Source organism: Xenopus tropicalis, chromosome 6 (genome assembly GCF_000004195.4).
Source record: "Xenopus tropicalis strain Nigerian chromosome 6, UCB_Xtro_10.0, whole genome shotgun sequence".
In the NCBI taxonomy this organism is placed as follows: domain Eukaryota; kingdom Metazoa; phylum Chordata; class Amphibia; order Anura; family Pipidae; genus Xenopus; species Xenopus tropicalis.
Window position 1 is genome coordinate 28,054,538 of NC_030682.2, and position 64,006 is coordinate 28,118,543.

At 41.5% G+C, this 64,006-nt stretch overlaps 2 protein-coding genes across 5 annotated transcripts; one reads left to right on the plus strand and one right to left on the minus strand.

Annotated features, from left to right (window-relative positions):
- Positions 1 to 9,201: 9,201 nt before the first annotated feature.
- arl5b (ADP ribosylation factor like GTPase 5B) lies at positions 9,202 to 32,511 on the minus strand. Of its 2 annotated transcripts, NM_001006743.1 has the most exon segments (6): positions 9,202 to 12,787; positions 15,677 to 15,828; positions 16,798 to 16,881; positions 21,415 to 21,562; positions 24,629 to 24,689; positions 32,299 to 32,459. In NM_001006743.1, coding segments are annotated over 6 exon segments (540 nt in total). In that variant the 5' UTR covers positions 32,345 to 32,459; the 3' UTR covers positions 9,202 to 12,738.
- Positions 32,512 to 32,637: 126 nt separating this feature from the next.
- On the plus strand, positions 32,638 to 60,451 carry nsun6 (NOP2/Sun RNA methyltransferase 6). Of its 3 annotated transcripts, none has more exons than XM_012964569.3 (13): positions 32,638 to 32,893; positions 35,140 to 35,259; positions 35,536 to 35,632; positions 36,688 to 36,843; positions 37,659 to 37,738; positions 38,609 to 38,718; positions 42,121 to 42,274; positions 43,902 to 43,983; positions 44,814 to 44,933; positions 45,668 to 45,812; positions 57,816 to 57,967; positions 58,332 to 58,457; positions 60,057 to 60,451. In XM_012964569.3, exons 3-13 carry the CDS (start codon positions 35,558 to 35,560, stop codon positions 60,258 to 60,260), a joined length of 1,404 nt encoding a protein of 467 aa, XP_012820023.1. In that variant the 5' UTR covers positions 32,638 to 32,893; positions 35,140 to 35,259; positions 35,536 to 35,557; the 3' UTR covers positions 60,261 to 60,451.
- The last annotated feature ends 3,555 nt before the right edge of the window (positions 60,452 to 64,006 follow it).

The window sequence follows — 64,006 nt, forward strand, 5'->3', positions numbered from 1 at the left end:
AGAAGTCTAGACACTTGCTCTATATAGGGAAACAACTCAGACACAGCCCCATGATACATGGGCAAACTGCATGAAGATATTAATGTATTGGTTGGCAAAAAGTGCCATTCCCAATGTTAATCATGTCCAATGTAGGTACTAAAGCTCTGTTTTTTTTATTTTTTATTTTTTGTCATTTCAAGCACATAAAGCCCAAAAGCAAATAAATGAGCTTCCAAATGTATGCTTGGAGCAAGAAAACAACTACGGAAGAGATAAACTTCAGAGTGTGCTTTTGGATTTATGAGCAAGAAACGAGTAAGCAGGAAGATGCCTGCAATAGGAAGAGTCAGTTTGATTTCAGTACTACAGATAATATACTGGGTATGTGCATAGCAGCAGCTTTTGTTATAGTTATATTATATATTCAAGCAGTAAAGCTGGACTGAGCATTTAATGGTTTCTTTCGCTGAACAACATTATTAACTGCCCTTGCCCAAGGTACCAATTTTACAGACCTTAATGGCTAGTAATTAGACCCTGAGGGACTAAGGATAAAAAAAAGCAATTGCCAGATACAGGGATGAATCTGGGTCTGCTGCCATCTGAACTATCAGACCCAAATTAGGCTGATCTGATCATGTGACAAGGATCGAATAGAGAATAATACAATCCTTGCAGTCATTGTCTACATCTATGGCCTGATCCAGTCATGGCCAATACTACTTGTGTGTCTGGTCTAACCAATATCCCCACACAACCCATAGAGCTGCCATCCTAAGCAATGAGGGAAAGCAACAAATCTTGGCCACAGATGGGCACCATTCGGGTTAGATAATGTTTAATGGCTATACAGCAGGCCATTCATTTAAAGCTGGCTTTCTGTCCATCACCATATCGATGAACCTGCAACTTACAGTACCCTTTATACACCATCTACTATATGGGTAGCAGGTAGCGCAGACATGACTTTGCCCAGGACAAATTTCAAAGGCAACATCTATTATTTACCGCTAACGCTGTTACCTCTTTTCATTCTAATCACCCAAAACAATATATATTCTTACCATCCCTATTAATATCTGAATCACCTACAACAACCTTAACATTACAAGTTCCATCAAGTTCCAGCAAAAAATTCCTTTGATTTCCAATTTGTGCCGGTGCTTCTTTCTTTTGCACCATCTAGTCTGACAGCAAGCTATGGGCTGCACCATCACTGATGCTGTATGGCTACAAACTGCCATTCCCATGCCTGAAATAACAGAATGGATAAGCCTAAACAACCCGATTGGCTACTGGCTGTGCTTGGGAGCTAGAAATACATATAAAACCTTCCCAGAGCAGAGCAAGTTCTTCCCAGAGCAGGAGGAACATAAACGTCATTTTCTTTTTTCTTTAAAACAATGATTAAAGTTAAATATTTTATGGGTAGAAAAAAGAATGACATGAAATGATGTATAAAGCATGGATTTTCTTATTGCAACATTATCCTTATGCCTATTAAGCATGTAACAGTTTCAGAGAATAGAATGAAGTTAAGGAAAAGGCTACAAAAATGATCTCAAGAAAAAGGGAAAAGGACTGAACTGAGAAAGTGCAGGGTAAGAATGAGAAGGATGTAAGTAGGAAAAAGGGAGATGTATGGGTGAGGAGAGGGAGTAGGCAGGGAAAATAGGCATCAAAGCCTATTTCAAGAAAAAAAATTTCAAGAAAATTCACCTTAAAATGAACCTAATTATGATGTTGATAATTATATTTGAATTGCATGTGACTTCTATTTTTTATTATGAATTTTGAATAATTTATTTTTTCTCTGTAGCTTTCCAGTTTAAAAAATTTAAATTACCTGCCTGCTAGGGACCATTTTCCATTTCATAATGATAAAGATACTAAACATATGGAGAACTGCCACTTAAAGCTTGCTTCTATTGAATGTCTAGTGATTGGACCTGTGGGTACAATTTGCAGCAGATTGTTGCAGGTCAGATGCGGGCAATGGGTCGGTGATGGGACTTCATCTGGCTGTGGTATGGTCCTTAATATATTATTATGCAACAAATGCCCCTTTTGAAGGTGCTGGACCCAAACTTCTTATACACAGTTCCCTTCTATCTTCCTAATAAGTTACAGCCTAAATGAGAGGTCAGTGGTTTTTTTTGCTTGTATCAATGGATGATTTGAAGTCTCTATAGGGGAGGCCTACAGGGCTCTGGGGCCAAGGGCAGATACATCCATACGCTTAACTAGGCTATAATCTAGGTGTCCAATGGGATTAGGGACCCATCAAGCTTTTTATTAATATTTCCCTTTCTAAATCTTTTAATATCTATTTTTATTTGCACTAGGTCCCGTGACACATAACTTCACACATTGGCAGTGCACTCCGGGTCAGCATAAAAAGCCCCAACTGTTGCCGCTTTTTATGCTGACCCGGAGTGCACTGCCAATGTGTGAAATTTTGTGACGAGATTTGTCCCCTGGCTACGGACTTGGGGCAGGAGCACCCGGGTCAACAGGACCGTTTGGTAAGCATAATGCTTTCTTATTTGGAAGTGGGTTCTCCCTGGCCGTGAGTTTTTTCACCTGAGTCCAGGGTCCGGGGCAGGTTGCACCTGGACCAGAGGATTTGAGCATTGAGCAGTTTTAAAGTGGGGGAACCTGTATTGCTTTTTCCAGACAGGCACCTGTATTTTTAAACTGTGTGCTGTGGATATATAATTTTTCCGGTGACACATGCCTTGCCTGCCGTCTACCCTTGCCTTGCCTGTGTGTCTCCAGGTGAGAGTAGCCTAGAAAGGGGGGCCTGTGCAAAGTATAACCTAGGGGCCTCACATCTCATTAATCTGCCACTGTCTGGGGCAGTGACAAAAACCCAATTAAAACGAGAAGATATTGAGTAGGTAAGTAGGGCGATAGCTTTAACCAACCAGAGCACTCTCTGATTGAGCTCCTGGTAGGGGTTAAACAAAGCAAATCTAAGTGAACTAACAATCTACTTTCATTTTATATTTGATATTAAAAAAATATAACATAACATATAATAATTAATAATGTTAGCAAGATTTTGGGAGAGCTGAGATGACACTAACCTGAAGATAATTTGCTATCTGAAAAGGTTAGCAAGGTTACCTGGCTGGGCTACAGCTATTTACTTGTTATTTTCAGGAGCCCAGATGGTGGTGCATTTAGATTTAAACATTAAGCAAATGCCCTGGTGCTATCACAAAAAAGAATATATCCACCTAGTCATGCAGAGATGCACTCAAGGACTTCATAACAAGAGTAAAAGGTTAATTGTCAATGTTTCAGCCCCACTGGGAGGCCTTTGTCTTGAGAAAGGTCCCCTAGTGGGATTGAAATGTTTACAATAAACCTTTGATTTTTCACTCTTTGTTATTTTCATCAGTTATGGCCCTTGTTAGATGGTTTAAGCTCTCTGCCCAACTTTTTACATGCAGTGCACATATACCACGTCATACGACAAGTTCAAGGACAAGATTTATTTTGGGAAATCTATGGAGTACGGGCGGGCATAAAATCTCCTCGCACCTCCAGTTGGACAGCCCTATTATAAAGTAATGTATAGATTTACAAGACACACCAGCACCTCTGGAAAAAAGTCAAGGTTGGCCAGTTATGTGACATCACATGTCCTTCTTTGGATAAGGTAAATGGAAAACGACTGTCATGTTAAATGCTTCTAAAGACACCCTACTTGTATTAGCAATCATTTACAATTTTAAGGGTGCCCTGGCTGGTGGTTTCGGACTGTGTTCCGAAACGTTGGGGTTTTCTCAATCCACACGTGTCTGCTTTTTCTGTATATTGCATTTTGTCCAACTGGTGGTATGTATATTATGCATTATAATTGTATTTACTGTTCTGTGAATATTTTCCATATAAAGAGCATTATATGTTAAACATACAATTTGCTGCCTTTTGTAGTTAGTAGGTGTGTATTGAGTAATTGATTGATAGGTTGGAACCCCCAAGAACAAAGGAAGTGAGGAAGAGATGGCAGAGAAGCATTGAAGAAGGAGGGAAAGATGTGGGGAGAACTTGAGCCCTCACTCTTAATAGAGTCCCCTAGTGCTACTTCATAGAAGCCCTGTGCGCTAAGTCCCATTATCATTGTTTTGTCCTTGGAAGCACAAAAATAAAATGCTAAAATCAATTCACAAACATTTACAGCTGCCAAGAGAGGGAGGAACAACACCTAAAGCCTGTTCAGGTTTCAATATGATTTCTTGTATATTCCTTGTAACTGCTTTCCTTCTCGATAGCTTGGAGCTCCTCAATACATACTGTAAATTGTTTCTCAATGGCTTCTGTTGACATCTGGGATAAAGAAAATATAAAATTGCATACCTACAGGCTGTAAATTTTCTCTTTAAAACCCTTACGAGTGCCAGCATTACATATACAGCATATTAATGTGATTTCTCAGTTGTATCTTTATTATTCCTGACCTAATATCAGTTTTAAGGAGACAGGGCTCCGACAACCTTGTATGACTATTACGATCAGTGTTCAGAGACAGTTTGCTATGTGACAAGCAATAAGGCATCTCACACTCATATATGTACTGCCAAATGCCTAGACAATATATATCAGAGTAAGTCTCCTGTTTTTTCCAGGGAGAGAAATGGAATATAATCTCTCCTTATATATATATACATATATATATATATATATACAGCATTTATTTTAAGCTAAGGCAGTCGTACAGTGCAGAGGGGATTAACTCACTATGGGTCAGGCTTAAGCTGGCCATACACGCACTGTGTATGGCATGCCGGCGAGTCGACCGATATTGCAGGAACCTGCTGATATCGGTCGACTTGCCGATCGGCCAGGTTAAAAGATTTTGATCGGGCGCCATAGAAGGCGCCTGACCAAAATCTGCCGTCAGGGCTGAATTGGCAGAAGGAGGTAGAAATCCTATTGTTTCTACCTCCTTATCTGCTGTTTCAGCCCTGCACGGTGTGTGGCGGATCTGACGATGTTTCGTGCGACGATGGTCGCACGAAACATCGTCAGATCGCCACGTGTGTGGCCACCTTTAGAAGGTAGGCATGGGCAGCTCCAGGACCCAGCTCTTTGCTTTTCTTGAGGAATCATTACAATTATTGAATTATTGTTGCATTAATGTTAATCTTGTACTGAATATAAAGGTTTCTGGAAGTCCTTTACATGATACAGTGCAACCTCTTTATACCTCCCTCATTATAACACCGCCCTTGCTTATAGCCAGGTTACGTCTCCTGACAAATTAGCATTACGTTCTATCAGTTCAGTTAGATGCTGCCCTTTGTATAATTACAGCTTTGGCCTGTGTTTCATGTACAGTAGGTGGGAGCTTAAGAGAGCAACATGGTAATTGATTTTCTTAGAAAGCCATCTTCATACCGAATAGATTTTATTATCTCTCAGTCTAGAAAATGAAGTGTCAGTATCCACTGCATTAGAACCCATCTTCAACATTTTATAAAAGACTAAATGGTATTTTCACAATATAAGGTTTCCAGTGCTATTTAGGGTTTTAGTTTGTTCCAGACCAATTATTGGTTAGAAAAGTTGATTCTGCTTCCTTACATAGGTTATGTTCCTAATATAGGGTAATGAATGTATTGGCAAGTTTGGCTGGATTATAGCACAATAGTATGGGAGGCGACAAGGAAGGCTGTATAAAACACTACATTTTATTACTATGAATTGTACTTATATGTACCAAATTTTGTATAGAAAAAAACAGGGAGGTAATACCTGAATACCTGAAGATCTCTGCTTTAGTGTTAAGTTGTCCCTTTGACAAAATACAAATGGAATCTACCAAATGACGGTGTGATGGTCTTTTGGCCATCAGTTCTACTGGTCCCATCTAGTGTGTGCAGCCAACTCTATGCCATAACTGCCCCATGGTATTTGCTTAAGTTGAAGCTAGGCAATTGCTAATAGAACAGACCCTGTGTAGGTCTGTACATCACCAACTATCAATGGCATCAGATGTCAAACATAAGAAACCTTGTTTTCACCTTAGATGATTTACCTTTATCCATCCCAAAAAACAGAAAAATTACAAAAAACGCAATTTAGGAAGAAAAAGACATGCTTAAATCAAATAGGAAAGCAGTCACATTAGATATGTAATCACAAATACTTCAATGCCACCTAGTGGACAAAAACCAAACTGTTTATTAGTTAGAGGAATAGAATTTGAATGCATTTGATTTACTCATTCTGTACGTAGTAGGAATATTACAGATGTAGCTCTAGAGAAATTCTGAAGATTCTTGGGGAGAAAATAAAAAACAGGAAATTCTGAAACAGCAGAGTATGATTTCCATAGGAACTAGGGATGCATCAAATCCAGGAATTGGTTTGGGGGTCATCCAAATCCTAGAATCTTTTGCAAGTTTCCAAATTTAATAAATCTTATATTTTGGCTAGGGCAACTTTCATTGGCTTCCATATGAACTCGCAAGCTTTTACATGCTGAAGTTTTACATTCAAGTTTTTCAAATGTTTTGCTCTTAATAAATATCAAACATTCAAGCTTTGACAACCATAATTCGAATTTGGGAGTTTTTGTACAAAAAATATTTGAATTGTGGAAAACAATCATGTTTAAATGATAAATCAGCCCCTTAATATCATTGGAACTTGTGCTGGACAAGCAAATGGTGCAAATCAGTGGCCTAAAATGATGCTAAAATGATTAAGGTGCATATGTGAAACCACTGAATTTGTTTCATTTACATTTAGAAGTTGTTTAATATTTTTTGAAAAAAAAAAAAAAAAAAAAAACGAGTTTAAACACCCCTTTAAACTTCTTTGTAATAAAACGAATGCCCCTCAGTCCAGTTGCTGCTCAATCAGACATTAATCAGGCTGGCTGGAAATGGCACTCACACCACAGTGAGCAGGAAAGGGATGATCGGGTCAGGAGCGCACCCAACCGTAACCCACAAAATGTTGCCATTGCAGGACCCGTACCCAACCCATACCCATGTCTTTTCGCTCTGTACTAGTCATGAGTAAATCTGTCCCATTTCGCTTCACCGTAAAATTTGCGAAACGGCGAAAAATCCGCCAACATTTGTTGCGCAACTTTTTGTCACCCGATTCTTTTTTTTGTTGCACACACCTTTATTTTGCCGTGGGCGTGCCCATTTTGACGTGACCACAACTTTTTTTATGCGCAACAAATTTTTCCGCAGCGAATTTTTGCTGAAGTTTCCCTAAACATTTCACCATTGGCAAATTGCGGAAATTCGCTGCAAATCCGTGCCATCACTACTCTCCAAGGTTCCAAGACAGGGACATTTCAGGAGCAGAGGAAGAGAGTAATTCCCCAGTCTGACCCACACCCTAAATCCGCAATGGTCACCCAAATTTTAAACCTAACCCACCTGAGCTAAGGGAAAACCCACGGGTTCCACAGGTTGCAGGTCATCCAGCACATCACTAGAGCAGCCCATGTAATGCTTTCTCTGCAAGTCAGCACAGGACCCACCGTGGGATCTGATCATTGGCTTGGGGGTCAAAAAGCTGGATTGGCAAGATTTAACCTACCACCTGAATAGCCAATAAATATAGCCTTGTGTCACTTAAAGGACAAGGAAAGGCTAAGTCATTGGGGGTGCCAAAATGTTAGGCACCGCCAAGTGATTTCAATCGCTTACCTTGTACCCTGGGCTGGTGCCCCTGTTAGGAGAAAACAACATATAAGTCATGTAAGTGTCCTTTTATTAAATAATTTGATTATTGAAACTTAGCTGTAGCGGCTGCATTTCCCACCCTAGGCTTATACTCGAGTCAATAAGTTTTTCCAGTTTTTTTAGGTAAAATTAGGTACCTCGGCTTATATTCGGATCAGCTTATACTCGAGTATATACGGTATGCAGCTTTCTTTGTTTTTGACCTATACAAGTAATCTCCATAAAACTATATATATTTGGTATTGGCACATTCAGGAGATATGAGATTTTCCAAAGCAGTGCATAAAATAATTTATGTGACTGGTATATGTGTTTTTATTATGAAAAATGTTTTTTTTCCATTTTTTTTTAGACATATAGAAGTCTATATCGTGTTACAGAAGTGGAATTACACAAAAATTCTAGCAAATTTTGAAAGCGTAGGTTGTCCTGAAAAAAAATCAATTGTTTTCCAGGGAAACTAAAAGTTCTCCCAAGGAAAGGCCCCGTAAATGACCAAATCGTCTGGGAGTGAGTTAATTGAGAGACTGGAATTAGAATAGGAAAGGGGCCAAATGGAAATTAACAATAAAGTTGTAGTCTTACAGAGGAATATTTTTTTGAGAGTGGGGTCAGTGACCCCCACTGGAACCAGGCACTGTAGTTTTGGCCTAGATGTTAATATCAATGACTTTTCTTTACCATTCCTGCCCTGCCCTTGTCCTCTGTGTTCTGACTCCCTGGCTCTGACTGTGGCCCGATATTTGCTGCCTGCCCTGAATTCTGCTTGAACCTGGGTGTCGGGTGTTGTTTTTCTACCCTTTCTTACAGTATATGTTTCGGCTGAAGCCTGTGTTTATTAGATTATTAAATCTTTTGTAAAGCCTCAGTATGTTTGGTAGCGGTTACTCAGCACATCAAGTACAAGGTACTGTTTTACTATTACATAGAAAAAATAAATCATTTTTACAAATTAGAATTATGTGCTTATAATGGAGTCTATGGGAGATGGGCTCCATAAGAGATCTCATACCTGTATAGATTTTTATTATATGGCCTTGACTTTTTGCAGTAAACCTGGATAAAAAAAACACCTATTTATTTTAACTGTAACCATAAATGAGACAGCACAGGCCCCATTAAAGCAAAACTGGGCCATGTTTGCAGTTTTTAATGTTACAACTTTGCTAGTTTATTCCAGTAGCGCTTTGATCATTTCTTCTAAACAGAAACTTTTAAAGAGCTTCCCATATTCACTAGGATTTAAATACAGACCTGATAAAATCCAGTTATTTCCTACTGGAAGAAACAAACTTCTTTTGGGCTAAATGAAAGAAAAAAAAAAAATAATTTATCTGTTTCCACCCATCAATGTGTAACCTAAGTCATAATCTCATCTTTAGTTTGCCATTTGGAGTCAAGGTGCAATTAAACAGAGTTCTGCTTTGGAGCCCTTGCTCTCTGCTGAGAATTTACCAGTCACCTGTTTAAAAGCAAAGATCTTATTGGTTGCCATGGGTTACTGCTCCTGGGCAATCATGGTGCTTTTTATTACATATATAATGGTTACAGCATTATTAACATTGATGAAGCCCTGTGTGGGGAAAGAGATGTGCAGGGATTTGCTGTAGGACCAGTAACCCACAAAATACAGAAGAATGCCTGGTGGGGTGGGGCGCACACAGCCATTAATGTTAAAGGACATTTTTCGGATAAATGCAATTGTTGCACAGATTATACTTTTTGCCATTTATTATTGTTAATGTATTTTTTCCTTCTAAAAACTTTGGTATTGAAGTAATGCCCCTGTATTTTGTCAATAAATTGCGAGATGAAACCTGCCTAGATCCATTCAAGCCAATGGGGACAGTGTGTGTTTTAGCTGAAGCCTTTTACACAGTTGAGGATAGTCGAGAATTATTACATTTTACCATTTAAGTCAAAACACAAGAACATTTTGTTTGTCAATGATGAAGAATTTCAAATAATAACACATGAGATTCTGGACTGTATTCCCTATGATACCGGCACTTACATGAGATTCTGGACTGTATTCCCTATGATACCGGCACTTACAGGAGATTCCGGGACCTATTCTCTATGATACCGGCACTTACAGGAGGTTCCGGGACTTATTCTCTATGATACCGGCACTTACAGGAGTTTCCGGCCCCTATTCTCTATGATACCGGCACTTACAGGAGATTCCGGGCCCTATTCTCTATGATACCGGCACTTACAGGAGATTCCGGACCCTATTCCCTATGATACCAGCACTTACAGGAGGTTCCGGGCCCTATTCTCTAGGATACCGGCACGTACAGGAGGTTCCGGGCCCTATTCTCTATGATACCGGCACGTACAGGAGGTTCCGGGCCCTATTCTCTATGATACCGGCACTTACAGGAGGTTCCGGGACTTATTCTCTATGATACCGGCACGTACAGGAGTTTCCGGCCCCTATTCTCTATGATACCGGCACTTACAGGAGATTCCGGGCCCTATTCTCTATGATACCGGCACTTACAGGAGATTCCGGACCCTATTCCCTAGGATACCAGCACTTACAGGAGGTTCCGGGCCCTATTCTCTGAGATACCGGCACGTACAGGAGGTTCCGGGCCCTATTCTCTATGATACCGGCACTTACATGAGATTTCGGGCCCTATTCTCTATGATAACGACACAGGAGATTCCGGGCCCTATTCCCTATGATACCAGCGCTTACAGGAGGTTCGGGGCCCTATTCTCTATGATACCGGCACTTACATGAGATTTCGGGCCCTATTCTCTATGATAACGACACAGGAGATTCCGGGCCCTATTCTCTATGATACCGGCACTTACATGAGATTCCGGGCCAGGATACCGGCACTTACATGAGATTCTGGGCGTTTAATAGAAAAAAAAAAAAGCCATAAAAATACTTTAGACTACAAATTTTATTTAATGTTAAAAGACTACACTGAATTAAAAAAAAAAAGTTACAATAAAGATGCCTGGCTAAAACATTTAATTCAAATGTAATGCTGAAGTGTTTAAAAATCAAGCTTTCCAGAACACTTTTAAAAGCACCAAACAAAAAAAACAAAATGGAGAAGTAAAACAAGTTTGTAACATTCAGTTCCAAGGTAAAATATCCAATAGCAAACAGAATCTGATCCGTAATGCACGGACCCATGTATCGGCTATAAAAGAAGCACATCCTCTCACAGTTAAACTAGAACACATACAATATAAAAGTATCAAGAGGAAAGTAGTGTACACAAGCCGGTATTAAAGGGGAAGGTAAAGGCCGGGGAAGGGGGCAATGGGGGAAGAAGTATATTTCATAGCTTAAAGTCTAATTCAACGATGTGCAAAGATGTACAGGAACAGATGCCCTCTGATTTCAACGAGCTGCAGGAACCTTCTCAGGCAGGTTTGTAGCTTTATAACCAGCATGAAAAACTGCAAAAGTAAAATTCAGAAAAAAAACCCAAAAAAACCTAGTTGATGTGCAAATTGAGTCCAAAAGAGAACCATAAGGGCAGAATCCAATTAAACAATCTGAGCTTAAACAATGTGCCAAATATTCTGTCCAGTGCAGCCTCCCCCTCCCATAAACAGTACTGAACATGCAGCACCCCATAGATGAACCATTAGGATTTCTTCTTGTACAACTGAACATTGTAAATTCTTCCGATTTATTCATAAAAAAAAAACTGCAATTTTCATTGCATTGTAAATGAGCCCTATTATGTAGTACCTATCTTTATTCCTACTGTTACAAAGATACAGGCTCAGGTCCACCTGACGGCTTTAAGCAGCTGTCTCCAATGCAGCAGAAGCCTAACTGGTCACTGTCCATTCTCTCTTTTCAGAGCAGAAGGAGCCAATCAGAAGCAAGTATAACCAGTGCCTACTGTGTTAAGGTGGCCATACAAGGACCGATAAAAGCTGCCAATGGCCTGCATCTCATCGGGGTGATCCAATCATTTGGACCAATCTGATATCACCCACCTCAAGGTGGACATATCAGGGAAAGTCCCCTTTTCCTTTGGCGACCTTGCCAAATGAGTTCATCTATTCATGTATGGTCAGCTTAACTCTTAGGTTCCATGTATACTTATGCTGCTTGCTGGAAGATAAGGCAGCTCAATAATGAATACACAATACAAAACAGACTATAGAAACCCTTAACTTACTTGGACGATTCTTCATCCTCTTTAAATACACTGGCTTCATAGCTTATTGTACTCTGCCTTCACTTCACAATTCAGTTTTAATAATGATTGTTCCCTACCCACATACAGCCAAAGAGAAAGACTTGCCTGTGGCATAGCCCATGCACGAACACAAGCTAAAGAAAATTCTCTCATTGGCATTTGGGAAAGGAATTGTCAGTTTGTTGAAAAGCCCTAAATAAAACATAAAAAGGAGAATACATTATAAACATGGCCATGGATTACATTCTATTTCAGGTATTGCGAATCCAGAATCTGCAGCACAGAAAAAACCTGCCCCTTTATGGGAGGGATGTGAATGTGCACCCATCCAGCCAATGAACTACAATTCCCAGCTGTAGCTGGATTAGGAGTTTGCCTAGAATATATATTGCATGGTAGTGACGCAGAGGTAGCGGGAAAATGAGAATGGTAACAGTCTGTCTGATCAATTGGAAAATTCAGATTTCCAGTTTAGCAGTTCTGGCTGCTGGTCATTGATACACTGAATAAAAATGGAAAACATGGTAAATATTGACTGATGAAAGAGTTTTAAAATACAAGCACCAAAGGGGATAAAGGGCTAGCTACAAGTCGGTCTTGAAGGGAGATAAAATACATTTGCAGTGTAAGTAGGCATCAATAAGACACCAAAGAATTTTCCCAATGAGGTCCTGACGCGCGGCCAAACACTGTGGTTCTTTTAGACATAGCTGCACTTGAATCAAGTGTGGCTCAGAGAGAGGTTTGATCTGTTATAAATTAAGCACGTAATGCTTTAGTGTGTAGAAAAGTACTTTAAGACTGTACAAGTTCATTGAATAAATAGAAGTCCTTTCTGGCTGTAACGGTTATCTCACTCCGGTTCGGCAAGTCATCCACTCGAGGCCTTGGCACAACCTGCACAAACGGAGAAAGTGAGAGAATGTTATGGCGGCTTTCTGTGAGCTTGCCTAGGTCACTCAGTGGGGCTCTGTCTGGGACTACCTACATGTCTTCTGTTTGGCATCTTAGGCAGATTCTGTTAATGTCTTTAAAAGGGGCTTGGGTCTGTATGTGAGTGGATAGATAGGTCAGTATGGGTCTGTATGTGAGTGTATAGATAGGTCAGTATGGGTCTGTATGTGAGTGGATAGATAGGTCAGTATGGGTCTGTACGTGAGTGGATAGATAGGTCAGTGTGGGTCTGTACGTGAGTGTATAGATAGGTCAGTGTGGGTCTGTACGTGAGTGGATAGATAGGTCAGTATGGGTCTGTATGTGAGTGGATAGATAGGTCAGTATGGGTCTGTATGTGAGTGTATAGATAGGTCAGTATGGGTCTGTATGTGAGTGGATAGATAGGTCAGTGTGGGTCTGTATGTGAGTGGATAGATAGGTCAGTGTGGGTCTGTATGTGAGTGGATAGATAGGTCAGTATGGGTCTGTATGTGAGTGGATAGATAGGTCAGTATGGGTCTGTATGTGAGTGGATAGATAGGTCAGTATGGGTCTGTATGTGAGTGGATAGATAGGTCAGTATGGGTCTGTATGTGAGTGTATAGATAGGTCAGTATGGGTCTGTATGTGAGTGTATAGATAGGTCAGTATGGGTCTGTATGTGAGTGGATAGATAGGTCAGTATGGGTCTGTATGTGAGTGGATAGATAGGTCAGTATGGGTCTGTATGTGAGTGGATAGATAGGTCAGTATGGGTCTGTATGTGAGTGTATAGATAGGTCAGTATGGGTCTGTATGCGAGTCAAAGTCCAGATCTAAATCCAATCGAGAATCTGTGGCAAGATCTGAAAACTGCTGTTCACAAATGCTGTCCATCTAATCTGACTGAGCTGGAGCTGTTTTGCAAAGAAGAATGGGCAAGGATTTCAGTCTGTAGATGTGCAAAGCTGGTAGAGACATACCCTAAAAGACTGGCAGCTGGAATTGCAGCAAAAGGTGGTTCTACAAAGTATTGACTCAGGGGGCTGAATAATTACGCACACCCCACTTTGCAGTTATTTATTTGTAAAAAATGTTTGGAATCGTGTATGATTTTCCTTCCACTTCTCGCGTGTACACCACTTTGTATTGGTCTTTCACGTGGAATTCCAATAAAATTGATTCATGTCTGTGGCTGTTATGTGACAAAATGTGGAAAAGTTCAAGGGGGCCGAATACTTTTGCAAGCCACTGTACTTGTACTTTGCAGTGTTTCTGGTGCCACATACACATGAAATTAGCAATATATAACTGTTTTTAAAGATGTCAACAGGAGGGAATCCACCCCTGGTAGCAAATGGTTGAAGGAACAAACCCAATTTGTAAAGGCGTGTCTGGACACTTTTCAGGCTTGCTCCTTCAGGGTTCCTTTAATCTCTACCACTTTGAAGCAGGGATAAGAAATTAAATTTCACCTTAAACATGGTGTCACTTTAGAACAATGTTATTGTTTCAATGAATCATTTCTGTCACCATAGTGCCAAAGGCTTCCTCTGAGATCCTTCACGGATGTTGTCTCTGTGCTCATGTCCGTCACTGGTGATGAAGCCTAAGCCCCATCCTACCCATTCCAAGGCATCGCTAATGTTAAAGAGGGGCCTAACTGAATCCCACGTGCACCAAGAACTGTGATTCAGTGACAGGAAAACCACACTGGGTTAAAGGAACAGTAACACCAAAAAAATTAAAGTGTTTTAAAGTAATTGAAATATAATGTACTGTTGCCCTGCAATGGTAAAACTGGGTTGTTTGCTTCAGGAACACAACTATAGTGCATATAAATACGCTGCTGTGTAGCCATGGGGGCAGCCATTCAAGCTGGAAAAAAGGCACAGGTTACATAGCAGATAACAGATAAGACACCATTGTATTCTACAGGGTTTATCTGTTAGCTGCTATATAACCTGTACCTTTTCTTCTTTTGAATGAATGCCCCCATGGCTACACACCAGGGTTTATATAAACTCTTGTAATGTTTCTGAAGCAAACACACAACTTTTACCAGTGCATGGCAGCAGAACATTATAGTTTAATTTCTTTAAAATATATTAATTTTTTAGTGTTACTGTTCCTTTAACACAGCCATCACTCATGACAAAGACAAATTTGTGGCTGTAATAGGCCATTCATTTCATTTGAGGAAAGTTCTATACATGCCCACGCTAATGGCTTTCCTTATCTGTTCCCTTATGCTCAAGGTTTATGCCCTTATCTCTGTTTAAGGGCTGACCTGCCTTCTGATTAAATTATATGAATGCACATGCACTTAGTGGTGAGATCACATTATAACACTTACCTGGATTTCCTTTACAATTTTGGTACAAGTATAGGACCCGTTATCCAGAATGCTCAAGACCAAGGCTATTCCGGATAAGGGGTCTTTCCGTTATTTGGATCTCCATACCTTAAGTCTACTAAAAAAAATCAATAAAACATTAATAAAACCCAATAGGATTTTTTTTGCATCCATTAAGGATTATTTATATCTTAGTTGAGATCAATTACAAGGTACTGTTTTATTTCTACAGAGAAAAAGGAAATCAGTTTTAAAATTCTGAATTATTTGATTAAAATGGAGTCTATGGGAGATGGGCTTTCCATAATTCGGAGCTTTCTGGATAAGGGATCCCACACCTGTACCAAGATAGAAAGGATTTTTTTTACATAGGCTAAGGTTTTATAATGTGGGTAATAATCACCCGAGAAGATGGACCAAAACGTTGGATGAAAAAGATTTATAAATATTTTTTTTAAATAAATGACTTATTATTAAAGGGTAAATGAACATAGGAGGTAGGTTCTTGCACATACCCTTCTCCTGTGAGCGCACAGCAGGACTGGATGTGCCACGGATGATCCTTTATTGAGCTAAGTGTGAGGTATTTCGATATATCCGCCGCCGACATGCACCCTTTAATGTCCTGCTTGTTTGCAAAGATCAGAACCGCTGCCTTGCGCAGATCCTAAAGACAAAAGCTACCTTTATTCCCAGAGGCACAATCTTTGCAATTATATAAAAAAGGAGAATAACCCACCATATTACATTTGATGCCATACAGACGGTTTATGAATCACATATACAATGTTAAAATAATTAAATATAACGTTATTTTTTGGTCGAGAGCACACAAGCACCATAACATTGTTTTTTGGCTATGTAGATATCATGCAGATTATTTGCAACAGGTCTGTTCTTAGAACAGAATGTCCTGTATTGAGTTTATAGTGATATCCGGCTTCATGTATTATTAACATTTATTTATAAAGCACCAACATAATCCGCAGCGCTGTACAATAAGTGGGTTTCATACATTGGACATACCGAGTAACATATAAAGCAATCAATAACCGATACAAGAGGTGAAGAGAGACCTGCCCAAAAGAGCTTATGTAAAGCCCTAATAAGACTTCAGTACCAATGGAAATTAATGGAAATTCTAAAAAAGTTCAATATATAGGCTCCCAAGGCCCCCCTTTAATCTGCCAGCCTATGTTTGTGCCATCAGTGCCTAGGGTAAGAAGCAGATTTAACCAGCAGGGTATCCCTCTAAGGAATGCTAGGGTTCATTAACTAACACCAGCTTCATATTGCCTATAATAAGCAACCAATCAGTAAGTAGCTTGACAGTCTAGAACAGTCAAAATAATGAAATCAAATGCCTAACTGGGTAGGATGGCTTGGGCAAATTTGACTAGACTTAGAAAACAGCAGCATTAGGAAAATGGCACAAGGAGATAATTCAGACATTTAAACAATCTTATTTAAGTAGCCCAAACAAGCAGGCCAGCATGCCCCAAACTCTCCCCCGCTAGCCCCATCTAAAGGCGAAATAAGCTCATTTGTCAGGCAAATATAGTCAATAAAGGGAACTTGACAAAATATTGGCACGCAGTGAGAAAAGTATGAACCCGCAAACTGGTTGGTAACCTACCTCATGAGCCAGCATTCTGTAGAGTTCTTCCTTTGTTATGGAAAGTCTCTCTCTGTCAGTGCTATCTACTACCAGGATAATGAACTGGGGAAACAGAGGCATAAAAGGATACTTAAAGGAACAGTAACACCAAAAAATGAAAGTGTAATAGAAATAATTAATATATTATATACTATTGCTCTGCACTGGTAAAAGTTGTGTGTTTTCTTCATAAACACTACTGCAGTTTATATATATACCCTGCTGTGTAGCCATGGGGGCAGCCATTTAAATTTAAAAAAGGAGAAAAGGCACAGGTTACTAAGCAGATAACAGATAAGTAACAGATTCCCATTGTATTCTACACAGTTTATCTGGTATCTTCTTATGTAACCTGGGCCTTTTCTCCTTTTTTCAATTTAAATGGCTGCCCCCATGGCTACACAGCAGCTATTTCTATTAACTATAGTAGTCTTTCTGAAGCAAACACAACTTTTACCAGTGCAGGGCAGCAGTACGTTATATTTTAATTATTTTAAAACATTTTAATTTTTTAGTGTTACTGTTCCTTTAATAGCAACGCAAAAAGAAATACAATGAATACATGAAAGTAGCTCATCTCCGTTTTCCTGTTGGTGGGGATGGAGTCATTGGACTACAATTTACCTATAGTTGGTGAAAGACTCTCCTTAAGAATATATATATTTTCGGAGGCTACGAAAAGCAACTTGCACCCCCAGGCTAATATACTATTTGAATGATTTACTGCATGTTTGCAGCTGAAAAGAAATACTAGTCCCAGTGTACACAGTGCATCTGGACTGTCTGCATTCCTCTCACAGCCACTGGGCAAAATACCTAGGGGAACTTCAGTTTCACTGCTGCCTTACAGTTTCATGTATAAAGATGCATATTTTAGAGAATTATTTTTTGTTGTGGCCTTACCCATTATCATTGCATTGAAATTCTATATAGTGTTACAATTATATGTACAGGTATGGGATCGGTTTTCCAGTATGCCTGGGACCTGGGGTTTTCCGGATAAGGGGTCTTTCTGTAATTCAGATCTCCTACCTTAAGTCTGCTAAAAAAAAAAATATTTAAACAGTAACTAGACCCAATAGGATTGTTTGGGCTCCAATAAGGATGACTTATATCTTAGTTGGGATCAAGTACAGGTACTGTTTTATTATTACAGAGAAAAGGGAATCATTTAACCATTAAATAAACCCAATAGGGCTGTTCTGCCCCCAATAAGGGGTAATTATATCTTAGTTGGGATCAAGTACAAGGTACGGTTTTATTATTACAGAGAAAAAGAAAACCATTTTTAAAAATGTGAATTATTTAATTAAAATGGAGGCTATGGGAGATGATCGTCCTGTAATTCGGAACTTTCTGGATAATGGGTTTCCGGATAAGGGGTCCAACACCTGTATTATGAAAAATGCATGTACCACTAATACCAGCAGATAAACGAACTAACCCAGAGCAAGTCAAAGGGGCTGATTTACTAAGACACGATTTCGAATCCGAATTGGAAAAATTCCGATTGGAAACGAACATTTTGCGACTTTTTCGGTAATTTTGCGATTTTTTCGTATTTTTTGCGATTTTTTCGCCGTCTTTACGATTTTTGCGTAAAAACGCGAGTTTTTCGTAGCCATTACGAAAGTTGCGCAAAGTCGCGATTTTTTCGTAGCGTTAACACTTGCGCGCAAAGTCGCGCCTTTTTCGTAGCGTTAAAACTTAAATGGTGCGACGTTTCGCGCAAGTTTTAACGCTACGAAAAAATCTCGACTTTGCGCAACTTTCGTAATGGCTACGAAAAACTCGCGTTTTTACGCAAAAATCGTAAAGACGCCGAAAAAAATCGCAAAAAATACGAAAAAATCGCAAAATTACCGATCATTACGAAAAAAACGCAATCGGACGCATTCGGCCCGTTCGTGGGTTAGTAAATGTGCCCCATAATGTTATGGTTTCTCTAATACATGCAAGAGAAAGTGTAGGTGGTAGGAAAGCTAGAGTTAAGTGCAAACAGAAGGCAGAAGCACGGGGGGGGGGGCATGTTAACCTCTCTTGCCTCATCAGAAACACAATTGCACCCTCAATAAACAGGGCATACAGGAAAACTGAAGCTACTGCATGTTTGGTACTAGTGAGGTTGATAATCATACTACCTTTACCATTGCACAGATAATTGCCCTGCATAATGGACTCAGGGAAAGGGATGGCGTGGTACACAAGTAATCTAATTATCTACCTTACAAGGACCAAACATGGAGTAACTTCATGCTCCCCAATAGTCTTGTTCAGGTAAAAAAAAAAAAAAGTTTGATTAAAATAGGCAAAAAGTATGTTTAGAAAAAGCCCTATTCAATGCACTTGTGTTAAACAAGGGTGTATACCACCCCTTTAATTTGTTTCAAGGGTTTACATTTTTTTCAACTGTAAAATTCTGTTTTAATAAATAAAATATACAATTGCATGGGGTGGTGCTATTATACATAAATCCAACACTGCAGTGTCAAGAGAGAACTTACATTTAAATGCACAGGCTTTCAGAAGGACACCTCCTTAGCTGACAATAGCATGTCACATACAGTACATAACCTTAACTGAGAAACAGACTCAGCAAGCACAACACAAGGTTAAACTCCATAGACACATCTTTTTTTTTTTTTTTTAAACCTAATTACTATGTCACCTCCCTTTTCATTAGTCCCCAAAAGGGATGGGATTTACTTCCTCTCATAGTTGGCTAATGAGCTTAAAGGAACAGTAACACCAAAAAATGAAAGAGCTTTAAAGTAATAAAAATATAATGCACTGCTGCCCTGCACTGGTAAAACTGGTGTGTTTGCTACAGTAACACTACTATAATTTATATAATAAGCTGCTGTGTAGCCACGGGGGCAGCCATTCAAGCTGGAAAAAAGGAGAAAAGGCACTGGTTACATAGCAGATAACAGACAAGTTCTGTAGAATACAATAGTGTTTTATCTGTTATCTGCTATGTGCCTGTGCCTTTTCTCCTTTGAATGGCTGCCTGCATGGCTACATAGCAGCTTATTTATATAAATTATAGTAGACTTACAACTTTTACACACAACTTTTACCAGCGCAGGGCAGCAGCACATTATATTTTAGTTAATTTTATACACTTTCATTTTTTGGTGTTACTGTTCCTTTAAGGATAATGGCACACAGGGCTATTCATTGGCTTTTCTATGCCTGCATTTTCGGTATGAGAAAGGGCCCAGAGGGGCCCGAAACGTTGCTTTTTTGTATGTACTTGGGCAAATAAACACATTTTTGCAGGGTTTATAATTTCAGTGTGCTACTGGATTTTTTTGCTATTGCATTTTCAGTGTGTGCATCGAAAGGTTGCCAATATTGGGTTACAAACAATTTATTTTAACTGAATGTGAAAAATAACCTTTCGATGCAGAGTTGCATTTCTTTTCCTATATTTTGCAACAAACGGTGGGGGCTGGTTTGGCTACGTGTGCACTGACTATTCCATATATATATATATATATATATATATATATATATATATATATATATATATATATATATATATATATATATAAATGATCCCATTAGTGTAATACTGCCATCCACATAATAAACTGCAGGCCAGTTTAACTACTGGGGTCACAACGAAATCTGCCTTATGGTTGGGGGGTTTACAAAGATGTAGCACAAGCTGCACCCTACAACTGAGCACTACTGTCTCTTATGCATGGAACTCAGGGGCAAATTTATTCCCATTCAATAGTTAATATAAGTGGCAAGAGCACTTTGTAAGCAAGTAAAGTGGCTGGGGAGGGAAGCCTGGGAACTTGAGGCATATGTGGCATATGGGATAATCATGGAAAGACAAACAGTAGCTCACACGCAGAAGGGAACTAAACAAACACTTACAGAGCTTCAAAGGAACCAAGGCTGAAGCCATGTGAAGTAAAAAAGCATTCAGAAATCCTGCATAACACAGAATGTTCAGTATGTGGCAGACATGGACGTCCTAAAACCAACTATGTTTGCCTACCAATTTTTTTTTTTTAATCAGCCAACAAATAATAACTACTTTCCTGTAATTGAGGACATCTAAAATCTTCTTGCACTGTAATGAAACTGGTCTCCTACTTGTAAATAATGGGTAACTGCTACAGCAGGGACATCTACACATACCTGTACCTCATATAACAGTGACTAAAAACTGTGGGGGTCACCCACCCAGGGTGGCCTGCAGCGGTGGAAGGGATTTATTACTGCACTTTCATGAAAACTCCACCAAGGTGTGCACTGTGCCTAGCCTAGGAGGGTGCACGTGCAGAATTGAAGAAATGGAGTGCCATCCGGGCATGCCAGTATGATAACTCATAGTGCTTAGCAACTTGGCACCCCCGCTTGTGATCTTACCTTATATTTTCAATTAAAATTTTAACTTATATTGGAAAATTGTTTGGAATTGCTTTTCTCTTGTTACGCATTAATGTACAGCTCCAGAACCACTCAACTGGACTGAGGACCAGGTGCCCATCAACTGTAAACCTGGAACACTGAATACTCTCCATGCCCTTCTGGTAAATGCCTAAGGTACTTTAATAATCATACGAAAGTTTTTACCTCTGTGTTGGAATAGTAGGTGTTCCACGATGAGCGCAAGGATTCTTGCCCGCCAATGTCCCACATTAGAAAATGTGTATTCTTAACCACTATTTCTTCTACATTGCTTCCTATTGTGGGAGATGTATGCACCACTTCATTCATTAAACTGTTAAATGCAGAGGAGGAAAAAAAGAGCAGATAAGTGTTTTCTGCTAACCAGATAAAATGTGTGTTAAAATACAGTTTCCAAACATCAGGCTTCAGCCCAATAATCCAAGAATGTCCCTATCCCTAAATACTAATGAACTAATGTCACTAGACTCAATAACTGTAGGAATCAGGGTCAGGGCGAGGGCCCTCCGTTCTTGCTTTGACATGTGCTGCTATGAAACATGAAAAGCAGTATCAATAACTGTGGGACCCAGAACTGTAGAATCTAAAGAATTAGCATACTGGCACTCTCACTGGTACCATAGATTCAATGGTGGGAGGCATGCAAAGGGTTTAAAGCGACACTGACGCTGCCCAGTGTCACAGCCTTTAGCAGTAGCGCAACTCAGGCTGCTGTGTTTATACTTGGGAATTAGGGAGCTGCAGCTGTACAGCCAAATTCAGCTTTCAAAAAACATTAGAGAGTGGGAAAACTGCTATATCGGATTCTCTAATGGGCCCTCGGCCCCTACAAACAGGGTATTTTTGGGAATAGCATGGTATGTGCTGCTGGGAAGGACAGGAGACAGGCTATACGCCTGTAACATTTTTCTTTGCCGTAGGCAGATTAACTGACATACAGCATGTACCCCAGCCAGACTATTTAACAGATGATTCTATACAAAGAAGCCTATTGAGAAGGTTGGCAGCCATATAAATGCCTTTGAGGTCAAATCCACCCCTGAGCCCTTTGCTAGACTAATAAAAAGAAGGGAAAAAATAAAAAAAACTTGAACTCAGTACAGTTAGAGCTTTTCTTAAAAGAACAGTAACACAAAAAAAACAAAAAAATCAGCTTTAAAATAATTAAAATATAATATACTGTTGCCTTGTACTGGTAAAGTTTGTGTGTTTGCTACATAAAGACTACTATAGTTATACAAATAAAGCTGCTGTGTAGCCATGGGGGCAGCCATTCAAAGGAGAAAAGGCACAGGTTACATAGCAGATAACAGATACGCTCTGTAGAATATAATGGTGTTTTATCCGTTATCTGCTATGTAACCTAAGCTCTTTCTCCTTTGAATGGCTGCCCCTGTGGCTACACGGCAGCTTATTTATTTAAACTGTAGTAGCCTTTCTGATGCAAACACACAACTTTTACCAGTGTAGGGCAACAGTACATTATATTGTAATTAATTGTATACACTTTTGTGTTTTGGTGTTACTGTTCCTTTAAGTGTATACAATACAATGCAATGCATGGTGCCATATGTAGTGGAGTATACAATTAAATGTGCCCCCATTTCCCCTTCTGCACTAGGTGCCTTCTGACCGAGGACCTCAATTACTTATGTTAACAAAATAACGCATTGCATTCCAGTTGCTGCAAGTTTTGGCTTTTTCTATACTAGTAAAAATGTATATAATCACATTGCAACACAACTGTAACCTGAGATGTCAGTCAAGATGTCAGTCAAGTTAAAGTGGGAGGCATCTGCCTAGCTGTGCTAAATTAAGCAGGTATTAAAAGTATTAAGCCCCAGACTGCATTGGTAGCAACAGACAGCACTGACAGTCAAGGTAAACAATGCTACTGAGCTTTTGTAGCGTAAATTCTCATAGGACAGGGCTCGGTGGTACCAGAACCAAATGCTGGCCACATAGGCACATATATTTCATACAAAGATTTCCAGCCAAATTAATAAGACATTTGGCAAACTGGAAAACCAGGTGAACCAATGACCTGATTTATGTCATGTTTTGGTTTTAGGTCACTGGCAGACCCAGAACAGGACTAAGCTAACCCAGTGACCTAGACAGCAGGCTGCTCTGGTGGATCAGTACGATGTGCCCATCAGTGTACGTGCCAATGTATTGCTATGGAAGTCACATCCCTTCATGTACACCTCAGGGTCTAATGAAATTGGCTCAGGCTGACGATGTGCTGAGATACAACCTTTCACATGGGACAGTGTTGTTACTCTTAGAAGGGGGATTAGATTACACTGCAATAAGAAATCACTTGCGATGGCATTAGGCAATGGACACTCACATTATTAAGTTACATCCAATTTTCATTAGAGGTTTTAGAAGCCGACGGAGCAGAAATGTGGCCTAGGATTAATGCAATCAGCCTTTCAGTTGCGCTTTCCTGATACAAAAGAATAGTAAATATGTCCTACATGGGTACCATCCACCCCCTCTCTATTTCCCTATTTGAGGCTCTAGGTATCAGATTCCCACATAATTCTAATCCCTAGGGTTCCTTCTATGGGAAGCAGAACATCTACTCTACCATTAGGCTATTAGAGATGATCTTATTAGAATTATAATGGGAGGTATTTGCAGGGGTTTATTCTACTTAATTGCTCCGTATAGATGATTTTCATAGCGCCACAAATACTCATAAGTACTTATAGTATAAAGGCATGCTAATTTTACTTTCACCCTTTTGAACACGGTACTAGTGATCAGACCATGTGATCAAAGTAGCTTAGCTATAATTACATTGTAATGGGACAAGACACACATGCATGTTAGCATTACACAGCGCTGCACTATTTGCTGTAAGATACATTTCCTGCTCTCATAGAGCTCTAGGGCCATTAATGTTGAAAATAGCTCTTTGCATGTTGCACTGTAATTTACCTATTCTTCAGCTTTTCAGTGACGGACAAGTGGCCTCTAGATTCATGCAGTACAGATCAACCAGCATTCCACTTATTAAAAGGGAATAAAATAGATCAAAGGATTGTTTCAGAATATTCCTTGCAGTATTACAGGAGAACGCCACCCAAAAGCTATTTAGCATAATGAGAAAATGTAATTGTTAGCAACTTTGGTACTACAAGCAAAATTTGCCCATTTACATTCTCTGTACTACACAGAACGAGATAAATGAACTCTGCTCTCAGTTTTATTTACAAATAACTTTAAAACCACTGAATATCTGTGACAAACGTATAATAGAAAGTTGCTTAGAATCACATTTTCTTTCATGATGCAAGAAAGTTTTTAAAGGGAGGGATCCCTTTAAGGGAAAAGAGCAAAGCTTTAGAGATATGGAATACATACTTACAATTGGTAAAGTAAGGTGGTTTTTCCTGCATTGTCAAGACCCACAATGATCACTTTGTGCTCTGAAATATAAAAAGATATTTTTACTAAAACAATGAAAATCTGTTCACTTTACCTGCCATGCAAGAGCTGGGTACTCTGTGGAGGGCAAACTTGCCAGCATATGCACTGAAACAAGCAGATTCCAGAAATGCTAGTAAATCCCTTTTGCAGCACGTGTATATGAATCACAGCAGACTGGTCAATCTGGTTTCCCACAGCATCCAGTCTGTCTAGCATGTACTCCAAGCCCGGATTTGGCTCTATACTAGTCAACTGGTTCCCAATTAACCACTATGCTACACACAGGCAGATCTGCCTATACTATGACATAAAAACAGGGCTATGCAAGGAGGTCCAAAAGATTTGGCCCTGCTTATAAATGAGTTCTTTTGCCATTCTACCCTCTTTTAGATTCCATGCCTGCTCTCCTCTCAGTGAAGATCTTACAGTGCATCATGGCAATTCTATACACTCATTAAAAACGAATAACCAAACAAAAGCTGTACTTAGCAAAAGACATAACTGCTGCAGTGCTTATGTGAGTAGGGACCTTACAGAGCAGCTACTACCAATTTATAATGCTTAGGTGGAAGCACAGTATTTGGAGTTCTGCACTGAAATTGGCCAGCTAATTGAAACATACAGGATGGCAGCATTTGCAGCTGTATGTAAAGGGCATCTATTCATGGAAACAATACCATTTTGTGCAAAATATGCCATTTTTGCTATGCTATCCACGAGATCACATACATATGCTTAATTAGAGAGTCTCCCTGCATTATTTGCATGCTTGTGTCTCTATATGGCTACCTAATGTGGGTGGAATAGTGTTTGTTAGAAACCATTTTATGGAAAAAATGCACCTTTCTTCCAACTGCATTAGCCCGCACCTCTGGTGGGCAAAACAAATTTTCACCAACGGTTGCCCTTTAATGCATCAGGGGAAGACATATAATACTGTGTATCAATTAGGAAATACTGCAACAATAGTTTGTATCAATATAACTCATCTTATGTAAGCAAGTCTGTTACAGTGCATTATGGACTATGCTGACTACAATATGCAATTACAGATATTTATGAAAAGCAAAAATAGCTTTCAATCATGGTTTACAGAAAACTATGCAATCACCAAAGCCTTGCCCCTGACCTGCCTACTGGGCTCGGCCTCTACTAGCAATAGTTTGGGAACCTGAGCACCAATGGTTTCACTGATGCATTTATAGGTGTGTTCCTTTGTACAGCTGAGACGTGGTCAGGTTACATATGGTACTTGTTATTATTATTAACATTTATTTATAAAGCGCCAACATTTTCCGCAGCGCTGTACAATAAGTGGGTTTCATACATAGGACATAAAGAGTAACATATAAGGCAATCAATAAACAATACAAGAGGTGAAGAGAGCCCTGCCCAAAAGAGCTTACAATCTACAAGTTAGAGAGGTTATGCGTGTGTAAGGAATTACAGCTATCTGCTTGTGCGCATACATGTGACACACACCGTCTAGCAAACCGAAACACCAAAATGTAACATTCCTTTAGCTGATGCCACGTGGAACAGGTAGCGAGGGAAGGGCGGGACCCATTAGGCACAGTTACAAGTCTAGCTCCAGGCAAAGGAATAGTCACAAACCCCAACGGTGTCAGATCACTGCTTTTTATCCATCATTTCCTCTGCACATTCCGCTCTTTTTGTTTTGCTTGTATGGAGGGATGCAGGGGAGGGATGCATTTCCTGACTATATCAGCAGGGATTCCTGATCGAACACCCTTTAACTGAAAGGCTCAGTAATATGTACTTCACAGCTATAAATAGCACTGATATAAAATATATACTTTTCTGAAATACAAACAAGTAATGCAGAGGTTGCCATAGTGTTGTATTGGCCTGACCTGAAGAGCAATTAAGGTGAGATTTGACAGGGTGGCTTGTGTACCTTTGCATAAACCACTGGTCTCGCTATTTGGTACCAGGGTATAAATCAATGGCGGATAAAGGTTTGAACTCAACATGCTTGGGAAAAATATTCTATTCAAATACTGCCCAACGCCACGCTGTCTTTAAAGCTGATGTCACATGGGGCTGATCTGGGCCTATGGAAAAACGGAGGGGTAGAATCAGCCCCTATGCTGGCATCAGCTGCCTTCTTTCCTGCACCCAGACCCACTGTGTCAGCCCAGGTGGCGGATATTGGCTCCGAAATACAAACTCTTGCATTTCAGCACTGACACAATGGTTCCAGGGGCAGCCAGACTGATGGCACACAAGGCTAATTCTGCAGGAGAGCTTTCAGCCTTCTTCCCTAACAGGAATGGTACCTGTGTGTCCCTATTCACACAGGCAGATTTCATCATACAGACATCAAAGCCTCAGATACTGTGCAATGAGTTTCTTAAGTAAATTATGGTCTTCCATTTCATATATGATGCAGGTCATATAAATGTGAACATTTTTCAATGTATTATGTCAACCATGACTGCTGTGTAAAAGAATCTCCGCCACAAGCTATTGATTTCAGATTCTGCTACTCTTAAGGTGGCCATACACGAGCAGATCCGCTCGCTTGGCGATGTCGCCAAGCGAGCGGATCTTCCCCCGATATCCCCACCTACGGGTGGGCGATAGTGGGGGCCATTTAGGTAAAAAAAATAATAATCCGATCGTTTGGCCCTGGGGCCAGACGATCGGATTATGTGGGCGGCAATGGGGCAGTCGGATCGGGGACCGCATCAACGAGCCGATGCGGTCCCCGATCCGACCAGATTTTCTAACCTGGCCGATCGAGATCTGGCCAATTTCAGGCCAGATATCGGTCGGCCAGGCCGATCTGCTCTCCCCATACACGGGCCGATTAGCTGCCGAATCGGTCCAAGGGACCGATATCGGCAGCTATAGTCGGCCCGTGTATGGCCACCTTTAACTGATTACTGGTTCATGCATTAAGCCAAAACTATCTGACTGACATCTGACTCGAATCGAGAGTAACTATGGAACAGGAAGCCTAGGAAATTCCGTTCAGGTATAATTAATGCAATCATGTATTATTACATGTCAGGCGGACCTGGTTATGAAGTTGATCATTCTAATTGCAAAATCTAACCACACGTGTGTATGGCAATCACCACTGGTCCACCTGTTCATACTATAGGTAAAAAGAAGTTGGGCCCAGGTCACTACAATGCTGGACAACACCCCTAAACATTTGCTCCAAGGATAGGATTATCTGTAACTGCATCTCCACGGAATCCAAGGAAGGTGTGATAAATAGCTCTGCCACCCTAGGCAAGTGCCCTTACAGAAAATCAGATCAACGCACAGAAGTACATTCAAGGTCATATCATTGATTTGTTGGCAGGATATGTAGCAACGATCACTAATACATTCTGATGTTTGATCTTGAAAATTGATTTCAAGAGGTATTAACATTTTTCGTATAAGGACCTATAGTCATTAGCAGAGACGAAAGCATTAAGCAGTGAAAGAGGTGATGGAGTTGCAAGAAGACAGCAAGGAGAGGTGATATTGGAAGGACTCAGAAGGAGATTATTAGTATAATACGAGCGCACACATAAAGAGGCTAGCATGGGCCACTGGAAACACATTTCTGATCAGCACACTGAATGCCTAGTGATTGCTGATACTGATCTCCGCTGGCAGAGGGCTCCCTTATCTCCAAGCTGTAGCACATTATATTAGCGACACAACAAAAACATTATTTTTTAATTTGGCCAAATACCAAACCAGATTTGAACCATAATTTGCATATACAAAATTTTACATAAAGCAAAATATTGCATTAGTGTCAACAAAAAATTGTGTGTAGTTGTCTACTGTTTTAAAGGAGACATATTGTGTGAAAAACAAGCATGTGCCAATGCATTATACTCTCTTAAATATAGAAGGAATGTGCTTTAAAAACCCTACTAGCCCCGCCCCTTTCCTGCTGCCTCCTTTCCCAGGCTGCTCAGGGGAGCCGGCGGCACTCACCACACTGCACTGTAGCAAAGGAACCAATCAGCAGCTAGCCTGACCTGATAGGGAACTGTAGCATGTCCTTGCTTGTGTGACTGCTGGGCTGTGATTGGCTATCCCCCTTGGGCTGTGCCTTCTGGCAGGGACTGTTAGGACACGCCCTTTCCTTGACTGAAATAAGAACAGGGACTGTAGCAGATCTATAGCGAGCTCCAATAAGGCGGCCATTTTTAAAGGTAATAATCATTTTTAGCCAAGAGTGAAACCAGCACAATATATAATTCACTACTGCTTTTAAGATTAAAGAGATTTTTAGTTATATTAAATGCCTCCTTTAAAGTCATTTTAAGTAGGGATGCACAGAATCCATTTTTTTTGATTCAGCCAAACCCCAAATTCTTTGTGAGAGATTTGGACCCTTATTTGCGTATGCAAATTATGCTACAGTGAAAAATAATGTTTGCATGACAAAAAGTCATGTGATGTTAAGGATTTGAACGTAGTTCAGCCAGAAGCATGGGTTCGGCCGAATCCTGCCACTAAAGGCCAAATCTTGGCCGAATCCCAAACCGAATCCTGGATTTGGTGAATCCCTATTTTAAGGGTTCCACTAAACCAAATCCAAAGCTCAAGCTAAAATCTGTAAAAAGTCTTGGATGCAAGCCAAATGTCAACCCTAATAAAAAAAACTATAAAATATAGAACAATTTCAATCCTAATCTTTTTCTGGGGACTCTAACAGCTCTTTAAATGGAAAACAGATACAGCAAAACAATAAAACAGCAGCAATAAAATGCAATATATGCAGTTAAATGGCTGATGTCACTTTTAGAACAAACAAATTATAGCAGTTTTTGGGCAGAAATAAAAGCAGTTGCCATTTCTCACATTAGTACTTTTTAAGCAATGCTTTAAAACAACTATACTACACTATCAATATGTAAAAACAAACACATCTTCTCCTAGACACGTAGTGTACAAATGGCTAAAGCTGCAATTAGGCTTAGAAACAAGAATATATTATCAACAAACAGAACAAAGGGGCCCAGGGGAGGGAAAACACAAGAGATACATTCTCCTTCCACTGAGAATCTGTAGGTAGAACACCCGGAGATACAGAGGGAGCATGTTGGATACGGAGGAGGCAACAATGTAACAGTAATACTGTAATCTTGTGGCTGCCAGATATACTGTATTAATAAAAGGTTACTAAATGTGGGCAATGTAGTATATGGTACATGATAGCCACACAGACTCTAAACTGTGTGATACAAGCATCACAAGAAAGACAAAGTGGCTCATTTTCCAACCCTCAGCAACCGATAAGCTTCAAGTGGTATAATAAAAGGAAAGCTAAAGCCCGAGTGGTTCCCGCATTTGCTGAGGAAGCTCTCAGAATAGAGAAGCGTCACGTGGCAAACAAATCAAAGAGCCTGGTAGCAGTGGGGCTGAGAGAGCACTTTTTGGGCAGGTTTCACGTTGGTAATAGGACACCTGAAAGTGGCTCCACCTCATTGCACTAACAGCATACAAGGTATAAAGTGAGAGGCAAGCCTGGAATCCTATGGCCATTCATATAGACTGTTATAATTAGGATCATCTTTTATTTATGTGGCACTGACATAACACAAAGAGCACATTGATCTGTGTATAAATTGCATCGCCCAGTGACACAAAAGACAATTAACCTGCCAGTTTATTTCTGGGCCAGGGCACCTGAAGGTTAACACAAGGGGAACTTACAAACTCAATTCCTGGATCCCAATTCTGCCATTGCTAACTGAACTGTAATGTAATCAATTTTATTTCATAATCTCAAGTCCCCCCACAAACCAATACGAATATGGGGCCAGCAGCCAACCTGATAACCATGATAGGTCAAGCGCATCTACAAAGCGGCCAGACACTCAGAGGTTCTGTCTTGGCTATGGGTTCTGGGCATGTGGCCAGATAAACTGATTAATGCTGTTGAATGACGAGAAACTGGCACTTGCTGGTGATGGGCAAGTAGAGAGACTGTTTGCTGCAAATGAAATGCACCCAACTTTAATATCAGAGAGATCCCTTGAAGTCATCTACTGGCCCACACCCACCACCAACTCAAATGCCAGCTGAATGTGAATCTATCCCCCTGGGGCACATACAGCTGAGATGTAAAGAACAGCCAGAATGGGCAAGGGACTAGCATAACAGCACCTGATGCAATCGGAGGGGCTCCGTGCAGGAACCTCATATATCAGTATAACTGTCTACTTCTGGCTGGGTCTCCTTAGCAGTACCATAGAAGTTTGATTATTCATCTCTTCAATAGCTTTTACTAATGCCAGCCTCCACATTTGTTATATATTTAATAGCAAAGGGAATGAAAAGCAAGTAAGCTGTCAAGAAACCAGCGTGAGTTGCAATTTAAAGCAGTACTTACAGGTAATATGGAAATTAGCATTAGAAGGGGGTTGATTGGAACCCTGAAGGGATAATATTAAAGTCAGCCACAATGCAAACATTCAGCAAGGAAATATTACATTCTATCTATTGCTGAACAATAGCCAAAGGCAGCTTGTGGCTTGGTAGCGCGAAGGCCATTACTGTAGATCCGTCAGCAACAGGAGCACGACTACTAGTTTTAGGAGAAGCTGCTGGGAATCGCAGTTCTACAGCTATAAAGTCCAACACAGTTAGCAATTCAGAAAGCACACTTCACAAAAAATCATATATAAGCCTAGTTTGCAGTTATTACTAATGCTCATAAGCTTTTCTGTTTCTGCTGAAGGACTGTATCCCTAGGATATGTGCATCTTACACTCTCTGCTGAGATGTAGGGAAGGCACTCATAATCAATCTCTAATTATCTGCTCGGCACATTCATTTTACGAATGGCTGGACATAAAGGTATGCTCTATTAATGACAACCTGCTCTAATCACACCCGGAGGATCACTGCTGGCGGTGACAGGGGCGTTTCTGCCACAAGAGGTTACAATCTTGCCCCAGGAAGTGGCAGTTTACCAGGGAGCAAAGAGCCAATTTCAGAGCTATTCTCTGGTGCAATTGCATGGTCTGCGCTATTGGAGCAGCTACTACAAATGCAAGGCCATCAGAATCAACCCTGGGAGTCAGGGCAAGAGTTGGAAAAGAAGGGGGCCCTGGCTACGTGGGAAGAATGAACCTCATTGGAAGGAAGAGAATAAAATAAATGACAGACTGCCTACATGCCCTCCAGCTATTATTGACCCACAAATCCAATGGGGGGGGTGGGGGTGGAAGGGACTGCTGAAAGTTGCAGTTCACCAATAACTGTCCACAGGTTGGCAATCCCTAATGTATATAACAAGCATATCAAATAACTGCCATTATACAATATACCTTTCTGACTTGTGTCTATGGTTTTGCCCCTCAGCTGTTAGTGGGCACAGGGGCAAACAGGACCAGACTGGCATTCAAAACAGACCCTACCATTTCAAATACACATAGGGCCAAACAGCCCCCCCCCCCAGCCCAATAAATAGTGACTGTCTATGGCATCTTACAGCAGCCCCTCTGGCATTTGCCTGAATCCACAGCTTGCAAGCCAGGGACCAGGGGCAAATGCCCTCCCTACTCTACCCTAATAGAGGTCATGCCTGCAGATACGGGTACGAAATAGGCAAACATTTACCTTGGTTGCAGAAAAAGTTCCATAGCTTGGCAAAGATAAGGCCCATCGCTTCCAGGCACCGAGGCAGCCGTGTCTCCCCGGGAGGCTGTGAGAGGATACACGTTCTGCACTTCAGCAATCACATAGGCGTGAGCGCTGCTCTCTTTACTCCGCCACCCCCATGCAGCCGCTCTATGGTTCAGCCCGGGGGACTGTGCGCATCAGCTGCACTCACCGCTCTGTCACTGGCTGCGCACGCATCCTGCCCATGTGACACACAAGGGCACTTTTAATTGGGCGGGGTTTTAGTCCGACGTGATAGGCTACGGGGCTCGTAGTTTATAACCTGGTGCAGGGACACAGTTCGGCGATGTTTGTTTAATCTGCTGTAGAAGCGTGGTTACACTTTTGTAATATTTTTATATTAAACCCAGGGCGCGAACATCATATATTGGAATTAGTAGCGAGGACGGCAATTGTTGCCCAAATCCAATATGGATTTTGGGAAACGGTGACGTAGAAAAACTTCCGGCATATAATTTAATCCCTGCGCTGACTCAAGTGTTCGAAGTGTGTCGGTTCTTTGCGTTCAGATAGATGTTAGATTGATGCCATGGTAAGTTTGAGCCTTCAGAGGTTCCTCACAGAGGGTATCGCCTGGGCAGTTTCAAACTGCGGAATTGCGAATCTTTTGCGATTCTCCACTTCAGAACTACGTATCCCAGCATTCCCAGTGGCACCAGCTGGCGAGCCATATAACCAGTGGGGCGCAAATACAGTTTTGCAATAGAATACAGGCAGGCAAGGTTGTGTTTAAGTTCATGGGATCCATTTCATTCCATTATAAGAATAAAGATAAACCCCTCCATAAAGGGCTTTTGCTTATCTCTAAGCATAAACGGTCACAACTAAGAGTGAAGGAAAGGGGTTGTTCATACAGAGCTCAGCATTTTTTTGTTAAACTTGATTACAGAGGAAGTAGTAAGTGTAAAACCAAGCCTGTTTGGGTAATGTCCCACAGGGAGATCAGTTGCCCACAATAAATTTCCGTTGCTCTGGAAATCGCCAGTGGAAAGGCCTGTGCATTAGAGATGTAGCGAACTGTTCGCCGGCGAACTAATTCGTGCGAACATCGCGAGTTTGCGAACTTTTCGCGTATGTTCGCAATTTGGGTTCGCGTGGCGTTTTTTTCCGCTGCTTTTTTTCTCGGCCTAAAAACGCCGCACAAGCCACACATGGCGTTTTTCAGCAAATCCCGTCGCGTATTTCCGCTAGGTCTGCCAGCTGCCTTTGCGGTTTTACGAAGTATTTTTCAGAGAAATTTTTGCCCTTGATCCCCCTCCTGCATGCCACTGTCCAGGTCGTGGCACCCTTTAAACAACTTTAAAATCAGTTTTCTGGCCAGAAATGGCTTTTCTAGGTTTTAAAGTTCGCCTTCCCATTGAAGTCTATGGGGTTCGCAAAGTTCGCACTTTTTGGTGTAAGTTTGCGAACGGGTTCGCAAACTTTTTTTTTGAGGTTCGCTACATCCCTACTGTGCATCAGTTTGATTTTCTGAAGTTGTGCAACATTTCTCCTGCAGGCAACTTCACATGACTTTGAAACCCCAAAGTGATGCATAAGGCTAACACCAGACGCGGCGTTTGTTTTTGGCAAGCCGAAAATCGCTTGCCGAAAAATAGCGCCATACACCTCCTACCTGTGCCTGCACCCAAATGAATGGAATACGCTCGGGCGCAGGCACATGCAGCCGATATGAAGTGTTGCGTTTTTTGGCGGATATCAGCTACATGTGCCTGCATCCAAGCTTATTTCATTGATTCGGGTGCAGGCACAGGTAGGAGACGTATGGCGCTATTTTCGGCTTTCCGAAAATATACGCCAAATGCCACATCTGGCATTAGCCTAAGTCTGTTCACCAGCGATTCCCTTTATTGCAGGTGGAAAGGCTTTCTGGGGAGGTTAGTCACCCACGGTAGCAGAAATTTATCACAGGTGACTAATCTCCCCATGGGACATTAACCCTTACAGTCCTAGTTGCCCTACTTGGCCTAATTTTGATGTTTAAAGCAATAAACAAAAGTCCAGAGTAAATCAACAGCAAAACAAAATGACTTGCCCAGGAATAAACCCTTTCCTTGGTAGTAATGATAATTTAATGCATTCTACAGTAAAGTCCAATTCTTTCCTATGGGGTGTTATTGTGCAGCAGCTATTAGGTGTAGCTTCCATCAAAAGGAACTTTGTGTGATTGTAACACAGTGCCTATGGGTAAGTCTTTGATCCATGAAACTTGTTTTCCATTCTATTTTGATTCTAAGAAGATTTTAAATATGAAACAATCAGTAATTTATATTAAGTAGCAACACAATTGTTATGTAATGTACTGTCATGATACAGGTATATAGCATCCATTATCCGGAAAGCTCCAAATGATGGGCCATCTCCCATAGATTCCATTTTAATCAATTAATTACAAATTTTCTCTAATAATAAAACAGTACCTTGTACTTGATCCCATTTAAGATTTAATTAATCCTTATTGGGGGCAAAACAATCCTATTATTCTTTATTAAAGTTTAAATTATTTTTTAGTAGATCCAAATTACAAAAAGACCCCCTATCCGGAAAACCTCAAGTCCCGAGCATTCTTTTTAACAGGACCCATGCCTGTACTTGTATTGGTATAATTTATAGTGCTTAAATATATGTATTTATAGATTTGTTTCCCCCTAATTATAGTTAGCAACATGGCAGCTCACACAGCAAGAAAAATCCATTTTATTAATACAAATGGGTGTTAATGGTGAACTCAGTATATACAAGCTGCAGTTGATTTTTATTTTTTGTTTGCATTTGCAGATAGATAAGTGGTGCATATAGCAACAAATAAATTCTAGCCGGCAATCCTTCTGCAGTCTGGATGCTGATGTTGCTAGAAGGAAGGGCAGATGCATAATTGTACCAAATATTACATTAAAGGTATGTTACTCCTTTAAACAGAAAAACCTGCGCTCAGATATTTTATTGGATATTTGTAGGAAATAAAGTGAAACTCTACTTATACATGGGATATATTTCTCATTTTGCTTGGATAATTAATGTTTCATCCCTGAGTTATATTCTTGTACAACTGAGCGAATGATATAAAATATGACATAAGTACAGTTGCCAGTGTATTAACACCAATAAATATATATTCTGAAAGCATTCATTCTGCCCTATTCTTCCTACCCTTTTTATTTATCTATACAGCAGAAGGGACTATCTATAGCGCAACATGGCCTTTTTCCCCAAGATACTATTGAGGAGTGAATTAGAAAGCTATCTGCGTAATGTGTATACTAACAAAGAGGTGAGTTTTAATATAGCATAATTATACACAAAAGCCATGACTATCCTGTAAATTATATCCTTATAAACACTGGTTAGTGATGTATGTGTGACATAACTCATTAGAACTTGTGGATTATAACAAATCAGAATCCCCCTTGTAAAATACAGGGATATTAGAAGTCACCAGGGAGTTCCATGATCTGTATTAAAGCACTCAGCCATCTGCCTCATTCCTTTGTATGGTGATGGAACTCCTCGGTGACTTAAAATATCCTTATATAGTGAATAATTTACTCCCAATTGCAAAGTATAACGCTCTCTGTTATACAGAGAGTGTTTCACTTAGCAGGGTAATTTTTTGGCATCCAAACACCCTTATCCCCAAGTGCCACCTCACCAGCTGCCAACTCTCCAAAAAGCCTTCTCCCTTAATACTCATGAGCATGAAAATGCTTTACAAGCATCACCTGCACTGCTGTCTCCCCAAACAGGCAGCTGCACTACAAAGTGACTCATTATGAAGCTCATAAACTGAATCAAACTACAAAGAACAAAAGGTGCTTATAACAAAGGAACAGTATAACTCACAGAATCAAAATGAACCATTAAGCCCAGTCATACACCCACTCATTAAATAATTCTTGCTCTATTTCATACTAGTGTATAGTAAGATGTTGTCATAAGACATAGGCATGTTAGAAGTCACCTTGGAGTTTCAGGACCTGTATAAAAGCTCTCAGCCTTCAACCCTATGTCTTTACATGGTCATGGAATGGCGTAGGGATTTTGATTTTCTAAAGATTATGGTGCAGGTGATTTTTTGGCCATAACATTTGATCTTTTTCTAGGCCAAAAACCAACTGCACCAGAGGTGACAAGCAGTTTCCATATGTTGATAGTAGACAACATAAACAATTTTAGGTGTTTTCTAGTGATGAAAAGTGCTGGCTAAGAATCTGTCTGGTTTCCCCTCCTGAATTTTATATTCTTTCTTAATTCAGGTCATTTCCTTTCAGTTCATTTTTCCATTTGTGAATACTTTGCTGAAACCCCTGTTTTCTTGCTCATTTGCAGTTAGTGGCAGTCATTGGTGCTCCTGAAGCAGAAAGCCTCTTTGAAAACTTACTGAATCACCTGGCCCATCCTCCATCTTTTACTACTGTTCGGGTTAACACTCTTTCCACTTCAATAGAAAATGTGAAGTCACTTCTGCTGGATGAAATCCATCAGGTTTGTGAAATAATTTTCTCCCTGTGGTTTACATTGTGAATAGAGCAAGGCGAGAATAATATTCCATATCTCTGCTTTTACACACCTACGTATACCACTTAGCTCTCTCAGTGCCAGAAACAACTACATCTTTTGTTTCATTATTGTTTTAGAAAGTTGGAATTGTCCCTCGAAAGATGAAGTTTTGCTCACAGCCGAAACAATTTACTGGCACCTCCAATATTTATATTGCTCTGCAGCACCATGGGCTTTTAACACAAAGCTGGCACGTCGTGCACCAGTGATAAGTGACTTCCATTGCACCTGAGAGGAATGCACAGACTGCAGTAAATTCTCAGGAAATATGGTTTAACAAGATCTGATAGGAATTGAAAATTCAGCTTGGAGACAAGGGATGAGAATTCGACTCCAACCTTCCATAATTAAGTCTGATTAACTCCTAATGCACACCCTAATAGGGGAACAATAATGCTTGATTACAAATAGTAGGACTCATCAATTATAATATTTTTTAACAAATGATTGTATCATATTTATATACAGTCAAATGTCTCAGAAAAAGAATCTTTTGACTCTCTTTAACAGTGGTGTTCTATAGGTCGAACAACCTGTTGGCATCTCTCCTGCTCTGTAACTACTGTTAGATGTATATGCATATAGATAGCCTTTATTCCAAGTGTCCTGTGCCACACTCTCAACATATATCCCATCCCCCTTACATTAATGACAGCCTATATATTCCAGTCTTATTTTCTCCTACTTTAATGACTTATTCTGTATTGACTTTCTTCTCTCTCCTTTTTTTCATTCATTAGCAATTCCCTGGTGTGAATATCCCAATTTTACAGCATCCAGTTCTTCATGACCTCTTACTAATTCCAGTCATTGGTCCAAGGTTTGTAAGGCTTTTGTATGTTATTCTACAAAATAGATTTGTACTCCTATTGCCAGTTGTAAAGCGCAGAAATGTGCTCCCTAAAGCAGATTTTGGCATGATGTATCCTTAACCCTCCAAATTTCTTATTGGGATAGTCTATTATTATCATATTCCTTGAATACTAAGTAGCATATGTATAACCAATAGACCCACCCCCTAACTCTCTAAATGTGGCAGCTGTGTGTATGTGTGTGCGGGCAGGCGTTGATGCACTTAACCTGCAGGACCCCTGGGTTGGCAAGCAGTGGGTAGAGTCAGGTGTGGGTTGGAAACTTTGAGACCCACCCATTGCTAAAACAGAACTAAAAGTCACAACTGTCTTGTTGATTCACCCTAGCTTGGCATAGCATTTAGAATGGTGCATAGACTCGGATCTGGACTTGTCCCCATAATATCAGGTCCTGTGTCTGGCACAGCAGAAATGTCAGAATAGTGTCAGTTTTCCTTTAAGAGGGATGGCACACTGTGCATTTGTTGCCCACATTTATTTGCTCCAGTGCAGGCAACATATTGGTGTCAGTAGTAAACATGTGAATCTCATAATCACATCACAAATTGCCTTTTCCACCAGCTATTCATACTGACACCAGTGCGACATTTTCCTGCATGGAAGAAGATTAAGTGCGGCCAACATAGCAGCCTATGTGCCATTGCCCTAACTGTCTTTGAAAACAACTTTCTGCTAATAGTGTTTTGCCCTTTTTAATAGACTTGTGTCTTTAAGGCAATTACTGAAATATGTGTGTGTGAGTCTGTGTTACAATGTGCACAGCAGCAGCTGAGTTGACTTAGTGGATGATCCATTGCTTGTGTTGTTTCTGCATTTAGGAAGACCCTGAAGCACCACCCTGTACAAGTTATTGTTGGAGCCCAGTGTGGAAACGCTGTCCTTAGGGGAGCACATGTCTATGCTGCTGGAATTGTATCAGCTTCTAAATGTAAGAACATTGACTTGGTCTCTCATATTGTCAAAAAACTCATTGTGCAATTTTTTACTCTTGATTCACTCTCATGTTGGCTGTTATTGTAGATGTTCAAGTCAAGCGTAGTCAGGCACACAGAAGACTATAAAACTGGGGATGTCTGTGAGCAAGTGCTTTCCTTGTAGATAGGGAAAATGTGCCTAAATCTCAGTACTGAGCAGGCCTTTCAGCTAACATCTCTATAGCATCTGGGCCACGCACCTTATATAACATGGCATAAGCAAGTGGCCGATGAGATCTCTTTAGAGTGCAATGTCTTTAAATCCCAGACAGTGGACAGTAAACGATCAGGTTTCAGGCTGTAGCAGTGGATTCCTCTCCAGAGTTTCCTTCAGTTTTGTGAGGAGGAAAAAGAGAGACATTCTTCCTGGATGCCCATCTCCATTTCTTGTGACACCCTAGTCTCCTGTCTTTATTATAATCCAGAGCATTTGTAGGTTGACAGATGATTGGACCTACCCTAGGGTTCTGTCAATTTAGCCCATTAGTCCCTTTTTAAGTGAGTTTTCAACCATACTCCTCCTTTCTGCTTTCTGATTTTTGAGGGCCCTTCCTATACAGTATATATATATATATATATATATATATATATATATAGTGGTGTGAAAAACTATTTGCCCCTTTCCTGATTTCTTATTCTTTTGCATGTTTGTCACACAAAATGTTTCTGATCATCAAACACATTTAACTATTAGTCAAAGATAACACAAGTAAACACAAAATGCAGTTTTTAAATGAGGGTTTTTATTATTTAGGGAGAAAAAAAATCCAAACCTACATGGCCCTGTGTGAAAAAGTAATTGCCCCCTGAACCTAATAACTGGTTGGGCCACCCTTAGCAGCAATAACTGCAATCAAGCGTTTGCGATAACTTGCAACGAGTCTTTTACAGCGCTCTGGAGGAATTTTGGCCCACTCATCTTTGCAGAATTGTTGTAATTCAGTTTTATTTGAGGGTTTTCTAGCATGAACCGCCTTTTTAAGGTCATGCCACAACATCTCAATAGGATTCAGGTCAGGACTTTGACTAGGCCACTCCAAAGTCTTCATTTTGTTTTTCTTCAGCCATTCAGAGGTGGATTTGCTGGTGTGTTTTGGGTCATTGTCCTGCTGCAGCACCCAAGATCGCTTCAGCTTGAGTTGACGAACAGATGGCCGGACATTCTCCTTCAGGATTTTTTGGTAGACAGTAGAATTCATGGTTCCATCTATCACAGCAAGCCTTCCAGGTCCTGAAGCAGCAAAACAACCCCAGACCATCACACTACCACCACCATATTTTACTGTTGGTATGATGTTCTTTTTCTGAAATGCTGTGTTACTTTTACGCCAGATGTAACGGGACACGCACCTTCCGGTCCACAAGGTATTTTCCCCAAGTCTTGGCAATCATTGAGATGTTTTTTAGCAAAATTGAGATGAGCCATAATGTTCTTTTTGCTTAAAAGTGGTTTGCGCCTTGGAAATCTGCCATGCAGGCCGTTTTTGCCCAGTCTCTTTCTTATGGTGGAGTCGTGAACACTGACCTTTATTGAGGCAAGTGAGGCCTGCAGTTCTTTAGATGTTGTCCTGGGGTCTTTTGTGGCCTCTCGGATGAGTTGTCTCTGCACTCTTGGGGTAATTTTGGTCAGCCGGCCACTCCTGGGAAGGTTCACCACTGTTCCATGTTTTTGCCATTTGTGGATAATGGCTCTCACTGTGGTTCGCTGGAGTCCCAAAGCTTTAGAAATGGCTTTATAACCTTTACCAGACTGATAGATCTCAATTACTTTTGTTCTCATTTGTTCCTGAATTTCTTTGGATCTTGGCATGATGTCTAGCTTTTGAGGTGCTTTTGGTCTACTTCTCTGTGTCAGGTAGCTCCTATTTAAGTGATTTCTTGATTGAAACAGGTGTGGCAGTAATCAGGCCTGGGGGTGACTACAGAAATTGAACTCAGGTGTGATAAACCACAGTTAAGTTATTTTTTAACAAGGGGGGCAATCACTTTTTCACACAGGGCCATGTAGATTTGGAGTTTTTTTTCTCCCTTAATAACGTAAACCTTCATTTAAAAACTGCATTTTGTGTTCAATTATGTTATCTTTGACTAATAGTTAACGGTTTTTGATGAGCAGAAACATTTAAGTGTGACAAACATGCAAAAGAATAAGAAATCAGGAAGGGGGCAAATAGTTTTTCACACCACTGTATATATAAAGGTTAAGGTAAGTTTCATTGGTATATTGTTTTGGGTCAACTTGAACTTTCTTTATTTTTGCAACAGATACTGTATACATGTGGTTAAAACAGTTCATGTCAATATCTTTACTTTGGGAGCTATACAGGTCTGATACTGGCCATTAAATAGGCTTTGCTGACTACTTCTGCTTTACAATAGGAGCAGAAAAGAGGGGGTATTTCATAATTATTGCAACAACCAGTGTAATAATACAGCACCAAAAAAATTAAAATACCCATTTGATCAAAGTTCCCTTTCAAGGACACCTTAGGTATTACTTGCCTGTAGCAGAAAATAATAGACCAGAGCTAGAAGGAGATTATCATTCTCAGTATTCCTAGGACAAAATGGTGTGTTATTTAGCTATTATACAGGAAAATGAGCCACTTTGTACTACACTTTCATTATATTCTCTACCACCTTTCTTGTTCTAACAATCCGGAGAGTACGAGCTGTTCTATTTTAAACAGTCCAAAAAAAAAAAAAAAGATAAAAGTCAATTACAAAGCGGCTTACTTTGTTCTATAGCAGCTAAATAAACCCATGTATTTTGCCTTTGCCTTTCAAAACAAGAATTGGCCCTAGGCTGTAGCATTTCTATTATATTTTTAGTAAGACAAATGGCTGAAGTGATTTTGCAACAAACCAGTTCATTTTTATTGTTCCATTTAATCAGCATTCGAAAGAGAAATAAAAGAACCCCCCATGACAGTATGGAAACTCACTTGTATATAGGAGGGCCGCATAGGGTGGCGGATAAAACGTACACACCAAAATTAACCAGCACTAGTCTAAAGGAACACCCCGATCCAGGCTTTTAAAATCAAAAAGAAGTATTTATTTATAGTCCCAATTATAAAATTCTAGGTACAGCGAATTCTGTGCAAGGCTGAGCTAATTTCTGTCTTAATAAATACTTGTTTTATAAGAAATGGAGGTGTCTTCTCATTCTCTGGTACCAAAAGGTTTTAAAATACAGGCTCAATTTTTGGGACAATGGTGAAGCTGGCACTCCAACTGGGTCGGAAGATCACTCACTGCCTTAGGGTGCAGGCAGATTTCATTGATTTGTACCGAAGTAGAAAAACACATTGATGCATAGTCTGATATATGAACATTATTCCTTGTTTCTGTAGGGATGAAAGCTGGAGATGAAGTCTCTGTGTTTTCTGATATAGAAGGAAAATGTAAAAGGGGAGCCAAAGAATTCCTTGGAACAAAAATCTTCATTGGGAACGGTGTTTCAGAGCTGAGCCGAAATGAAATCTTCTGTAGCAACAACCCAGTAAAGTAGGTATGAAGCAGGGTAAGTCTACAAATCATAATAGGAGGTGGCACAGACTGTTTTAGAGATAGAAATGGGCACTGCCAGAGCAATCTGCCATGCTGAGTGTCAAAGCAAATACTAGTGAGCAAACATTCTCAGCCTTAGGCTAAAGTCAGCCAAAGCGCAGCCTCAGCTTTTCTCTGTCTGCGTTTTCTGTGCAGGTGTAAAGAAGCCAATGCGGTCCCCTCCACTCCATCTTGTCTTTGCACTGACAGGCCTGCTGTTGTCCTGGGTGCGCACACAGAGTGGATATCGATGCGAAATCGCAAAATTGTGTATTTTCTCTCTCATATGTGCTCTGTGCCAAGACCATGCTGAGACACGTTGGAGGGGAGAACATTGGCATCTCTACACCTGCATCGAAAACGCAGACGGGTGAGGAGTTGAGGCTGTACCTTGTCTGAATTTTCCTACTTTATTGCAGGGTTTCCATTTTGGGTGGTGGGAATAGCAATTGTCATGAACAAACACTGCCCACAAATTGCAAATCTCTATCTGTACAACCAAATCATGGTCCATACTACTATGGGCAAAGGGGTATCTTTGCAGTAACCCATAGTTCTATAGTACTAGGGGCAAAGAGGAATCTTTGCAGTAACCCATAGCAGCCAATCAGCAATCACCTTTAAAGGAGAAGGAAAGGCTAAGTCACTTGGGGGTGCCAAAATGTTAGGCACCCCCAAGTGACTTAGATCACTTACCTTTTACCCCAGGCTGGTGCCCCTGTACGGAGAGAACAGCACCAGCCCAGGGTAGCAGCGAGCGCTTCCTACTTCCTATTCGCATGCGCTGGCCCTCGGATTTCGCCGGCAGAAGAAAAAGGAAGGAGGAAGCGCTTCCTACAGGTACCCTGGGCTGATGCTTTTTTCTCCTAACAGGGGCACCAGCCCGGGGTACAAGGTAAGCAATCAAAGTCACTTGGGGGGGCCTAACATTTTGGCACCCCTAAGTGACTTAGCCTTTCCTTCTCCTTTAATCAGTCAACTGCAGTAATACATCCACTACCTTTGACCTTTGGTTGCTATGGGTTACTGAGTGGTGGCAGATTTTTGAGGTATTGAGGCTGCTAGTGGAAGCCAAGAATTAACTTTGTTTATTTTCCTGTGTGGTGTGCATTGAACAGTCAAGCAGATCCCATGGCAGGTGATTTATAGGAAAAGTAAATCTTTATTCCAAGAAACTGTAGGACAAAGATTTACTTTTCCTATAAATCGCCTGCCATGGGATCTGCTTGAATGCATGCTGTAATATCTTGTAGAATAGTGTAACCGCCCCCCCCCCCCCCCCCGTCCCACAAGCAGAATATCTGGGGCAGAGCATGCAGACCCCACTTGCTACTGGTGAGCCTTTCACACTTTTTGCCACTCTGAATTGGACAGTGAGTCTTTGTGGGAAACCCACTGTCAATAAAACACAGGCAAATACTTGCTCAAAAAAAATAGAATTATTTGCTTAAAATGGAGTCTGTGGGAGGTAAAAACAAAACACTTATAGGCAGTAATATTTCAGTGTAAATCAGTAAATGCACAACTGTTCTTCATTTAAACTTCAATATATTCTTTAACAATTGCATTGTGTTCTGATTGGCAGGGGGAAAGGAATCAGAATGACAGAACCAGTATATTTAAGTCCATCCTTTGACAATGTGCTTTCGGGATATATCTTTCTGCAGGTACACTGGTTATAGTTTAAATACAATAATCTGGGAAAGAATCAGGTTTATGTGCATGTGCCAACTCCCATCAGTGTGAGGAATTCAATAAACTGGATTCAGATTTACTCTTGGGCAGTAATTCATAGCAACCAGAACTTTGCTTTCTTTAGTCTTACTGCAGTTGAGCAGTAGCTAAATGGTTGCTATGAGTTGAAGATTAATAATTCCAGTTTTCGGCACCAAAGTTTAAAGCTGTCTTTATCAGGCATGTGTCTGTGATGGCGCACATGGGGAACATCTGAATTTCTTTATGCCTAGCTGCTGCCTCAGCTTGGCAACTCTGCATACAGGCTGGGTGGGACATAGGCTACTGGCACAACTCTATGTTGATCATCTTTTAAGACACACAAGCCAAGAAGACTGGGCTATCACGTGCAACACATCTCCCCAGAATGCTTTCCTGTCGGCATTAAAGTAAATTGCCGGTAGTAAAACATACGTGTTTTCTTAAGTCAGACAACGTATTGAGCCCAGATTTAACCGTGGGTTAAAAATGTCCCCATGTGTGACCCTTATAGGTGGCATTAAATAAAGGGATCCCTACTCTTCTCAGCTCTGTGCTGTGAGTTCTACACTAGGAAGCACTGCAGTGACTGGCAAACCATTTGTGTATTGGGTATAAGCCCCTTGCTACATATCCTTAAAAAAAAAAATTCTGATGTAAATTAATGCTAACCTGCAGATTAGCTGCTAAAACTTAGCTGAGAATATGCTATTTATTTTTATATTTCCAGTTATTTAGACATAACAGTAATATTTACAGAAGACATTTTCATTTAATACCCTAGAATTTGCCCTCTGCGGTGGTAAGTCACGTGCTGAATCCACAGCCAGGAGAGAGGATATTAGATATGTGTGCAGCACCCGGGGGAAAGACCACGCACATCGCCACGCTCATGAAGGACCAGGTAAGTGCCTAGTGAGAAACTGAAGGTACTGCGACTCGCACTTCATGGGTTAAAGATTTCTGACCAGTCATGACACAGGAGCAACGCCCTTTGTCCCAAGCACTTGATAACTGTAAATATTAATATTTGTGCCTGCTGATTCTCCCTGTGTGTAATTTGCAGTGTGAATCACTCACGCATAAGCAGAGTACACAGTGAGGCCACTAAGATTGATGGGACATTTTCCAGACATCATATAGCATAGAATCAGTGAACACCTATTCTGCAACAAAATACAAAACAAGCACGTTACACCCCTCAGCAGCACCAATCACAAGAACAGCCACCCAAAATAATACCCAATGCACCCTAGCTTTGTTTGATTTATATTATACGAACTGCGGTGCCGCAGTACAACCGAGCACTGATCTGTTCAGGCCTCAGTATTTGATGCAGCCCCCCTGATGCTTAAGGACATGCTTAATAATAAAGTAAATAGTGGGGATATGTCCAACCCAATTGCTCTTCTGGCATCAGACTTACTGTCATCTCCTGCCAAACCTTGCCTGTGGTTGGTACAGAAGTCAATACTAACGGAATCCTTCCCCGTCTCTGGTAACTGGATAACTTTATAGTGGATTCAAATCTGCATTATTCCTTCTAGGCAGCGCTTCATGTCTGGGGAACCTATAGTGTTTCTAATAATCATACGCACACAATGTATTTCTTGTGGGTTTTTCTTTTGTTTTTTTTAGGGAGAAGTTATAGCCATGGATAAAATAGCCAACAAAGTAGAGAAAATCAAACACAATGCATCAGTGCTAAAGCTCAAGTGCATCAAGGCTTTCTGCTTCAACAGCACCAAGGCAGTGCGAGATCAGAATTCTCCCAGTGAACAAGGTAATTGGGCACATTTCTATTTAATATATATATACAGTATATATACATAAATATTTATGTCTATGAAGGAGTATGTTGTGATGTCTTAATAGGTGACATAACCGTTCATCATGAAGTCACAAAATGCTATTAGCTGTGGGCATAGCTGTTGACATCACAGAACTGATGAGTATCTATCCAAGATCCAAAACAGGCATGGCCTCACTTAGGTCATGTTTAAAGGAGGAAAAGTAAAATCACCGGGGGTGCCGAAATGTTAGGCACCCCCAAGTGATAGTAATCACTTACCTGATACCCCGGGCCAGTGCTCCTGTAAGCAGAAAACTGCACCAGCCAAGGGTGCCTGCGAGTGATCCTCTTCCTTCTTTTTTCTTTGCAGCACTTCCATATGTGCAGTAGAGTAAAAAGCTGAACTTTATTAGAAAAAACAAGTATTTCACTCTACTGTTTTGGCCCCCAGGATCATGAAGAAAGAAGGGTGATGGGTCACTCTTTGCACCCCCGAGTGATTGTACCTTTCCTTTCCAGACAATTTGCAGTTGGTTCACTTTTTATTTGCTTTATTTAAATATTTTTTTTTTCCACGCAACTTTACAGTTTAGAATTTCAGCACCTATTTGGTTGCTAGGGTTCAGATTGCCTTAGCAACCAGGGAGTCGTTTGAATGAGAGGCTGGCTTATGAATATGAGAGGGCCTGAATAGAAAAATAAATAATAAAAAGTAGTAATAACAATACAACTGTAGCCTCACAGGGCAATTGTTTTTGGCTGCCGGAGTCATTGTCCATTTGAAAGCTGGAAAGACCAATTGAAAAGTTGTTTAGAATCGACCATTATATAACATACTAATGTAAACGTGAAAAAACCCTTTAAAGGGATCTGGCCATATGCAAGGGTCATCTGCATATTATTTTTTTGTTTTTTTATGGGCTAATAAAAATCAGCTAAAATGCTGTTGTGGCATATAGAGTAACATTTGTAAGCCTGCTGTATTATCTAAGGCAGGGCTACCCAGAAGGCACAAGGGCCCGAGCATTTTTATAGCCTTCTCGTGCTCGTGGACTTCTAGACTTCATTTTAATGCAAATTCATATTCAGTCAAGCTAAGGGCAAGCCCATAGAGGCCTTAGTGCTTCCCAAGACCCAGGCAATGAGAACACCAAACAGTACCCTAGTGATAATAAGGGGAGCTGTTAGTGTAATTGATGTGGACTGTGACTGATGAAGAATATTGTATGCTAAATATATATTTCATGGAGATATTTTCTGTTTTCCTGGACGACTGAAGCAGTGGGCTGGAACAGAACCCTGGCTGCATGTTTGAGGGAGGAGAGCAGATAGATATACTGTAGCTGTGGGACTGGGTTTGATGGCACCGACAAATTTACTAAGAGCTAAATGCAAATTCATAACAAAAATGGTGGGAAAATGACAAAATCTGAAAACTGTCTGCTTAAAAGACAAATTCACAAAAGTTTGAATCTCCTGTACCATATACCAGCAGGGGATAACAGATAGCGCTCACAGGATATCACCTGTATTACATACCATCTGGGCACTATTATACGGCTCAGGGAATATCTCCATTACTCTCCTATCAGCTCCCCAGTGTAGATTCTGTTCTGTGATTATTTCCATATATCCTAATCAAATTCCTAAAAATAACCCTAAAATGCACTTGCACTTGCCTCATTGACATTTTATAAACAAGTAAAACACTGATTAAACAAAAAGTTGAATTGATATGTTTTATATAAAAAGTTTTTACCTCACATTTGCATTGTCCTGCTAGTTTTAGCTTAATGAATGGGGCAATAATAACATTTTGAGTGAATATATTCATTTTTATTTAAAGGAAAATTAAAGCCTCCCAGGCAAGATTTTAGTTTTAGCAGCAGTGCCCTCTCTTTAAAGGGGACATATACCATAATTTTTTACAATGCACTAAACCATGTAAAATAATGTAAAATAGAAGTAAGTGCTTTTATTTATTTTTTTTGTAACTTACAATTTTTATTGAAAAAAAGAATTTTTGGGGGGATACAGAAAGGAAAAGGGAGGGGGGTTAGGCACATCAGTTGACTTTCAGTCCAGTACAAGGCACAACAGTGATTTGGAACGTTAGTAACATGGTATACTTTGTTTATTTTATCTCATTGCCTAGTTATGATCCCGTTCTGTTTTACAGTGATAGCATAACATCAAGGGGGGGAGAGAAAGGGAGAGAGCAGGGAAAAGAAAAACATTTTAAATAAAATAAAGAAAAGTAACGGACCATTATTTAACATAGAGTTAGAGTTCAGTAAAGTGAGGCAGGTTTTGTGGTGGTGTTATCGGTTTTGCTAGATTCATTGTGGTGGTGTCATTGAGTAACTCTCTGGTAGAGCCCCATTTTCAAGTGGGCAGAATGTTATTGTTTTCCACAGCTTGAAAGTAGTCCCAACTGTCCCAGATTTTTTTATGTCTTTGTAGTGTATTGGATATTTGTGCTGTCATTTCCTCAAATTTTCTGTTGTTGTCCACCCTGGATATGACTTCTTGGATAGTGGGGACTACTGTGGATTTCCATTTAGCCGTAATTGCTAGTCTGGCTAGAGTGGCTATTTGGTTGACCAGTTTTTGGTTCGGATTAGTAGTCTTTGGGAGGGGGAGTCCCAATAGGAGATGGGGTAATTCTATGACTGTTGATGTTTTTAGGACTGTTTGTATTAAATTGCCCACTCCCAGCCAGAAGTTAGAGATTTTGGGGCAAGCCCATAGTACATGATGTAAGGAACCAATTTGATGACAGTCTCTCCAGCACATGGGGCTGCTATTAGGATAGATTTTGGAGATTCTGTTTGGGGTAAGATACCATTTCATTAGCGCCTTATATACGCTTTGTTTCTGCTGGGTGCAGACTACCATTTTGCTGATGTTCTCCCAAATAGCCCCCCATTTAGACCTGGGAAGTTCCATCCCTATGACGGATTCCCAATAATGCATATAGGCATGTTTTGGGAAGGGTTCTTCGGCTAAAGTGCACATTAGGTAATAAAGTTGCGAAATGAGGCCCCTTTGGGGGTACTTTCCCCCTAGTATTTTCTCATATGGTGTGAGACTGATGCGGGGTTGTTGCCCCAGTAGTCTCTTAATATAGTGGTTAATCTGGAGATATTCCAGTTTTTTTGTCAGTACTCCACTTGCATTTTCTGAGAAGTTCTCCATAAGTATACAATTTATGATTTAGTGGGTTTATGAAATCTATAGCTCTTGTTAGAGCATGTGCTGCCCAGTTTGTTTGGAAGGGTCTTTGTTGACCTGGTAAGAAAACAGGGTTCGCTAGGAGTGGGGATAGGGGGGAGGGATATTTACATATTTGGTATTTCCTGTTGCAGCGTTTCCATATATCTAGGGCAGTGCTGTCCAACTTCTGTTGTACCGAGAGCCGGAATTTTTCCGACCTGCGTGGTGGAGGGCCGATAATGGAAGCTAGTTTTGACCACTCCCCTTTTTGAAACCGCACCCAATTGAAACCACACCCATGTTATCACATGACCATACCCATATTAATGGTTGTAGTACAGCAAAAACCTGCCATACACTGCCTGCCCGTGTGTGTGCCCTACTCTGCCTCCCCTACCCTGCCTGCGTGCCATACTTTCACTGTGTGTGCCATTTTTGGCTGGTTTGTGCCATACTTGGCCTGTGTGTGCCATACTCTGCCTGCCCTACCCTGCCTGTGTGTGCCATACTCTGCCTTCCCTACCCTGCCTGTGTGTGCCATACTCTGCCTTCCCTACCCTGCCTGCGTGCCATACTTTCACTGTGTGTGCCATTCTTGGCTGGTTTGTGCCATACTTGGCCTGTGTGTGCCATACTCTGCCTGCCCTACCCTGCCTGTGTGTGCCATACTCTGCCTTCCCTACCTTGCCTGCGTGTGCCATACTTTCACTGTGTATGCCATCCTTGGCTGATTTGTGCCAAACTTGGCCTGTGATTGCCATACTCTGCCTGCCGTACTCTGCCTGTGTGTGCCATACTCTGCCTTCACTACCCTGCCTGTGTGTGCCATACTCTGCTTGCCCTATGCTGCCTGTGTGTATGGCACACACAGGCAGCCTACAGTGACACAATGCTGGCACTGCTCCTACAGTCTGCACAATAACTATATATTAAAAAACTTTTTAATTGCAGTACCACCTCAGTATATGTTCTTTTTGTAGTGTGCAGGGATTATTTGTGGGTTTCTATTGCTCCTGAGGTGTGAACAGGGGAACAATGGGGGTGATTATAGCCTGAGGTGTGAACACTGCAGGGGGTGAACAATGCAGAGATTAAAAGGTGTGAACAACACAGGGGATTACATATTTAAACAATACAGCCTGATTACAGCCTGAATGTGAGGTGAGAACCATGCAGGGGGGGGCATTTAATCTCAGTACTGATACCATTTAAAGCTTACACAAGAGTAAGCCATCAAAGCAGCCAGACAGGTGGGGGGCCACACAGAGGGGGGTCGCCGCGGGCCGCCAGTTGGACAGCACTGATCTAGGGTAAACCCTATAGATTTTGGGGCTGGATATGGTGCCTGAACCTTAAAATTATGTAATAGTAACAGGTTGCTAATGTGAGTGCTTTTATTTTAATACCTTTTGGTTCAATTATGTCCATAACTGCTTGAAAACTGTGCCCTACCCAGACCTTATGTCGCTTCCGGTTTAGACTCTTCACTCTTCAGTATGTGGCTGGGGCCCTGGCCCTGATAGACTTCAGCAGAGCTACTTAAAGTGCAGTGAGTGTGCATAGGGTCTCTCTGCTGCAGCACAAGCAGAGAGACACAGAGGGAGGAAACTGGGAGGGGTTTTCCCTGCTGCTGTTGAGTAAAGCCTGTCAGTCAGTGCTGTGACCACTTCCTGTGGGAGACTGAAGCGACACTCCCATGTTTCATTTCACTCTGGCTTCTGAATAGTGAGAGGTTGTGTATGCAGCTCTCCTGTAATGACATGTTTAGGAGGTAAAATGCTTTCAAAACATGTTTCTTTCTGCATCATTTCACATTTTGAGGGAGGATGAATATTATAACTGAATATAAACTTTATATAAAATGTCTCCTTTAATCACTTCACTGACACTTGTCGCAACTAACCTGTGCCCCCATCGCATGTCCAGAACTACAGAGGTGTGTGACAGCATTGGCCCCACCTTTAGCTGTTCCCCTTCTGTTCCCAGCAGCCATCTTGGTGATCAGCAAACAGCACATGCACACTGGCACCCAAACTGGGATATTGGGGTACAGGGTTGGACCGGCCCCCAACAGGGCACTGGATAAAAACCCGGTGGTCCCTAGTCCTGTTGGGGCCCCTTTTCACCGGGCATGTTGGGGTGTGGGCCGGATTGCTGTTGACCAATAATGAGTAGGGGCTAGAGAAGTAGTGCGGTGGCAGAGTAGAGCAGGGGGTGGGCCCTTGATTCACTTTTTCCCCTCGAAGAAGGTATTTAGACGCTTACATCTCATTGCAGAAGTGGAATTACACAGAAATATAGTACAGGTATGGGACCCATTATCCAGAATGTTTAGGACCTATGGTATTCCAGATAAGGGAACTTTCCATAATTTGGATCTCCATACTTTCAGTCTGCTAAAAAATCAACAAAACATTAATTAAACCCAATAGGATTGTTTTGCATCCAATAAGGATTATTTATATCTTAGTTGGGATCAATTTCAAGAGACTGTTTTATTATTACAGAGAGAAAAGGAAAAGGAAATCCGTTTTAAAATTCTGAATTATTTAATTAAAATGGAGTCTATGAGAGACAGGCGTTCCGTAATTCGGAGCTTTCAGGATAATGGGTTTCCGGATAAGGGGTCCCATACCTGTATAGACAACATTAGAAAGCCCAGCTTGTCCTAAAAAATGGCAAATGAAATGCAAAATCCTGCTGGTAAAATCCTTATTCCAAGGCTCCTGTAGATGTGGGACTGGGTTTGATGGCACCGACAGATTTACTAAGAGCTAAAGGCAGATTCATAAAAAAAAACATAGGGAAAATGACAAAATCTGAAAACTGTCTGCTTAAAAGACAAATTCACAAAAGTGGAGATAGAGGTTTGTGAATTAGGTGGAAAATCCGACAAATCTATCTTCACTTTTATTTTGTCTCAATATCATCACTTTTTGAATTCCCCACATAGGGGGAGAGAGCCCTTTTTTGGAGTAAAAGTGGTGGAAAAATTGGTGGAAAACACTTTCTCCAGATTCACAAACAGAAATCCGCCTAAATTCCGACTCAACCACCACTTTTCTGTTTTTGGTGAAAGAAAGACAGTTTACAGACACTTTTGTGAATTTGTCATTTAAACAACATTTTAATGACAGTTTTTCCCGACATTTTCAAAATGGAGTAAAGCTCAGTGTAACTCTGTTAGATCAATTCTAAGCTCTTCTGGTTTGTTTTGTTTCCCCCAGTCTCCATTTCACACCTAAGGTAGGGGCCCCATTGGGGGATCATTAACATATTAATGGGGATTAGCAGCTTATTGTTAGGGGACAAGTTTCTGTCTAACCCTAGAACAATAGGTGCAAAAAGTCTCATTAACATTATATAAACAAGTAAAACACTGATTAAAAAAAGTTCAATTAAAAAAAGTTTTTACTTTTATAATATATATTATTTATATATATAAAAAGTTTTTACCTCACATTTACATAATTATGCAAATTTTAGCTTAATCACTGAGGCAATAATAACATTTTGAGTGAATATATTGTATACATTTTTATTAAAAGGAAAAGTAAAGCCTCCCAGGCAAATTATTAGTTTTAGCAGCAGCAGTGCCCCCTCTTTAATCACTTCACTGACACTTTCCGCAACTTATCTGTGCCCCCATAGCATGTCCTGAGCTACAGAGCTGCCTGACAGCATTGGTCCCCACCTGTTCCCAGCAGCCATCTTGGGGATCAGCAAACAGCACAGGCACACTGGCACCCAAACTGGGATATTGGGGTACAGGGTTGGACCGGCCCCCAACAGGGCACTGGATAAAAACCCAGTGGGCCCTAATCCCCTAGTTGGAGCTCTATTCACCGGGCATGTTGGGGTGGGGGCCGGATTGCTGCTGCCCAGTAATGAGTAGGGGCTAGAGAATAAGGTATTTAGACCCTTGTTACAGAAGTGGAATTACACAGAAATATAGAAAAAAAATGATAGATTGTCCTGAAAAAGATTATGTATAGTTTCCCTGAGCAAACTAAAATTACCCCTCAGGAAATGCCCCCAAAGTGAAATGGCATATGAAATGCAAAATCCTGCTGGTAAAATCCTTATTCCAAGGCTCATGTAGATTTGGGGCTGGGTTTGATGGCACCGACTAATTTAAGAGCTAAAGGCAAATTCATAAAAAAATGTTGGTAAAACGACAAAATCTGAAAACTGTCTGTTTAAAAGACAAATTCACAAAAGTGGAGATAGAGGTTTGTGAAAATCGCACAAATCTATCTCCACTTTTTTTTTTTTTTAATCTCCTGTACCATATACCAGCAGGGGATAACAGATAGCGCTCACAGGATATCGCCTGTATTACATACCAGCTGGGCACTATTATACGGCTCAGGGAATATCTCCATTACTCTCCTATCAGCTCCCCAGTGTAGATTCTGTTCTATGATTATTTCTATATATCCTAATCAAATTCCCAAAAATAACCCTAAAATGCACTTGCACATTGTCCCTGTGCTGCAGCTCAGCTCACCTATCGATTGGCTTCTTATTGCCAGTGATAAGAAACGGATTTTTCCTGTGACAGTTGCTTCCAGCTGCCATAGACAGCACAATTCCCTTGAAAATGCAAAGAGAGGATTTGTGGAAAATGTAAATGCAGCCACTGAAAAAAAATCTGGACATCGCTCCACCAGCCTATTTCTAAAGGCTGATATCCTTACGTTGGAAGGTTATGTGACCGTGCCCAGGGCAGTCACGAGGCGGACCCCGGAGGAGGGAATTGAACCTGCAACCCCGTCGTCACAGGGCGGTCTCCCTACCCCTAGGCTATCCTACCTCCTCCCACTTATAGGATGTTTTTTATTTGCTACATAGTGGCAGTTGGTGTATCCTAACTGAGAAGCCTGCTATTTGCTCAAGACCTATATAACTAGGGGGACTGTTTAATAAGTAGGGAGAATGAATCCTCCATTTATCAACATTCTCTGAGAAAGTTGATAAGTGAGCCCCAGGGGGGGAGGGGGGGGTCTCTTTTTAACCCTAAAACAATAGGCGCAAAAAGCCTCATTGACATTTTATAAACTAGTAAAACACTGATTAAACAAAAAGTTGAATTGATATGTTTTATATAAAAAAGTTTTTACCTCACATTTGCATTGTTCTGCTAGTTTTAGCTTAATGAATGGGGCAATAATAACATTTTGAGTGAATATATTAATTTTTATTTAAAGGAAAATTAAAGCCTCCCAGGCAAGATTTTAGTTTTAGCAGCAGTGCCCCCTCTTTAAAGGGGATATATACCATAATTTTTTACAATGCACTAAACCATGTAAAATAGAAGTAAGTGCTTTTATTTTAATACCTTTTGGGTTCAAAAGGTGCAGCACAAGCAGAGAGACACAGAGGGAGGAAACTGGGAGGGGTTTTCCCTGCTGCTGTTGAGTAAAGCCTGTCAGTCAGTGCTGTGACCACTTCCTGTGGGAGACTGAAGCGACACTCCCATGTTTCATTTCACTCTGGCTTCTGAATAGAGAGGTTGTGTATGCAGCTCTCCTGTAATGACAGGTTTAGGAGGTAAAATGCTTTCAAAACATGTTTCTTTCTGCATCATTTCACATTTTGAGGGAGGATGAATATTATAACTGAATATAAACTTTATATAAAATGTCTCCTTTAATCACTTCACTGACACTTGTCGTAACTAACCTGTGCCCCCATCGCATGTCCAGAACTACAGAGGTGTGTGACAGCATTGGCCCCCACCTTTTTCTGTTCCCAGCCGCCATCTTGGTAAGCAGCACAGGCACACTGGCACCCAAACTGGGATATTGGGGTACAAGGTTGGACCGGCCCCCAACAGGGCACTGGATAAAAACCCGGTGGTCCCTAGTCCTGTTGGGGCCCCTTTTCACCGGGCATGTTGGGGTGTGGGCCGGATTGCTGTTGACCAGTAATGAGTAGGGGCTAGAGAAGTAGTGCGGTGGCAAAGAAGTGGAATTTCACAGAAATTTAGTACAGGTATGGGACCCGTTATCCAGAATGCTCGGGACCAAGGGTATTCCAGATAAGGGAACTTTCCATAATTTGGATCTCCATACTTTGTCTGCTAAAAAATCAACAAAACATTAATTAACCCCAATAGGATTGTTTTGCATCCAATAAGGATTATTTATATCTTAGTTGGGATCAATTTCAAGATTTATTATTACAGAGAAAAAGGAAATCAGTTTTAAAATTCTGAATTATTTGATTAAAATGGAGTCTATGAGAGACGGGCTTTCCGTAATTCGGAGCTTTCTGGATAATGGGTTTCCAGATAAGGGGTCCGATACCTGTATAGAAAGAAACATTAGAAAGCCCAGCTTGTCCTAAAAAAAATTATGTATAGTTTCCCTGGGCAAAGTAAAATAACCCTTTAGGAAATGCCCCCAAAGTGAAATGACAAATGAAATGCAAAATCCTGCTGGTAAATTCCTTACCCCAAGGCTCATGTAGATTTGGGGCTGGGTTTGATGGCACCGACTAATTTACTAGGAGCTAAAGGCAGATTCATAAAAAAATGTCGGTAAAATGACAATCTGAAAACTGTCTGTTTAAAAGACAAATTCACAAAAGTGAAGATAGAGGTTTGTGAATTAGGTGGAAAATCCCACAAATCTATCTCCACTTTTACTTTGTCTCAGTATCACCACTTTTGTGAATTCCCCACATAGGGGGAGAGAGCCCTTTTTTGGAGTAAAAGTGGTGGAAAACACTTTCTCCAGATTCATAAACAGAAATCCGCCTAAACTCCGACTCAACCGCCACTTTTCTGTTTTTGGTGAAAGAAAGACAGTTTACAGACACTTTTGTGAATTTGTCGTTTAAACGACATTTATACAACATTTTAACAACATTTTTTCCCAACATTTTCAAAATGGAGTAAAGCTCAGTGTAACTCTGTTAGATCAGTTCTAAGCTCTTCTGTTTAGTTTGTTTCCCCCAGTCTCCATTTCCCACCTAAGGTAGGGGCCCCATTGGGGGATCATTAACATATTAATGGGGATTAGCAGCTTATTGTTAGGGGACAAGTTTCTGTCTAACCCTAGAACAATAGGTGCAAAAAGTCTCATTAACATTTTATAAACAAGTAAAACACTGATTAAAAAAAGTTCAATTTATATATAAAAAGTTTTTACCTCACATTTACATAATTATGCTAGTTTTAGCTTAATCAATGAGGCAATAATAACATTTTGAGTGAAATGTTTATTATATAAACATTTTTATTAAAAGGAAAAGTAAAGCCTCCCAGGAAAATTTTTAGTTTTAGCAGCAGCAGTGCCCCCTCTTTAATCACTTCACTGACACTTTCCGCAACTTATCTGTGCCCCCATAGCATGTCCTGAGCTACAGAGCTGCCTGACAGCATTGGCCCCCACCTGTTCCCAGCAGCCATCTTGGGGATCAGCAAACAGCACATACACACTGGCACCCAAACTGGGATATTGGGGTACAGGGTTGGACCGGCCCCCAACAGGGCACTGGATAAAAACCCAGTGGGCCCTAGTCCCCTAGTTGGAGCTCTATTCACCGGGCATGTTGGGGTGTGGGCCGGATTGCTGCTGCCCAGTAATGAGTAGGGGCTAGAGAAGAAGGTATTTAGACCCTTAAATCTTGTTACAGAAGTGGAATTACACAGAAATATAGAAAAAATGATAGATTGTCCTGAAAAAAATGATGTATAGTTTCCCTGTGCAAACTAAAATTACCCCTCAGGAAATGCCCCCAAAGTGAAATGGCATATGAAATGCAAAATCCTGCTGGTAAAATCCTTATTCCAAGGCTCATGTACTGTAGGTCAGCGAGCAGCCATATGTATTGCTCTTAGCAATCACCAGGTACTCCCAGGGCTTCTATAGCAGCATTCTGTTTGCCTGTTTTCCTTCCACTATAAGAACCAAACCTGCTGCATTCTGTATAGCGTATTGCTATGTAAATATGGGCCTCTTTGCCCTCTTTAGCTTTGATGGGTGCCCCCATGGCTACACAGCAGCTGATGTATATTACCTCTAACAATACAGGGTAACTGTACATTATCTTTAAATGCGTATGAAACACTCTCATTATTTGGTGTTAGTTGTCTTAATAAAGCTGCAGAAGGACATGGCACTTATAGAAAGAGCCATTGATGTCATTGATCTAGTTCTTTTGTTCATTTATAAAGTAAAATATAGATGGTTGGAGTGTTTGCACAGCACCATTAGTCATTTCCTGGACACTATTATATATTGTGTATTTGACATATATTTACAGCTTTGTCTTTAAATTGAATAGACTTTTTGTATTAGGTTGTCATTATTTATAGTTTTTGAGTAATTTAGTTTTTTGTTCAGCACCTCTCTAGTCCAGCTGACACTAGCAACCAGGCAGTGGCTTAAATGAGAAACTGGCATACGAACAGAAAAGGGTCTGTAAAAAAGTTATAATAAAATTGTAGCCTCGCACAGCAATAGTTGTGTGGCTGCTGGGGTCAGTGACCGCCATTTAAAAGCTGGAAAGAGGCAGAGGAGATGGGAAATAACTCTAAAACGGTAAGAAACAAAAAATGAAGACCAATGGAATAGTAGGCCATTCATATTATTGTTTAAGTTATTAGTTATTATTAAGTTGACTAGTGAACTGTCCTTTTACTATTGCTTTCTTTCCTTCCCCGTTACAAATGGCACAGCCCATGTATCCCACAGGGAGACCGTGTTGCTTTTCATGTGTGGCTGTGATCGTTTTTTGTTTTAAAATGTCAATGTAATTGTTCCCTAGGAGACGGGCCTCCATTCCTCCCCAAGTCCTTTGACCGAATTCTGTTGGATGCTCCATGCAGTGGAATGGGTCAGAGGCCAAACATGGTCTGTCCATTTTCCTTAAAGGAACTGACATCATACCAGCCCCTACAGCGCAAGCTCTTCACTGCGGTAAGGATATGGCAGCAGCATTACATTAATAATATATATCTGCTTCAAGTTCATGCTAGACAAGCAATTGGGTAGGGCAGAACCTGCAGTGGGAGCATATAGCAGTCAGGTGAATAACGAGGGGCAGTTCTGCTGTACTTGTTCAAATGACACAGCTCCCAATAGAAGTCTGGCCAAAGTTTACCGACAACAGCAGTTGCCTTCATTAGGGGGAATCTGTTTCTACTGACATTTAACTATAACATTCTGATGGGTGCCAAATCCCTGCACAAACGCTTGAACAGGACCTGATCATATAATTGTGTTTCTCTTGAAATGTAACTCTCCCTTTCTCACCACCTATAACATTTCTATTATTATTCAGGCAGTTGAGTTACTAAGACCCGGCGGGACGCTAGTCTACAGCACGTGCACTGTAACATTATCTGAGAATGAAGAACAGGTTGCCTGGGCGCTGAAAACCTTCCCATGTCTTGAGCTTCAGCCACAGGTAAAATCCCCACCCTGGGCCGATGTACTGCACATTACAGGGTAGGGCCAGAGACTCATGCAGGTCCAGATTGGGATACAATAGGTCCTGGCATTTCAAATACACAGAGGCCCAAACAGCCCCCCACCAGCCCAATAAATAGTGACTGTCTATGGCATCTTACAGCAGCCCCTCTGGCATTTGCCAGAACCCACAGGTTGCCAGTCCGGGCCTGACCTCATGCATGGAGAATTAGTTACTGATTGGTTGGTCCCATGGTGATCTCTGCAAGAGCTGGCAAAGGAAAAAGAAGCTTTTAAGACCTTCAGAATATCTTCTGTAGATATTTAGAGGCTTTTTAGAAGTCTGAAACGAAAAAACAGAAGCTCCATGTATTGATTAGGTTAATGAGTATAAGCTAATGGGTATGAGCTAACCGCCATGTGTTTTGCACCCTGCCCCACACTTACTGCCCACAGGCACAAGTCTTTGCACTCCAGAAAAGAATAAAAACACCTGCACGTTCCTCATGAAAACTGAGTTGCCTGAATTCAGTGGCACTGTTTTTATGGGCAGTAGGTGGGTGGCTACATGTGGGTGTCTCCTAGTTTGTGCATGATACACAAGCGAAAGCTCTGAATGGCCAGTGGGGCACAGCCTTTGCTCCTTGCATATTGGCTACACTAATCTACTCCACTCAGGGGCCAGTAGTGTAAGTAAGAGTGTGGCTTATGAGTAAAAAAAGTTGGGGATCACTATATAGAAGATTTCTCCAACGTGGGAATCTACTGTTTCTAAATCTCTGGTTTGTAGGGTTAACTTACTTTTAGGGGATATTTTGCTAAAATGTTGACATGAAAATCTGTGGCACAGAGTTGGGCAATCTCTGCATATTTGGTTCTGAACTGTTCAGAAGTCCCGTGGAACCCATATTTATGTGTTTTTGTTCTTTTGCCCTTGAGCCTGGGAGCAATGATGCACTAAATCACAGTCTACAGTCACATATTTAAAATGTTCTAGAAGCCATTGCAGAAGTTTAGAAAAGCCTTGTGCTTTGGTGAGTTGAAGTGGAACAACAAATTTAGTCAGGTCGAATTCTTCAGATTCTCGTCTTTCTAAAAATATGATTTTTGAGTTAAATTAGGAAGTTTTGCAACATTTTTGTTTACAGAAGCCACTGTCAGCCATGAAAATTCTTATGCACAATTTCTATTGTTTTTGCTTATAAAAATGTGCCGTCAGTTTTGCCGATTTCTCTTTGTTCTTGTGTCTTTGTACCCAAGAACTCCTGGGAAATACTGTGCTTTATCACTTGACCTCCTTGTTGCTATGTGGATTGTTGTTGGGGGGGGTGTTAAATTTTTTTTTACAAAAATCTGGTGAAACAATAATTTTTATCAGTTTAGTTTGCGATATATGAATTCACAATGCCTCTTTTTAGGAAACATTGGTTGGTGGGGGGCATATTGTGAAATTTTCCATGTTGGCATTGCAGTTTATGGTGGGCTTTTATTTTATTTTGTTGTCTATACAAGTCAGGAATCTCCACCTCTATGAGGTACCCCTAAGCACTTCCTACAGAATTGTATTTTATTCATGATGTTGGCTCTTCCCATGTAGGAACCCCATGTTGGAGGGGAAGGTATGTTGGGCGCCGAGTTGTCCCCAGACCACCTGAAGCTGCTGCAGAGATTTGACCCGTGCCGCTCTGAGTTCTGCAGCGTCGATCTCAATCATTGCTCAGCTGAGCACAGCAACACCATCCCATTGGCAAATAAGGACACTATAGGGTTTTTTATTGCTCGCTTTGTAAAGACAAGATAAAAAGGACCAATATTTTTTTAAAGACAGTAAAGCGTTGTCTAGGCATGGAATTCAGAGTGCAACCATGTTACCATGCCGACAAGTGATTAAACTGGTTGCCATGGAAGCAGACAGTCTGCCAGCTGTTCATTTCACAATCCATTCTTGCAGCCACAGGTTAAATAAAGAAATGATTTCAGTTTTTATCTAAATTCTGTGTTTATGGTGCATAGATGTCGGCTCATTGCACTGTAACTAAAGGGCAGCTGGGTAAGGCAGTTAGTGCCCTCTCTATTTCAGCTTGACGTGACTCTAACACATTCTTATAACTGAGATAGAGATTCTGAAGGCAGGGCACCAGTCCCTTATATTGTAATGTTCTATTCATATCCTAATGTCTAGGCAGTCACCAACAAAAGGTCATTGACATTGTCTATCCTGCTTTTCCCAAATGGATACCCATAGGAACAGTCATCACCCTCCCCTCCTATAGATTATTTTTGGCCTGTAGGTGCCCAAATGACTTCTTTGTATGAATTTGCCCCTGGGCAGCTGATGTGAGGGGGTGGATAATCGTCTCATTCCATTGGAAACGTTGGGCAGTGCTGCTTCCCACTGTATCAGTATTTACTAAGCTTAGGCCTGGGGTCTCCCTGAGGTGTTAGGGGATATCCCGGGGGGAGGGGGGTGTTCAGAGGAAGTTACCACTGCAACACAAGCAGACACATTGCCCATAGATGTAACCAGGACAGAGTGGGCATGTTCCACTGCAACTGTGACTGACTTGTCCCTGTGTGAATGGCCAGATGGGTATATAGGTGGCCAAATCAGGCAAAGATCCAGTCATTTGGTGGCCAGCTTAATTCTTAGTTTAGTTCTTCATTAAGCAAATGCTTTATTGATATTGTGTCTTTATCTGGGAACTTTCTTTCTCCCAAGTTAGTACATATGTTTCCAGGCTCAAGGTTACACTACACCAGGGATCCCCAACCTTTTTTACCCAAGAGCCACATTCAAATGTAAAAAGAGTTGGAGAGCAACACAAGCTTGGAAAATGTTCCTGGGGTTACAAATAGGGACTCTGATTGGTGATTAGGCAGCACCCCTGTGGACTGGCAGCCTACATGAGGCTCTTTTTGTCAGTACACCTGGTTTTTATACAACCAAAACTTGCCCAAAAGCCAGGAATTCAAAAATAAGCACCGGCTTTAAGGCCACTGGGAGCAACATCCAAGGACTGGGCAGCAACATGTTGCTCACGAGCCACTGGTTGGGGATCACTGCTCTACAGGAACCACTTTTCTAGTGAAAGGGTTAAGGAATCTAAATATCATTTGGGCTCACACATTTTAATTGCCCCTGGCAATCTTTCTCATTCCACCCATGAAATCTATTAGCGTTACCCTGACATTCAGCAGCCACTGAGGAGTGATGGTGCCAATTGCCTAAATGATGTAAAGTCCTAGAACCAGTATAGGCTCCTGACAATTTAATTGACTTGAGAAATGAAGGATAAAGAACCGAACGACCTTGCATTAGAGGAACACAACGAGGCTGTATTTTGTGAGCGGCGGTCACGGATTCAGACCATCAGCCGCCAATAAATGGAGAGAGTAGCGACGGGAAACACTTACTGCGCTGTTAATTATGATCAATGACAGAGCAACCTTTAGACTTTCACTTTCAGAAAGAAGCACTATCAAGTACATATATATTGTGAGAGATACAAGCAGTAAGAACTCCATTGTTAAAGGTGGGATACATGTAGCACCAGGGAAAATGCCTGGTTTAGCAGCAGCTAATGCTGTATTCATGCAAATGGATTAGGAAAAGCCGGGTAGGTGAGTCCTGGAGTAAATGGAGGGGGAGTAGCTTAGGCCCTCTATTCCATACTCCAGTTTAGCATTTTGATTTGCCCAGCTGTAAGTAGCTGCCTGATTGGGCCGCAGGTGAGCAGCACATAGAAGAGCTGTGGGATTACACATCAAGGGATTCAGAGGGGTGCACTCTCAGGGCGGAGCACAGGGCAGGGGGGCTTCCTGTCTGTGTGAGGAACTCCCAGAGGGGCTGGGGGGGTGCTGCCTGCCTGTGTGAGGAACTCCCAGAGGGGCTGGGGGGCTGCCTGTTTGTGTGAGGAACTCCCAGAGGGGCTGGGGGTGCTGCCTGCCTGTGTGAGGAACTCCCAGAGGGGCTGGGGGTGCTGCCTGCCTGTGTGAGGAACTCCCAGAGGGGCTGCGGTGCTGCCTGACTGTGTGAGGAACTCCCTGGGGGGCTGGGGGGCTGCCTGCCTGTGTGAGGAACTCCCAGAGGGGCTGGGGGCTGCCTGCCTGTGTGAGGAACTCCCAGAGGGGCTGGGGGGCTGCCTGCCTGTGTGAGGAACTCCCAGAGGGGCTGGGGGCTGCCTGACTGTGTGAGGAACTCCCAGAGGGCTTGGGGGGCTGCCTGACTGTGTGAGGAACTCCCAGGGGGGCTGGGGGGCTGCCTGCCTGTGTGAGGAACTCCCAGAGGGGCTGGGGGGCTGCCTGCCTGTGTGAGGAACTCCCAGAGGGGCTGGGGGGCTGCCTGACTGTGTGAGGAACTCCCAGAGGGGCTGGGGGGGCTGCCTGACTGTGTGAGGAACTCCCTGGGGGGCTGGGGGGCTGCCTGCCTGTGTGAGGAACTCCCAGAGGGGCTGGGGGGCTGCCTGCCTGTGTGAGGAACTCCCAGAGGGGCTGGGGGGCTGCCTGACTGTGTGAGGAACTCCCAGAGGGGCTGGGGGGCTGCCTGACCTGCCTGTCTGTGTGAGGAACTCCCAGGGGGGCTGGGGGCTGCCTGTCTGTGTGAGGAACTCCCAGGGGCTGGGGGGCTGCCTGTCTGTATGAGGGGGGGCTGCCTGTCTGTGTGAGGAACTCCCAGGGGGGCTGCCTGTCTGTGTGAGGAACTCCCAGGGGGCTGCCTGTCTGTGTGAGGAACTCCCAGGGGGCTGCCTGTCTGTGTGAGGAACTCCCAGAGGGGCTGGGGGGCTGCCTGTCTGTGTGAGGAACTCCCAGAGGGGCTGGGGGGCTGCCTGTCTGTGTGAGGAACTCCCAGAGGGGCTGGGGGGCTGCCTGTCTGTGTGAGGAACTCCCAGAGGGGCTGCCTGTCTGTGTGAGGAACTCCAGAGGGGCTGTCTGTCTGTGTGAGGAACTCCCAGAGGGGCTGGGGGGCTGCCTGTCTGTGTGAGGAACTCCCAGAGGGGCTGGGGGGCTGCCTGCCACTGCAAGGAGCAGAGAGAGCAATGACCCTGTGTTTGAGTGCCGGAATGTTTAGGCTTGGTGAGAAGCCAAACTGCGCCAGAAGCTGGGGAGCTGGTATCCCAGGAGGGGAGAGACAGCAGGGCTGAGTGAGTAGCCCAGAGAGTGTTCACAAGTGTGAGAGTCACCGTGGATGTGTGAAAGCCATTGGGGATGGTGAGAAGCCCTGGGAAAAATGTTCCAGTTTGAAAGTTACCCTGGAAGGTGAGAGCCCTGAAGCAGGGACAAATCATCACCATGTTTGATGAACTGTTTATGAACTGACTGTAATGTTTATGTTGGGAGGAGTTTACCCCAAATAAACCTGTGAAACGTGGTGTCACATGTGTCCCTGTCTCTTATGCTCCTGATCTTCTGCATAACTGCCTACCATAGCTAATTTCCCCCCAAATTATATGTACAGTCAGCATGTCACAATATATATATATAATCGATAGCCAGTCGGGAATGCTGCTGGAGTAGATCAAGGCGGTTGCTGCAGAAAATGTGAGCAAT

What these genes read in the sequence shown, in the direction of transcription:
- nsun6 (XM_012964569.3), top strand. Translation starts at nt 35,558, where the DNA reads ATGGCCTTTTTCCCCAAGATACTATTGAGGAGTGAATTAGAAAGCTAT. An exon ending in TGTAGCAACAACCCAGTAAA is followed by an intron (nt 42,275 to 43,901) that starts GTAGGTATGAAG and finishes TCTGATTGGCAG; the next exon opens with GGGGAAAGGAATCAGAATGA. An exon ending in CCACGCTCATGAAGGACCAG is followed by an intron (nt 44,934 to 45,667) that starts GTAAGTGCCTAG and finishes TGTTTTTTTTAG; the next exon opens with GGAGAAGTTATAGCCATGGA.
- arl5b (XM_012964529.3), bottom strand. Translation starts at nt 32,344, where the DNA reads ATGGGCCTTATCTTTGCCAAGCTATGGAACTTTTTCTGCAACCAAG. An exon ending in GAACTTTTTCTGCAACCAAG is followed by an intron (nt 24,690 to 32,298) that starts GTAAATGTTTGC and finishes TTTATATTTCAG; the next exon opens with AGCACAAAGTGATCATTGTG. An exon ending in ACCACCTTACTTTACCAATT is followed by an intron (nt 21,563 to 24,628) that starts GTAAGTATGTAT and finishes TGCATTTAACAG; the next exon opens with TTTAATGAATGAAGTGGTGC.